Source organism: Dromiciops gliroides, chromosome 3, assembly GCF_019393635.1.
Source record: "Dromiciops gliroides isolate mDroGli1 chromosome 3, mDroGli1.pri, whole genome shotgun sequence".
NCBI classification, from domain to species: Eukaryota; Metazoa; Chordata; class Mammalia; order Microbiotheria; family Microbiotheriidae; genus Dromiciops; species Dromiciops gliroides.
In genome coordinates this window covers 481,440,903-481,512,991 of record NC_057863.1, presented here as the reverse complement: position 1 = coordinate 481,512,991, position 72,089 = coordinate 481,440,903, and the positions used below count along the sequence as shown (strand labels likewise).

Here is a 72,089-nt window from a genome sequence, read left to right as displayed (position 1 = left end):
AACCTGACCTCAACCTTCCTTTCTAGCCCCATCATCCATTATTCTCCTTTACATATTCTCCATTCAGCTAAAGTGGCTTTGTTATAGTTCTTTAGAGATGGCACTCTGTCTCACCTTTGTCCCTTTTCCCTCTGTCTCCCATGTCTGGAGTGCATCCTCTCAGAATTTCTAATTACTTTCAAGATGTAGCTCAAGTACTCCCTTCAGCATTAAGCTTCTCCTGATCCCTTCCCCAGCTCCAAAGTTATTCTGGATCCATTTTGTACATATCTGGCATATATTTGTAAATATAAATCAGAAGAGGCACTGACTGGATTTAAGAAGCACTCTGGATTTAGAGACCCTTGGTTCGAATTCTGTCATTGACACTTAACTACCTGTGTGACCTTAGATAATTCACTTAAGTTCCCTGGGCTTCTTTCCTCAATTGTAAATTAAGCAGATTATATTAGATAGCCTCTGAGGTTCCTCATAGCTCAATATCTATGATCTTATGAAACGAAAAATAAGGTAACCTTTGCTCTTGAGTTTGCATACTATTAGGGAGAAGTGTATCATGTAAAACAAGAGCATAGGATTACTGCCAAGATCCCTGGCTCCTTCCACTGTAGATTTCTTTCCAAATGGACATCCAACAGATGTTATGAATGGCTCTCCTCTCAAAAAGATGTCTCATTTTCTTTATCTCTTTCTCATGGTCAAACTTTTAAAATTAGAACAATGCCTTCTAAGTAAAAATAATATCAGTATTAATAATCCATAAACTTCAAAATATGTCAATAAAATCAATATTATATAAGAATTGGCTCAAGTCAGTTTGATGGGAAGTGCAGAACAATGCCCTGAATTTCCTATAGATTTGCACATTATTTTATTGCATTTATTATTAATACCATTTTGTATTAATAGATGTACATATATTTGTTGTTCAGATGGTGTCTGACTTTGTGACCCCATTTTGGGGGTTTTCTTGGCAACATTAGATAGTTCACTATGATCAGGATAAACAGTGTCCCCACATCTGACAATGCAAGCAAAAAGCAGATTGCTTTCCTACAAGCTGATAATTATAAACATCTCGTTCCATTTGTCACTGTGAGCATTTCTCAACAAGTGTGGAAGTTAATCTGTGCTGCTGGTCTCCTAATGAGAAGTCATATTCTGGTGCTTTGCTAGAGAGATACAGTAAGTCACTGGGTTCCTCCTTGCCTCTGGGTGAAAAACCTGTACCTGAAACAATCACAATTTCCAAGGTTTGAAATGGTTACGACTAAGAAAAACCAAATTAGCAGCCATTCACCTCCAGCTTTCCCAGTTTCATTGAGTCATGTGCTGTCTAATTTAAACATCTTTTTTTTTTTCAGCTGAACCACTGAAGAACCAATCAACTACACATAATGATGGTTCCCAAGCATGACCAGGGAAACGCTTATAGTGCTCAGGTAATTTCTCCTTTCCACACTTTACCAGCAAAATGGCAAGATGCAGTAGGTCACTTTCACCTAACACAATTCCATGGGAGACATTGATAAGCCGCAGAAAGAAGCAAGTAGACAAGCTGGAAAAATAGACTCAACATTATATCCAGAAAAGATACTAGGGATCAACAAGTTCATCACCCCCATTTTGCAGAAGAGGCAATTGAGGCCCAGAGAAATGAAATTACTGATCCTAAGAGTGCTCAGCTGGTGAGTGACAGAGATGAAATTAAATGCTGCACTCTCACAGAGGTGAGGCCCTGCATACCATCAGCAGCAATAATCTGAAGAAGAGCACGGTATTTGCTTTCTTTATATTTCTTTTCCTTTATCATTTTCTCTCCCCTCCTCCACTTTTTTCCCCCTACAGAGAAGAGTCAGGCAGGTCAGGTAGAAATGATATTGAACAACTGCTCAAGCATCTGTCAAAATTCCTATTTTTAGTGAATGAACATTTTAGGCAAATTATTTTCTCCTCTCCAAAGGAACGTGAATCCCATTAGAGGATTATGTTGAAGTCTTTTCTATAGCCTAGATTTGGTGTACGCCATCAAAAAAATTAGAACAGAGGTCACCCAGTATGGACTCCACTCTACCTTCTTTAATAGCCATCCTAGGAATAGCTATTTCTGAGGAAATGAGAGTAGAGAAAGAGGCAACATGGGGTTCACATCTCTGATGTCTAGTGCCAAGGCTAACTTCAGAGACAAACACTCAAGGACAAAGGAATAGGTGAGAAGGATCAAATTTTTTATCACCTCATGGTTTTTTTGTTTTTGTTTTTGTTTTTTGCGGGGCCATGGGGGTTAAGTGACTTGCCCAGGGTCACACAGCTAGTAAGTGTCAAGTGTCTGAGGCCGGATTTGAACCCAGGTACTCCTGAATCCAGGGCCGGTGCTTTATGCACTGCGCCACCTAGCTGCCCCCTATCACCTCATGTTTATAATTAATTAATTAATTGATAGAGGCAAAGCACCAGGCTGGGACCTTGGGCTCCATGTCTTAGATCATCCTAACCATATACTCAGTGGTACTATTTCCCATATGCCAGACAAGAAGCAGCAAATGGGCACAATCAGGAACTGATTGACAGGGATGATAGAATCTCTCTCTCATTCTAGCATCCTTTTGTCCTCAGTTCTCCCTAGAAGAGAAATGCAGAAGAAGGGTTTGGTTTCTGGCCCTTCATGACAGACCAAAGCATTTGCAATAAACAACGTCATCCTTAAATCTATGGACAGAGCCAGATTTTTTGTCTATAACTGTCTCAGATGGAAGGTTCTTACTTTCCTGGTTGGTTGAAATGCCTTTTACATAATAAATGCTCAATAAATATTTGTTAAATTGGTATCACTGACTCACAGACTGAAGGCCAGTCTGAAGAGTATTCTTTCTCTCATGCCAGTGGTAGGACTATCTGTGGAAAATTATACCCTTTGCTCATGGCATTTTCCATTGTGTAATGGATTTTCCTTTGTTATTTCATTGTTATTCTGTCTCAGTTAAAAGCTTTGCTATTTTATCTATGGTTCCTTGTCTGTTGAGGGAGAGTGAACTAGAGGGGCATCCGAACCATAAATACTTAACTATGATTAGCCCAGACACACCACACTGAACCTAGAGATAGGAAAGTATCTTAGAGCCATATAGGATCCTATGGTACATCATAAATAATTCAATGAAAAAATTAAATGTGGTTCATGTGAAATGTTATCTGGAGCAATGAACACTGGACTGATAAAATATAATGGGTAATGATGTATCTTTGTAATTTCTGCTGGTTAATGGTGGCATATGTAATTAAAATATTTTTTGAGGGGGGAGTAGGAAATTCATAATTTAAGGTGATTCAAGACACTATTTAGAAAGTAAGCAAGACTCTAAAAAGCTGCCACAAACCTCTCCAATGACTCCATGAAGAGAGTTTTTATCAAAAGAAATTATCAGGCACATAAAACTTTCCAGTAATGTAGACAGAAATGCTGTGCACATTCAAATCTCTGACCCTCTAGGTAATCAGGCAGCAATTAGCACAAATCAGACTCTGCTCACTAGATGGATTCTGGCTCTTCAAGACTAAAATGGACTTAAAGTGGATACGAGGTGATTAAACACAGTCCTGCAGCTTTACCCCGGGGGAGGGATGTAACAACAGTAGGTAAAAATGTGATGATTCAATGAAGTGAGGAGGGCTAATTAGAGAAATGAAGTATAAACTGCTTGATGAGCTGACAACCAAGTGGGAAATGTACTATTTTAAAACAGTGCAGGTCCTTTGTCCTGAGGGAGAGAGTGGACCATACAGGTCAAATTCTGAATCTAAGGACATAGCAAAGAGAGAGAAGGTGTAGTATAAATATTATTGAACAAGGAATTTTAATTTTCAAAGATTTATTGATTACAAAGCTTCATCTACCCTGGGTCATAGGTATATGTATGTATAAATGCATACAAATATGCATATATGTACATATACATATACACATGTTAATATATTCATGCACAGTCACTATTAATAACTGTCAGTGGAGACCAACCCTTGAGAAAGATAATCAGAAGGTAATCAGAAGACATCTGTGGCTTCATCAATTGTTTTGATGCAAAGTTCCTCAAAGGATGGTCAAGTATATGCCCCTGGAATCAGTAGACAGATCAAAAAGTCAGTCCATTGGTAAATAAACATTCATTAAGAACCTACTATGAGGGGCAGCTAGGTGGTGCAGTGGATAAAGCACCAGCCTTGAATTCAGGAGGACCTGAGTTCAAATCCAACCTCAGACACTTGACACTTACTAGCTGTGTGACCCTGGGCAAGCCACTTAACTCCCATTGCCCTGAAAAAAAAAAGAACCTACTATGATCCAGGCACTGTGCTAAGCATAAGAGATACAAAGAAAGGCAAAAGACAGACCCTGCTCTCAAGGAGCTCACATTCTAATTAGGGAAGTAACAACTATGTACAAACAGGTGACATACAGGAGAAACTGGAATCCACAGAGCGAAGGCACTAGAACCAAGGAGAACTGGGAAAGGCTTCGTGTAGAAGATAGAACTTAAAGGAAGTCAGGGAAGCCAGTAAGCAGAGATCAGGAATGGGGGACAGTCAGTGAAAATGACTCCCATGGAGTCTGGGAGACAGACTTGAAGGTCAGTATCATTGGATGGAAGGGTAGAGGAGGTGGGTGATATAAGTTGTGAGAGAACTAAAAAGGTAGGAGTGGGGTGGGGAGAAGGTTATAGAGGGCTTTGAATGATAGAGGATTTTTTAAAATTTTATTTTATTTTTAATTTGTGGAATAAAACAAACATTTCCATAATAGTAGAATTTTTTAAAAGATGATTGCACGTGAAACTTCAAATCTATTATGTTTAATATTTAATATTATATAAGGATTTTACATCTAATCTGGAAGGTGATGGGGAGCAACTGGAGTTTATTGAGTGGAGGATAAGGTGTTTACATGGTCAGAAGTTGCTCGGGTGCATTTTTGTTTTTGTTTTTGTTTTTGTTTTTGTGCAGGCAATTGGAGTTAAGTGACTTGCCCAGGGTCTCACAGCTAGTAAGTGTCAAGTGTCTGAAGCCACATTTGAACTCAGGTCCTCTTGAATCCAGGGCTGGTGCTTTATCCACTACGCCACCTAGCTGCCTCCCTACTCGGGTGCATTATTAACCAGTGCTAGATTGAAAGCTGAGGTAGGCAAGTGACCAGATCTCTCTTGCTCTCAGTTTCCTCATTGGTAAAAACAAAGAAGTTGTAGTAGCTCAGGGGTTCTTAACCTTCTGTGTATGTGTCACAGACTCCTTTATTAGTCTGATGGAGCCTACAGATCTCTTCTAAGATAATATTTTAAATACATAAATACATCAAATTCCAAAGGATGCCAAATATATTGAGATATAATTATAAAAAAATTTTATTTTTAAAGTTCAGAGATCCTAGGTTTAAGAAACCCTGGATTGTATAATCTTTGTTAGTTAGATGGTTCAAACTAAAACCCATGAATTAATACATAAGCAAAGCCCATGAATTTTGTGATATGCTCACTAAGTGCTATTCCCTTCACTTGTTCGAAAACAAATTTTTTAATCAGTATCCTATTTGCTGAATCACAGAATTTTAGCGGTGGAGGGGACCTACTTGAAATCATAGCCCAAAAGAAAGCCCCACTATACACACTTGGTGAGTGGTCATACAGAGTTTGGTTGAAAACCTTTAGTTACAGGTAACTCATTTTTACCTTCAAGGTAGCCCATTCCACTTTTGGGCATCTTTCATTGTTAAGAAGTTTTTCCTGACATTGAGCCTAAATCTTTGCAACTTCCAATAATTCCTAATAGTACTGCCTTCTGGGGTCAAACAAAACAAGTCTAATCTTTCTTCCATATATATGGCAGCCTTTTAAATACTTGAAGACCCTAATCATGTCTCCTCTGAGTCTTCTCTTCTCATGTTGAAACAACCTCAATTCCTTTCAACTATCCTCATGTGACAGGGACTCATGACTCTTCACCATCCTGGTTGCCTTCCTCTGTCCATCCTCTAGCTTGTCAATGTCCTTCCTGAACTGTATTGTCTAATTGCTCAACCAACTTTCATTTAGTGATTTCTATGGCCAGGCACTGTGCTAAGAGCTGCACATACAAAAAAAGACAATCCTTGCTTGCAAAGAATTTACAGTCTAAAAACTAAGACAATACTCCAGATAAAGTGACCTATGAAGAAACATGACCTCCTTATTTCCAACCTTCAATACAGTCTAAGATAACATATTTTTTATTTCTATATCACACTACAGATTCATATTGTGCTTTCAATCCACTAAAACCCTACTGTGTAACTATGCCTCCCCCATCTTATGTTTGTGAAATTTATTTTCTCAACCCAAGTGTAAGATTTCATATTAATCACCCCTGAGTTTCATCTCATTAGATTCATAGCAATGCTCTAGCCTTTTGAGGTCCATTTGGATCCTGACTTTATTATTCAGTATGTTAGCTCTCCCTCCCAGCTTGGTTTCATCCTTGAATTTGATGAGCATGCCATCAATACCTTTGTTGGTGTCATTGATAAAAACATTCACTAGCACAGATCTCTGAAGTATCCTGTCAGAGATATTGTGCCCAGTTAACATTGAATTACTAAGAGCTACTTTTTCAGCAATATTCTAATTTTTTTTTTTTGGTGAGGCAATTGGGTTAAGTGACTTGCCCAGGGTCACACAGCTAGTAAGTGTTAAGTGTCTGAGGCCGGATTTGAACTCAGGTACTCCTGAATCCAGGGCCAGTGTTTTATCCACTGTGCCATCTAGCTGCCCCTCTTCAGCAATATTCTAATCTCTCATTGTGGCATGGAAGTGACCCTGAGTTCTTCAAAGCTATACTAATGAAGAGTAAACTCTGTCAGGTTCCATGCATCATGCTGGAAAGACTTTGGAAAGTTGTAGCAGACTGTCTGCTTAGCCAACCTGGATAATCCTCAGAACACAAAGATAAGAATGTAAAGCAAAATGGCAAAAGAAATCCTTGTCTCTCCTGACTCCAACTCTGAATTCTTTCAGCTGGGCCATGCTGCCTTTCAGGTGAAACACAACAGATGCTTTTAAACTATGACTATCTGTTAATTATAATGTAATATTATTATTAGGCAGGGTGATTAAAATGGTCACAGGATAGTATTATTTAAATTAGTGAATGATACAGTTAGGCTTAAAAAAGAGGAACAGAAGGCCATAATAAGTCGCATAATAAATGTGTACATAATTAAATGAACAGTTAGGTGGTGCAGTGGATAGAGTACCAGGCATGGAGTCAGGAAGATCTGAGTTCAAATTTGCCCTCAGACACTCACTAGCTATGTGACCCTGGGTAAGTCACTTAACCCTGCTTGCTTCAACTTCCCCATCTGTCGAATGAGCTGAAGAAGAAAATGGCAAACCATCCCAGTATCTTTGCCAAGAAATCCCCAAATGGGGCCATGAAGAATCATACATGACTGAAATGACTGAACAACAGTAACAATACATAATTAAAAGGTAGATGAATGTTGTTAATAATTCTGGGTATAATCATATAATTTGTTGCTGGATATATACATGAAGCCTTTCCAAGTTGGTAGGACCTTTTAGAATTTACACAATAGCAGCGTAGAATGTTGAAAAAAAAAGTACTGGATTTGGATTTAGGAAAGACTTAGGTATGAATCCCACCTCAGACTTTATCTGTGATCTTGGACAAGTCACTGAGCCTCAGTTTATTTATCTATAAAATAAGGATAGTAGTACCTTCTTTCCAATAAGGATGATTAAATTAGATAATGTATGTAAAGTGCTTTGGAAAACATAAAGCACTAAATGTCAACTATTATTATTGTGCATAGCTAGCACTGATTTGAGAGTCCATGGTCACTTCAGTGCCACAACAAAAAGTAAGACTTTGGTAGAGGTCAGTACTTTTTGTTTAATCATAATCAACAAGAAAGGTTCTTTTATATTTTATCCTAAAAGCTATAGGAGTTTTCAAAGAATTATAAATGGGAGGACAGATCTGGTTCTTGAAACTTTAAATTTGGCAGTTGGGTAGAGAAAACAAAAAAGAAACAATTCTGATTAGGGGAAATGGAATTTGCCTGAAGAAACCAATGTTGATGCACAGGGAACTCACCAACCAACTTAGACTCTTTTAAAAGTTCTAAGTTTAAAAGTTGTATGCATGGACAGATTACAGAGGATGAGTACAAAGAGGCAGCAAGGTACCATAAGAATAATATTCAGCATAAGCTGAGGCTGGTGAAGAAAGCTAAAGACCAAAAAAAAAAAAAAAAAAAGGAGGGGTGAAAGGGAATGAGTTTGTTTAAATTAAAATTGAAAAAAGAGGAGGACCAAAGAAGGGGACAGTTCAATTGCTCAGAGTGGATGGGACAGAGAGAAGGAATTGCCATGCATTTTTTACCTTGTTTCTGTGTCTCTGTAAAGGACACAAGGAAGGACAGAACAAAAGTGATTCCCAAGATAAATAAGGAAATAGTGAGAGAACACTTAGCTGTCCTAGATGCATTCAAGTCACTTGTCCCAGATAAACTACATCCTTGGGTAGTTAAAAGAATGGTTGATGTAATTGCTGAATCATTGTCAGTAATATTAGAAAGATCATACAGAATGGAAGAGGAATTGTAAGACAGACGGGAAAATATCCTGATTTTCAAAAAAAGGAAGAGAATAAGTTCTGCAACTTGTAGGCCAATGAACTTGACTTTGATTTATGGTGAAATTTTGAAACATATTATTTTTTTTAACAGAAAACAAAATTTTTTTACTAGGACAGGTAATTAGATCTTGTGTAAGGAATGTGGTTCAGATAACAAGAACATAGAGTACCTTAGTTGCAATCTTAAGAGATCTTAAACTAATGTACTCTGCAACAGTCATACATGGTCTTCTCTAAGCCTCCTTCCATATACAGAAAGTCATCTTCATTCACAGAACTCATTTTCTCATCCACAGAAACATAGTTCAGATATACAAAAATTCCATGTAAATTCAACTGAATATAGAACATTGTATTATTCTATGTGCAAAATAATATTTTGTTTTCTGAAATGATTCCCAACCAATATTTAATAACCCAGACAAAATAACAGATTCAAATTCCTCCAACTTCCACCCCTCAAAAAGATTGGTTTTTTTAATTAAAAATAATTTTTACTTTTTTTTTTTCCCTTGGTGAGCCAATTGGGGTTAAGTGACTTGCCCAGGGTCACATAGCTAATGTCAAGCGTCTGAGGTCAGATTTGAACTCAGGTCCTCCTGACTCCAGGGCCGGTGTTCTATCCACTGCGCCACCTAGCTGCCCCATATTAAAAATAATTTTAAATGGAAAACCATATCTGAAACAAAAGTCTTGAGAGGTCAAGACAGGAGGAACAAGATAGTTAAATGACATCAAGTTTGACTTTAATGTTCATAGATGCCAATTCAGCTACAAAATAGCAGAAAACATAAGGAATGGAAACTGTGGCAATGGTGACACTACAGTTACACACAGTGCAGTTGTACTTCCTGTTGCGCATGGCCGACCAGGAAAGTGGTGGCTTCCCTAGCAGCAGTGACAGCAAGCTCCCACACTTCATACCCACGTGGGCAACTGAGTGGTCAGAATAGTTGAAGAGGAGGTTGTGAAGCAGAAAGGAGGTGTCATGTGCTAAAACGGCATCTCGTTTCTGGAGCATATTATTAAAGACATTATTAGGAAACAACTTTGGCTCATGATTAAATTGTTTTTGGAAAATTGCAAAACTCTTTCACTGACCCCAAATTTCCCAAGAAAGCAAGGACCTACGTCTGCAATACTAACATTTGAGCAGAATTGTTATAAAAATGAGCAGTACAGAGAATGCAATAGAGAGGCACATGGTGGGTGTAAGTAGGCTGCAATAGATAACCAGCAAGGAACTCTGAAAGACAAAAGGAATTATATGCTAGGAAGAGAAGATGGATGGGTCAATTGATAAGAGAAAGGGAAGAAGAGAAAGCATTAATGCTACACTGTTAACTTCATAATGACACAAAAAAAGTAAAGAAGAACTGTGTGTGTTAGATAGACTCTCCTGTGAGAAATTTTGGAAGGAAATGAAAAAATGTTTAACAAGATTGACAGGCATGGATTGATTTCAATCTATATCATTGAGGGGAACTCCTAAATTAATGAAATCACAGATTCCTTTGAATATTTAAGCAGTAAAATTTCAGAAAAATATTATGGGGACAGCTAGGTGGTGCAGTGGACAAAACATTGGGCTGTGGAGGCCTCAGGAGGACCTGAGTTCAAATTTTGCCTCAGACCCTTACTAGCTATGTGACCTTGGGCAAGTCACTTAACCTTGATTGTCTCCAAAAAGGGGAGGGAATCATACAGAACCAGCCTTAGCCTTAACAATAACATGTCATATCAGACTAAATATATTTCATAGTCTGATAGGCAGACTAAACTGGTGGATTGGAGGGATGCTATGGATTTAATTAACCTACATGTTAACAAAGCTTATTTTGATAAAAGGTATCACGTTCTTGCTGTAGAAAAGATGAAGAGATATAGGTTAAATGATCCTATAATTGGGAGCAGCTAGGTGGCACAGTGGATAAAGCACTGGTCCTGGATTCAAGGAGGAACTGAGTTCAAATCTGGCCTCTTGACATTTGACACTTACTAGCTGTGTGACCCCGAGCAAGTCACTTAAACCTCATTGCCCTGCAAAAAAAAAAAGACCCTATAATTTAGAACAAGGGAAGGAAACAAACAGTTTTTAGTCACCTATTACATGCTAGGCACTGTGGTAAGTGCTTTAGTTATCTCCTCAATATTAGAAGATACTTCCATATTGAAGGGCATATTCCTTTAGGCCTGTAGAGTTTCTGTTCCTCTGCCAGTTGTCTCCATGCCAATGCAAACAGCAGTATCCACATGAGGTTTGAAAAACAAATATTCAGCAGCAATGCAATTTGCACATGGATTTCCCTTGCCCATGTAGAAAACAGCCTCCATTTCTGACATCAGTCCTTAAGCAGTAAGACCTCCTATTTTTCAGATATTCTTGAAGATTTATGAACACTAATTACCCAGACAGCAAAAGCTGACCACATGGACCATCTCTTTCCACATTGATGATTAGCTTTTCCGGCAATGTGACCCTGACCCACATTCAAGACCTTTGCAGTGTGTGTGTGTGTGTGTGTGTGTGTGTGTGTGTGTGTGTGTGTGTACACATGTGTGCACGTGTGTATTGGGGGGGAAGCAAGTGGGTACGTCAGAGGGGAAACTGGGGATGAGTTAGCTCTCTTAACTTAAAGATGATGCATAGTTGGTGACATTGGAAGGCTCTCTCAGGATGAACAGTCTTCTCAGCTTGGCTAATAATTAAATAAATATCCTTTACAAAATGACGTTTATTGAAACTATTATCTTGGGGAACAAAACCTTTTGCAGAAATTATAAGAAAAAACAACTGCTGTACTTTTAAGAAATTTATGAGGTCACAAGTGGATATACTTCAAAGAAAACTCAAAAGCAAAACAGGTTATAATTAGCCTTATTTAATGCCAAAGTTTCTTCTACTTAGGAAAGGGGTCTCTCAAAATGAAAGTTGCATTTGCAGTTTCTGTATACAATATAAAGCAATAATAATGATAAAAACAAACCAATAATACGAATAGCTTGACCTATCTCACTACCACAGGTAGTGCCCTATCTCTGTCCCAAGTTTTAGGGAATTTACCTGGGGTTTCTAATATATTGTTACTTAGAAATTAGAGTCTATATATAGCACTAGTTTGGGGCATTAAACATTTATTAAAGCATATTAAATATTAGTAAAGAAAAAGCTGCGACCCCAAAGTTCAGTGGGGAAAGAGAGGAAAAGCACATCTGCTTCTTCCATCGTTCCCAGGTGTGGTAAAAAGTTTTAACAGTCGGTTAGATAATGGAGAGACGCCAGTTTTTTTTAGGACCACCCTTTTGGGGAGGAGACCAACAGCATGAGCTACGCACACCAGTCTGCCTGTAAAGCATGCCAGATTGCCTGCTGAGCACTCGACTTCCGGGGTGCGAGCTTAAAAGGCAAGGAGAGAACGGAAGTGGGGCCTTTTTTCCTGTTCTGCTGGTCTCCTGGCTGTGCTGCACAGACAGACGCGGACTGGAGTTTGACTAGGCCCGGCTCTCGGTTAACAGCCCGCGCTTGACTCGGTCTCTCTCCCCAAAGGTGGCCTTGGGTTTTGGTGAGTTTTATACGGAACATAGACTAAGCCTAGACTTAAGACGATTTGTATTGTATTTCTACTTTCCTATCCTTCTAATCAACATCACCTTGTGACTACCATACAATAAAAGCTCTAACTAGAAAACCAGAAGCTTCTTCCATTTACTAGTCTGGAGATAAATTAAGGGAAAGGTTAAGTAGGGGAGATTTATGATCTAATATCCAATTTTAATCTCACACAGGCCAAGAGAGGGAGCAAGAGCGTAAGCCTCCTGGGGGTCCGGAGGAGAGGCCGCCCTTCCACACTGCTCAAAGCTAATTGGCTAGCATCATTAAAATCTATTGGTTTAGGGGCGGCTAGGTAGCACAGTGGATAAAGCACTGATCCTGGATTCAGGAGGACTTAAGTTCAAATCTGGCCTCAGACACTTGACACTTACTAGCTGTGTGACCCTGGGCAAGTCACTTAACCCTCATTGCCCCACCAAAACAAACAAACAAAAAACAGGACTTGAGGGTGGTCCATGAGCAGTATGTGCTGAGGTCAGAGTACAGAGGACAGACCCTCTGAGGGGAAGGCTTTCAGGTAGGTGTGGTTTTCATCTCTAATTGTCTCTATTCATAGTCCAAGGTCCAATTACATTTCCTTTGAAATTCTCCTGATTTTGGTCTGACCTTAAGAAAGGTCAGGCAAGGCTCTCTGGGTCTCTAGAACCCCATCATTTTCTCGCAGAACTAGAGAATCATGATAATTTGGTCTTTGAGTTTTTGAAGGGCTATCACAAGGAAGAGGAATTATATTTGTCCTGCTTGGTCCCAGAAGGCAGAACCAGGAGTAATAGTGAAAAGGGGTAAAGAAGCAGATTTAGGCTAGATGTCAGCAAAAACCTCTAAACAATCAGAGCTATTCTAAAAAGAAATAGGCTGTCTGAGGAGGTAGTGGGTTTGCCCTTATTAGAGGTCTTTAAGGAAAAGCTGGGTGGACACTTGTTGGGCAAAGAGACATAACCAGGGCTAGGATAACAGGGCTTTGCCAGGGGATGGCATTTCTGCCTCCTCAAATCAGAGACCTTGTCTTTTCCCCATATTTTTGCCCTCTGACTTTACCAAAGCTTGGAGACCCAGGACAATTGCCCCTTAAGGGCAACACTTTACTGCTTATGAGAGAAGGGAAGGCTGCTCTGAAAAACACCCTAGAGGGGGTCAGCCTTCAACAACCTGGCTTCAAGAGCCAGGACTTGGGAGACAACTTTGTTTGAGTCACACTGCTGTATCACTAACTCTGGGATTCTGTTTCCACCTTTAAAATGGGGGGGTTGGACAAGGTGGTTTCTAATGTCTTCTCTAGCTGTGACAATTTGAGTTTATGAGATTCAGGGTTCATTGACTCCATCTCAGTTCAGCCTAAATTACATTAAGAGCTGAATGAGCCTTTCTTTGTGACCTTAGACAAGTCACTTCTTCAGATTAATTTTAAATAAACAATTTATCCTTGTGTGGAGAAAACATAATCAATGTTCAGGACTCAAGAAACCTTTAGTCTATCACACTGGTGTTTGTTTATTTGTTTGTTTTTCAGATTTTTTCCCCCTTTTTCCTTCCTTGAGAGACTGAGTCTCCCTATCTTGACCAGGCAGTGCAGAACTCACAGACTGAAACCAATGCTAATTGGTATGGAAGCTTTCATTTGCTCTGGTTTTCCAACCTGGGCTGGTTATACCCTCCTTGGGCAGCCAGGTGGCCTTCCATTCCTGGGGGCTCACCATATTAGTGCCACACTTAGCCCTACCATAGATCAGATTCCTGAACTCAGATGATCCAACTGCCACCCTCAATAATGAGGATTTCAGGTGTGCACAACTATTCCTGGCCACATTTAAATAATATTTTTGCACAGTGACATCAATCAGTACAATTAATGAAGCTATGTTTATATCCCTAGCATGATCTATGGCAAACAGGGGAAATAAAGGAGCTTCTGGGGAATGCTTTTGTTTGATTGTTAGTTGACAACTTTGAGTGAGATTTTCCCCACCCCTTAGATACAAATGATTTAACAGTAGTACTAAGTAGTTTATAGACTACAAACTGTGGTATTCTTTACTAGCTTAATAGTAAGTAAGATAGATATTGAAAGGAGCTAAGGCAAATGCCAACTTGTATACTCTACAAGCTTCACCAAAGATTCAACTATCTGACTTCCAATTGTGGTTAGGTATAGCCACCAATCAGCTAAAAGGTCAGATACCTAAAATAATAACTTCTGAGCTATGAGGGACCAATCAGAGGAGGAGAGAAGTTGGAAAAGCCAAGCTTAACCAATATGGTAGAAAGTCTTGATAGCTGAGAAACAACTCAGAGGAATAGAGATAAGAGAGGCTTCATATAGGATGGAAAAGATGCAATCCAGTAGATGGCTTCCTATGTTATGAGCCTGTTACTTAGTAAAAGGGCTATTTTAAGTATGATATATAGAATGGCAAGTGACTATACTAGTTTTTGACTAATGGTTTCTTTTTTTCTATTCCATATTTATTGTATTTGTACCCCCCTTGGATTATGTTAATTTGTGGGAGGAGCCATGGTGTATAAATATCCATGGATCCTGAGGCTCAGGGCCTTTGGGTGCTAGACCTAAGACCGGATTTATTATGAGACAGGATCCCTCTCTTAATAAACCTATTTCCTTTGGCTTAGAGACTGGTTTTTTCTTCATCTAACACTGTGACTTAGAAATTTTTGCAACACAACACTGCAGAGACTGAATAAGATGGTCTTTTTCCTCATAGCTTTTAATGCCCCTCACCTTATCGGCTTAAAACTCAATATTTATTTTAATTTTGAGAAAGATACCTAATTGTTCCTATGGCTTTATATATCTTTAAATCTTATTCTAAATTGTGTACCTGCTTTTAAAATAGGGCTGTACTCCTGCTCTCCAGAGCTTTCTGTACAATGTTCCATAATCCCTTTTACCCTGGAAGCTCACTCCATCCCTGGACTTCATACAGTGGAAAAGCCCTCCACCTCCTATCCTCCAACTGGCTGGTTCTTCCCAGAACCTTCTTTTTTTTTTTTTCTAGGACACTCAGGCCAGCCAAGTCTAAAGTCCTCTCCAGGTTGCACTCCTGAATCTCCTGTATTTCTTGACAATGATCCCGTCCCAGGTATGTTCCTCTCTTCCCTGTGTTGTCTTCTCCCATTAGAATACAAGTTCCATGGGGGCAGCTAGGTGGTTCAGTGGATAGAGTACTGGCCCTGAATTCAGGAGGACTCAAGTTCAAATCTGGCCTCAGACACTTGACACTTACTAGCTGTGTGACCCTGGGAAAGTCACTTAACCCTCATTGCCCCACAAAAATAAATAAATAAATAAAACAAATAAGTAAATAAATAAATGAAAAAAATTAATACACACTCCTTGAGGGCAGGGACTGTCTTTCTTTTTACTTGTATTTGTTTCATTTGTCTCCAGCACTTAGCTTGGTGCCTAGCACATAATAAGGCTTAATAAATATTGTACTTAACTTGCTTATTTACTTAGATTGTAATAAGGGTAAAGGAAAGAGCCTAAAGAAGCAATAGTAAAATTTGAGGGAGAGAGAACACTCTCAGCTGGGAAGGGGAAGAAATATTTCCCACAAGAGCTGGCACCTATGCTGAGCTTTGGAGGAGGATTCTGAAAGAGATGAGGAGGAAGTTCATTCTGCTCTGTGCCAATATACTGAGAGGTGGGAGGCAGCATGTTGATTTCAAGAAATAGCCAGTAATTCAAGTTGGCTAGAATGTAGGTGCATGAAGGGCAATAATGTGAAACAAGGCTGGAGCCAAATTGTAGAAACCTTTAAATGGTAAGCTAATGAATTTGTAGTCTATCCTAATGGGGAAAAGAACCCACTGACAGTGTTTAGTGAAGGAAAGCAACAAGGTCAGACCTATACATTAGGGAGATGATTTTGGCAGCCGTGTGAAGGATTAATTGGAAATGAACTGCAGGCAGAATGCCCAGAAGGAAATAAACAACCCCTACATATCAGCCTTGGGAGCTCACATTAAATGGAGATTGAAAACAGCACAGGTGTTTTAAGATTAATATGGCACTATATTGCAAGATCTGTGGCTTTGGGTGGGGAAGGGAGACAAATAATGAGACTAGTTGAGAGTTACTGTGGTAATGGCATGAAGGGATCCTGGAGTAGGGTGCTAGCCAGGTAAGGTTAGAAAGAACATTGATAAAAGCCATTAAAATCAACAGAACTTCAGTGACTGAAAGTTGTAAGGGGTGAGGGATGGGAGGAAGGTGGGGAAGGAGGAGGCAAAAAAATGATCATGAGGTTTTAAGGCTGGAGAACTGGAAGACAGATGACATCTATGGCAGAAAAGGGAACATCAGAAGGTATACTTAGTTTGGAGAAGATAAGATGATTCTGTTTTGTGCCATGGTGGCAACACACCCAAATGGAAATGTTGATTAGTCAGCTGCATGCTTATACAAAACTGGCCTTCACCAACAAATGGAGATAATGTCATTAGTCACCTCCACAGGTATGGCTGGAGCAAGAGGCTGGTTGAGCAGCCAACTGGAGATACAAAATTGGACCTCACCAACAGGAACAGGTGGAGCTAATAGATTGTTAGTCATCTGCACAGGGATGGCTGAAGCAAGGAGGATGGGAAGAGTTCACTAAAGGAGAAAGGACACTGACAGGGGAATAGAAAGCTGAGAACTGAAAGTTAGGGACTACAGGTTAAGGGGACTGATTGGCAGCAGTCTGAGAAAGGAGAAAAACTAGGATAAAGTTCCATAGAAACCAAGGGAGTTTATTAGAGGCATTTGGTTTGCCAAGAAACAATACTTAACATTTATACACCACCAGCGCTGTGCTTTACAATGATTTCATTTGTTCCTCACAACAACCCTGGGAGATAGGTGTTATTATTATCCATATTTTACAAATGAGGAAACTGAGGCAAGCAGAGGTTAAGTGACTTGCCCAGGGTGACACAGATAATAGATGTCTGAGGCTTGACTTGAACTCCGGTCTCCCTAACTCCCGTCCCGGAGCTACCTAATTGCCTCTTCATTCATGTTTCCTTTCACTCTGGCAAGGAAATGCAGACATATGCCTTTCTCACTGTAACCAAAGGCATCATAAGGAGGCCTGTTTTTTGCCTCCAGAGAATTGCTTCCTCCACCAGTGCTGCGTCACGGACCCTTTCCAAATCTAATGAAATCTTAGGATCATTCCTCAGAATCATGTTTGTAAATGCATAAAGTAAAATTCATAGGATTACAAAGGAAACCAAACGTTAGTGGAAATAAGGATGCAATTTATTTTCCATCCAAGTTCACGGATCCTCTGAAATCTATTCACAGACTCCTTGGGGTTTCCAGGTCTGGAGACTAGAGAAAGACAGGAGGAAGTGGAAGCAATGAGCAGCCTGATTGATCCTTCTCGCGCCTGAGCATTTGAAAGGCGCACCACGATAGAATGAAAAACTCGCTTTCCCAGCATGCTCGGGCCACCTAACGTCGCTTACGTCAGGTTACAAATCTAGCGGCTGTACCGGAACTTTCTTGGGCTTGCTTTGCAAGTCCGGACTTGTTGTTGGGAGTGAAACGCTTAAATTCCGCTGAGAAGTATGGTAGGGGGAGAGGAGGCCGGCGGGACCCCGGCTGCCCCAGCCTCAGCCTCCTCATCCTCTCCGACCATCGTCCGTAAGAAGTACTTCTGCTCCTTCCCTGATTGCAGTGCCACCTACAACAAGGCCTGGAAGCTGGATGCGCACCTGTGCAAGCACACAGGGGAGGTAAAGGCACCGTGGGACGGCTAACGGGGGGAGTCCCACCGGATTTGTCCCACCCCACCCCTCCTGCGGGAGGCGGGCCGAGCGAAGTGGGCGTGGCGAACCTCGCGGGCTGCGCGGGGATTGGAGCCTTCGGGCCAGCCTCGTTACTACCGCGCCGTGGCCCGCCGCCTAGGAGTAGAGCAGGGTGGCCCCACCTTAGGGACTTGGACCATCTTGTGGTCTTGTTGCTTTGCGGAAAGAGCTTTCCAGTGTCAGTGGAGGCGGTTGCTTTTCAGGGGGGAAGGGAAGGAGCGAGAATGGGAAGAGGAACGGTTTTAGTATTGTTTCTACGCGGAGCGTTGTATCTTTCATTTAGCACAGACCCTAGAGTCAGCTTTCTAACCTAGCAAGACCGTTAGTCCTCCCCACCCCCAGGAAGAGCAAAAGATAGCCCCCACCTTCACAGGCAAACAACTATGTACAAACGAGTAATATGCAGAATAAATAGGAAAGAATCGACAGAGGGATGGCACTAGAATTAAGGGGGATTGGGAAAGGCTTCCCGGGATTTTAGCCAGGAGGCAGAGATGAAGGGAAGCTTTCCGGGCGTGGGGGACGGACAGCCAGTGAAAATTCATGGAGTCAAGACCTGGGGTTGCCTTGTTCAAGGGCAGGTAACACTTCAATAAGAGTAATAGCTGGCGTTTGTGTAGCACAGATTTGCTTTTCACCAGCTAGGTGGCGCCTTAATGCAGAGTGCTGGGCATGGAGTCTGGAAGACTCCTCTTCATGAGTTCAAATCCTGCCTCAGATACTTACTAGCTGTGTGATATCGAGCAAGTCATTCCACTCTGTTTGCCTCAGTTTCCTCATGTGTAAAATGAGCTGGAGTAGGAAATGGCAAATCACTCCAGTATTTTTTCCAAGAAAACCTCAAATGGGGTCACAGAGAGTTGAACACAACTGAACAACAAAATTTAGCTTTACTTACATTGCATCATTTAAATCTTATAACCATCCCATTTTACAAATGAGAAATCTGAGACTGAGAGTAGATGCATGATATGCCATGGTCACACAAACATTTTACATCTTCCTGAGGCCAAGTCCAGGGTGCTTATCTCTTATGTTAAGTTACCTGCTCTAGTCATGATCTCCAATTCTATGCCTGACTATTCACTGAAGATTCACTTAATCTGTAACATTAAATCCTGCCTGGGGGAGTTGCCCATCTCTTCTGTCATAAGATTTAGAGCTGGAAGGGGTGTTAGGGATAACTGGTTCAACCCCCTTATTTAAGTGGGTAGGTAACTTAAACTTAGAGAAATTGTGTAACCTGTCCACTGGAATAGACTTGAAGTTCTGCATTCCCTGGAGATGCTCTAAGCTCATTTGTTGCTCAGCTTAATTAAACCTACACTTCACTACTGAACACTCTTGGTACTTTCTATGTGTAGTAGGTGGGTGCTTGGTCCTGGAGTCAGGACCCCAGGTTTTAGCTCCCACCCCTTTCACATACTAGGTGATAATCAATTAACTTTGCCTAGCCATAGTTTCCTCTGTGGGGATAATTATAATAGTAACAGCTGACATTTCTGTAATAGATTATGGTTTGCAAAATATTTTTATACACATTTATCTCATTTAAACATGCAGCACTCATTTCTCAGGGTTATTGGAGAGATAAGGCTTTGCAAGACTTAAAGTATTAGATAAATAGGTGTTTTTAGTAGAAATAATAGAAGGAAATTATGTTCCTCAACAGGGAATAGTAATATTAAAATGCTCAGTGGGCAAATGGTGTACAACAGTATTGGTACTTATTAACTTAAGAAAGGGTTGTGTTCCCAAAGTTCATTTATAAAAAGATGCCTTGTATGCTAAGAATCTATTCTATGATACCAAGTAGTGTGCCACGGTAGATAGAGCAGTGGAATAAAGTCAGGAAACCCCATGTTCAGATCATATCTCAGACCTTTAACTAGCCTTGTGCTTTTGGTCAATTTATTTAACCTTTTGGACCCTCGGTTTTCTCATCTGTATAATGGGAATTACAGTATCTGCCTCACAGAGTTGTTTTCAAGAACAAATGAGATAATATATGTAAAATATTTTGCCCATATATAGCTTTAAGGTATGCAATTTTCAAAACCATGTTAGATCCAAGATTAGCCCACAAAAGCCTTATATTTTAGCCATGATGTTATTTAATCATAGTATTATAGGGTCTGCTGCATTTTCTTTCACTTAATGGGTGTTTGACAAATGTTTGATGAATGAGTAATGGAACCAGTCTTAGTAGTTACTATTGGGAGTAAGAAGCCTTGCAATGTCAGAGAAAGGAGCAAGAAGAACTACTTTTCCCTCATCATTTGGGTGCAGAAATGCCCTAGGCAAAATTTTGAAATAAGGGAAGTTTATTTTTTTGGCACATCTTTACTTTCTGCATCAGATGATTTGGATCCCATTTGGGAACTTTCAAAAGACCCTTCTCCCTAGGTCCTTAGCACCCTCTCATGCAGGTGATAGAGCTATGAGTCATCACTGTGGGCTCCGTTCTACAAATCAGCATGGGCAATACCCACACTTACACAGATCACTACCTCTCCATTTCTTTTCTGTCTTTCCATTAATCCTCCACCTGGGGACTTTAGAGGCCTTGCTCTCATTTCTTTTCACATCTAGGAAGTTTCAGTATGCCACTTTCTCATTATTTTTTTAATTATTATTATTTTTTTTTTTTGGTGAGGCATTTGGGGTTAAGTGACTTGCCTGGGGTCACACAGATAGTAAGTATCAAATGTCTGAGGCTGAATTTGAACTCAGGTACTCCTGATTCCAGGGCCAATCCACTGCACCACCTAGCTGCCCCCACTTTCTCATCTTTGATAGAGCACATGCTCTATTCCATTCACATACATTCTTCTTTATACCTTCTGGGCCACTTCCCTGATGCAAGACATCGCTGGTAATGTGCTTATGAATCCACCATGAGTCTTTCCATTGACCTTGGAATTATTTATAATTTTGGTTCTCAGCTCACGGTATTCTGATTCACAGGCATATGGCAACCTTTGTAAGAAATTGGCATTGATAAAACAGGCAGCAAAATGTGAGTTGATGGTTTCTTGATTGCTTTTTTTTCCTCAATGAAAGAACTATCTGTTATCTTCTTGAATTCTTCTGGAATTTCCCCCTCCTTGAAATCATATAACTTCCAACTTGCAAGGACCTTGGAAATCATGTAGTTCTTTCTGTGAACAGGGATTCTCTCAATACCATAATCAAAAACTTCCCACAGTGGCTAATCCACACTTTTCCTCTCTCTTTTCATTCTCACAACTATTGAAAAGCCTGTGCTCTGCTACTAGAGAGAAACAGTGTGGGAGAGGGGAAAGAATTCTCAATTTTGATTTGGGAGAGATGCAGATGCTTAATTCATCTGTGTAACAGAAAACTCATTTAAGAGCTGAGCTTTGGTTTTCTCAGCACCAAAATGGGGATAGTGATCGCTAGCATGTCTGTCTTACAAAGTTCTTCTAAGTTCATAGAATTTAGGGCTAGGAGATAGCTTCGAGCTTACCTGCTTATCCCCTCCTTTATAGATGAAGGCAGAATGACCAAATGACTTAGGAAGTCATGTTTTCTTTTTGCTGGCAGGTAAATGATAACCCAGCTCTGCCCCTCCAAGGAAAACCTGTGAGCTGTCCTTCCATCTAGCTGTAATTTATTCATGTTTCTTGGTTTCATTGATCATGAAAGTGTCAGTGGGGAGATGGTCCATTGCCTCTAATAGTATCCTCATTTCCATTGCTCTTTGAACAGAGATGAAAAGTTAAAGCTATCTCCAAACATCATTTTAGCTGTCTACTCATCCCATGGTTTTTAGCACCATCTGCTTTCTCTGCCCCCATTTTCCCATTGTCACTGGAAGGACTGCTTCATAGGACCGAGGACCATTTTAAATAGTTTGGGTATTTGTCCATTTCATAGGTTGCCTTGGCCAAAACACATGGTTACTTTATGGTCAACTGTCTGGCGATAAACTTTTCAAAATGAATTTAAGCTAGGCTTCAGATAGCATACACACATCATCCAGTGCCCTCAGATTTTTCTAAATCTGTCACTACTGTATTCTGTCCATGCCTACCCAATCCATCAATGTTCCAAGCCTCCAAATTTATCTTTCTGTCCTCTTCTTTCCAATACAAGCTCCTATTTCCTTTCTGCAAATGATCCCAGTGGAAGTCTTAAATGGTCAAGCAAAAGCTGTCTGATAAAAACAATATGATTCTAGAGTTCCACAGTAACATGCAAATGCCATTAACTTCTTAACCCTCCCTCCTGTGGACATTTAATTTTTTTTTAAGTTGTTTGTTAACCCAAGCGAACTTCCACATGGTGAACTTTCACAGGAGTTATATGATCTTAATCCCCTTCCAATTATAGATCTAAAATGTAAGATCCTATCATCCAGTCTAACTCTCATTTTACAGATAAGAAAACTGACTCGCAGAAAAGTAAATTTATCTGTTCAAGGTCACACAGATCTGTGTAAGAAAGCCTAGCCAAGATTTGAATCCAGGTCTTCTAAGTCTAGTGCTTTCAGCAAAATAAAGTAAAAATTCAGGTAGTATTAGAAAATATTTTTGAATATAAGGATAATAATTAGCAGGCAAAGCTCTACCTGGACATTGGCCTCAAGATTATTTTCCAAGCAAATGGCTACTTGGGTAATGGAGAAGGAGAATAGCTTGTTAGGGGCAAGATTGGCAGTTTCTGTATATGTAGGTTGTAGATTGGATCAGTTGTTATATTGGTGATAGTGTAAAGGGCATTCCTGTCCAGATATGGAAAAAACTAGATGATGTCAAAGACCCTTCTAGCTTGAAAATTCTATGATCTCGATGAAGGGTAAATAAAAGAATGGAAGAAGATAATGGAAGGTTCTTTACAGTAAGAGAAAAAAAAGGCAGCCAACAAAACATCAATCCATATTCCTGTTGCTTGTTTTATTAACACCAATATTCTCCAGGTGTTGCTGTATGACTATGAATCATGGAACAACATGAATTCAGAAGAACCAAAATTATAAGTAATTTCTAAGGGCACTAGAAAGAAATGTGGTAGATTTATAGATATGTTACCAGAAGTGGCCCAGAAGGAATTAACAATAACATGTGTGGATAGAATAGGAAGCACTCCTAAGTAGTCATGTATTAAAATGAGAAACAACTTGGTGAACCCTAGAACCCCCTAGATATGAAAAAAAATTAAGATGTTTGTCAATTAGGGACTGACTTTATAAGAGAAGTAGCAGAAGTGTTCATTCAACACATGGTGGGAGGAATTGAAAAGGGTTGTTTTTAGGCCGGTAAATTACATTTTGGCACCTGAAACTACTTGTTTATATTTATGTTGTTTGTACATGGCCAATAGTTGATAGCAAGTATATTTTTAAAATATGCCTTGATAGAACCAACAATCAAGAATCAATTCATATTGTGATGATGGTTGATTTGGACTTTTATACATCATTACCTATATGTGCATCTAAAGAACATCACTAACCATTGTTGACCTCCTAATAGCTGGATTGTCAGATTTTCCACTGGGCAATAACTGATTTTATCTTGATCTGATGCTATGGCCTAATGAGGGTCTTTAGGGGCCTAGTTGTAAATTTTCATCCATACTGTGTTGCCATTTTCCAAATAGAGTTTTCCACAATTTAATTGTACTTCTGTGTGCATTCTCAGCTGTGGTGTGTGTGAGGTTTCATCTTCGTGTAGTCATTGGGCTTGTCTGGGATGAAGTTGGACTTGCATGTTTACCGCAGGTTTTGTCATTACAGATTAAATCACACAGTAGGGTGGAGATTTGGCACGCCAAGAGCAGACAGGGAGACTCTTAATCTAGGGGGTTGCTATATTTGGTTGCAGTCTAATCCTATGTTGAAAAAAATTTCAGCATTTAATGTAATTTAACTCTGCATTATTAATGTGTCCTCATTTTTTGAATGTGAAGGACTGTTTTTACAAGTCAGCTTTCCTATAGATTAGTACCACCCCCCTGAAAATCTCTGGTTAAAAGATGGCCTACTTCCCACTAATAGTCCATTTATTTCAAGCAATATTTCATAGGACCACATTTCTATTCAGTAGGAGGATTTGAATAGTGTCTTGGAGTTCCTGTTAAGATTTGAGTAGCATACTTTTGAATGAAGAGAGCCAAGGCATTTATGTGATCAATTATGGCTAATAATTAAGAATTGCAGGGCAGCTAGGTGGCTCAGTGGATAAAGCACCAACCCTGGAGTCAGGAGTACCTGAGTTCAAATCCGGCCTCAGACACTGGACACTTACTAGCTGTGTGACCCTGGGCAAGTCACTTAACCCCAATTGCCTCACCACCACCACCACCACCCCCCAAAAAAAAAGAATTGCACAGAAAATACCATTCTAGGCTTGCACATAGTAGGTGTTCAATAAATGTTTGTTGATTGAATAAGAACTTTACAGATATAAGGATATAAGGAAGAATTTACTAGCTTCCTTTCCTTATCTTGCGTTAAGGCTTTTAAACAATGCCAAAGTTTACTGCATTAGTATCTTGATTACAACAGCCAACTAGGGAAGGATTAAAATAATGATTTTTTTTTCTCTTTGTTAGAGACCTTTTGTTTGTCATTATGAAGGCTGTGGCAAAGCATTTATCAGAGACTACCATCTCAGTCGCCATGTGCTGACACATACCGGAGAGAAGCCATTTGTGTAAGTCTAAGACTGTTATATTTCAGAGCTTTTAGAGGGAGGTTGGTGACTTATGAGTGGCCAGGTAGAAGAAAATCTTACCATGACTTCACATGCCCAAGAAAAGACAGTTTCCCAGTATTTTCATCTTCTGATATGAATTAACAGTGTGTGTGTGTGTCTGTGTCAGTGTGTGTTGGGGGAGGGGGATTTGTAGATCAGTATTTTTTTTTTGTAGATTAATATGCCCCCAGGCCTGCACCTAAAACCTTTCATGCTTAATGGGACCTGCTAGAGCTTGTGTTTCTTTGGTGCAATCTTCAAGGATGTGGGGTTACCTTCATGCCATAATGAGGCGTATCAGGATCTCTTGACAGCCAAGAAATGGTATAGGCTAAAAATGCTTAAATGGATTTGTCTTCTCATCAGTTGAGATCTTTCCTCCAAAGATGCAAATCTCAACTAGTCCATGCCTGCACATCCTGTGTGATTCTTGTTCTTGTCCTTCCATGTATGTACTCCAGGGAGCCCACCTGCTGTGCGAGAAGCCTTCACTTTCTTTTGATGCCACATGAATACCTCTGTAGTACTCAACATCCTTCACTATCTGACCAGCCCATCTTCTCTTCCTATCACACATTGCCTAAGTGCAATCTTTTACTTCTACTCTTCAAAGTTCCCCACTGCTTATATATTAGGGCCTGCTCACAACTCTAGTACCCTCTGCACTTCTCTACTGTCTACTGGGTGATACTCATTTTTATTTCTCTGGAGTCACTTGTGTTCTGTGTCTCACAGCCGTACAATACCAATAGAATTTTGATATTAAAAAGATTAGCCTTTATTTCTGCAAGAATCTTGGCATCACTAAAGGAGCTTTGCAGTTTCTCAAAGGTGTTGTAGCCCCTATCCTTGTTTTTAATTCTGGGTACATTGTGCTGTGCATATGTACACCTTGTCTCATATGCCTATTCTGATAGACAAAGTCTATAACCTGTCCATTCTGCATGTCACAATCTAGGTAATGGGCATTCTTTATCCACTTAGTCTTTCCTGTGTGAATGGTCAGACCAAACCCTTTTGAGTGGTTTGGCTTTCTTGTAGAGGATTCTGCAGTGGTGAGAAGCGCAGTGTCATCTACAAACAGGAGCATCTGATGTTGCTAACCGTCTACAAGGAATCCCTCTTCAGTTTCACTTCTGACATGGAAATCTTATATCACAGTGGCAAAAACTTTTGAGTATCTGATGTTTACAACAAGAAGGTCATTGAACAGGTTTTTTTCTAATCTGTTACCTCAAGGTGTATAGAATGATTTTGATATATGAGTAGGAAACACCTTTCAGGTAGTATTTTGCTCCACTGAGTAAAATGCTTTGCCACAATCAGCAGATAAAAAGCACAGTATTTTCTCATGTTCTCTACATTTTTCAATTAACTGTGAGATGGTAAAGATGACGTCTGCTGATTGAATAAATGAATGGATAAAAAAGCATTTACCAAGCTGCAGAGCATCGCAGAATATCACTTACCTGCTCCTTCCTAATGCAATCTGAGGATATCCTCAATTTCTGCATAGCCTTATGTCAAAGACTTTATATAGCTGAGAAAGTAGGTTTATAAGTTAATAGTTACTGGTTTTTCTCTCATAATCTTTTTTTAAATATATATTAAGGTCTGAGATATTTTTCTACATGTTTGGTATCTTCACCTACTTAGATACTTAGCAAAACCTTCTGCTAATTCACCATTATGTTGCTTCCAGCGTAGATCTCCTTTACACTTGGTTGAATCTAGCTGCTTTTTCCTGTTTTTGTTCTACTCCCTTTGTAAGCACATTCATAATGTAAGATTTGATGGTAGAGTCCAAGTCTTAGTCCTTGATGATGAAAATAGTTATACAAATTTTGGCATGTTTTTTCCTATTTTTCTTATGTTTCTTGTCCTTTCATTTTTATCCTTAAATGCCCTTGGACTTTCTTGCCAAATTCTCTTGAAACTCAAAATATGGCTTTTGAAAAAAGTTTAGATGAGGTCATGGGTGACATTCATAATTTCTAGTGGAAATGAGAGTCACAGGGGCAATTAGGTTGCTCAATGGATAGAGCACTGGGCCTGGAAGCAGGAGGACCTGAATTTAAATCTAGCCTCAGACACTTACTAGCTATGGGACCCTGGGCAAGTCACTTTACTCTGATTGCCCTGTCCTGTTCCTCCCCCCCCCCCAAGAGACTTATTAAGTGGCTATATCATCTCCAATAAGCCCCAACACCTCTCATTTCCATGGATTAATGTCTCTTCCTCTGTCCTTTATGGAAATTTTGTCTGGGTAAACCATGGTTCTGACCCAGGATTGCGGTTCTTCCCTTCTTGTAAATCTAATTTAAGGCAGATTTTGTGTTGGTCTTGTTGGAAATGCCATTCAGAGGGTTGGAGCCAGGACAATCAAGTCCTTAATCTCTTGATTTACTTTTGGTTCAAAGGTGGGGAGGATTTGTTTTTAGGACAGGCAGTACTTGAGAGCTACTCCTATACCTGATATGAGCTGAGACTTTAAAAAATGAGATTCTGTACACCGAACATCTTTTATTCATCTGGTTACTTTGTATTGATCCATATTTCTTTATATGACTAAAAGCTATGTTACAAGAAACCTGCTTTGATGGACTTAATTTAGTCCTTAAGTTGGCAGCTTCTTAGTTTCAAGGATTATTTAGTTGTTATGTTTGTATCTCTGGCACCTATTATAGTACTTGGCATATAATAATTGCATATTGATAGAGTAAGTAATTTCTTAAGGAAAATATGAGGGTCAACAGACATAAAGTAAAACTGCTTTTTTTTTTCCTTTTTGACTTTCTTTAATGATTTCTTATAGTTGTACAGCTACTGGCTGTGGTCAGAAATTCAACACAAAATCTAACTTGAAGAAACACATTGATCGAAAACATGAAAATCAACAAAAACAATATGTAGTAAGTATTATGTATGATTGGTTTTGCAGAAATTTTAAAAATTCTTTAAAAGTTTCTGACCTTGGGGCAGCTAGGTGACCCTGGGTTCAAGAGGACCTGAGTTCAAATCCAGCCTCAGATACTTGACACTTACTAGCTGTGTGACCCTGGGCAAGTCATTTAACCCTTATTGTCGTCCCCCCCAAATAAAAAGTTTCTGACCTCTTTAAAACTCAGAAACAAAAGAATTTAATACTGACTAAATGGAGAAAGCAAACATTGCCTAAGTTATATATTAATCTCTAGAGGAAATTATGTTGTAAGCTATCATTTTTTTGGTAATAGATTTTCCCTCTAAAATTTTAATAAATCTCTCTTGACAGTGTGACTTTGAAGGTTGTAGCAAGTCTTTTAAGAAACATCAACAGCTGAAAGTCCACCAGTGCCAACATACTAACGAACCCCTATTCAAGTAGGTATTTAAAGGTACTTATAATCCATTAAAGATTGATTTATTCTCTCTCATCAATTATATTTCGAAGCATTTTGAATTAGCTAAGCTTGTCCAAATGAAAAATGAATTAAGGGATTAAATAGCTTATTGGAACATTAGTGGAACTGTGGTTTAACCTGAAGAAGAAAAGAAGGCTTGACTGCTCAGATTGGACTTTAAGTATATGAAGGGAAATGTGAGGAAGATGCTGATGAATTGTCCTCTCTCTACAGAACAAAAGGAAATGACTCGAAGGTGTCATCCAAGTGGAATTGGTAGGCCTGTAGAATGATGGTTTCACATTGGAATAGGTTTCCAAGGAAAGTTCCATTAGTGGAGATGATGACACATAGCATACTTTAAGACTTTATTGATGGTGATTCCTATCCATGGGCAGGTGTGGCTGGAAAGACTGACACTCAGCCAGCCTTCCTTGGCACACTGCAGATGCAGAGAGGGTCCTTTGGCTTGTGGCTGCAGCTGTTGTTGCATCTTGTCCCTGCATGCTATGCTGCCTCTTTGACTCATGTTTTTCTTGATGCCTTTGCTTAAGCAGCTCCACCCTAGGGTTTTTTTTTTCCTTTTTTCATGGTTGCACCTCAGTATCTACTGCCCTTGTTTTCCAGAGAGATTCACAACTCTGTGGCATCATTTAGAAGTAGACTAGGGCTGTCCTAAGTGACCTATACACCTCCACATCTGGGAGAAAGAATAACGTCTGGAGGTCCTTGCCAGGTCCCATGATTCCATGAATATACTTAGCAGCATATCTCCCTTTTAGCCTTGTATGTTTTTCACTTATGTACAGGAAGCAGAAATACAATAACATTTTAGTGTCATATGTAATCAGAAAGCCTGCCAAGAAAAGAACCTAAGGTAAACTATTCCCACCCCCTCCCCATAATAGTCTTGCATTAACCTTTGTCCTAAGTCTGTCCAGCTCAGTAATTGGAATTTACCTGTGATTTGGACTTCACAAAGTTTTACAAATTCAGTTTTTCAAGTTCAGTATGTGTAGGGGTTAGAGGGAATGTAGGAAAGAGGGATGTATTGATGGGGACTCAAGTACAAGCATTTATTAAGCACTTTCTACGTTCCAGGTACTGTGATAAGTGCTGGGGATATAAGGAAAGTCAAAGACAGCCCAAAGAGACAGCATATACATAGACCAGCATATAAAAGACAAATACGTAGTAGACTGAAGATCATTTCAGAAGAACTAGGCAAAGCCTCCTGCAGAAGTTGAGATTTGAGCTGGGTCTTGAAGAAAGTCAAAGAAACTAAAGAGGGAGAGAGGAAGATAGCATTTCAAGCACTGGAAAAATCAGTGCTAAGGAATGAAGAGAGGAGATGGAGTACCATGTAAGGAACAGTAAGCGGGCCAGTGTCTAGATGATAGAGTGTGTCAGGGGGAAGTAAAATGTAGAAGATTGAGAAAGTAGGAAGGGGCGGTGGTGTGAGGAGCCAAATGAAGGCCTAGGCATCTAGAAGGTATAGTGGATGGAGTACTGGACTTGAAGTCCTAAAAACTGCCCCATACACTTACTAGCTGTGTGACCCCAGGCAACCCAACCTCTCTCCTCTTTGGTTTCCTCATCTGTATAATAGGGAAATAATAGTGTCTACCTCACAGGGTTATTGTGAGGAACAAATGAGATTACCCATAAAGCACTTTGCAGACCTTCACGTGTTATATCAATTTGCTGGTTATTACTATTATAATTGATCCTGAAGGTAATGAGCCTCTGGAGCTCTTGGAGGCAGTGGGAATATGGGCAGATCTATGTTTCAGGAAAATTACTTTAGTAGCTGAGCGGAAGATAGATTGGAGTGAGGAGAGAGTTGAGGCAGGGTGAGCATTGAGAAGGCTGTTAGGAGCAGACAAAGAAGAGAGATGTGAAGGTAGAAGTGACAAGATTTCACAACAATCTGGATACATGGAGTCAGGAAAAAACGAGGAGTTGAGGATGACACAAGGTTTCAAGTTTGGGTAAGATGGTCACACCTGTGACAGTAACAAGCAAGTTCAGAAGAGGGTAAGGTTTAGGAGGAAGGCCGCTGAATTCTGATGTTGCATTTGAGAAGAACCAAGGCAAACTGATTTGTTTGTCATCTTTAAATTTTGAGCTGTGTACTAAATGTGGCTGTAGATTTGGACTGGCTAATACCCAATATGTTGATTATTAGGTGTAACAATGAAGGCTGTGGAAAACACTTTTCTTCCCCTGGCCATCTAAAACGACATGAGAAGATACATGAAGGTAATTTTAGTTTTTCCCTTGCAGCAGTCGCATTATACTGCACAACAAATACTATAGAGAATGGGCATTTGTTTTCTAGAATGTTGTTCAGTGTTTTTCCTTATTGTTTTGTATCTTCATTCTGGAAGACTATAAGATATATAGGTTAAAAAAAGATTGGATACTTAATTCTGATATTAAATAATTGGCAGCATCTTCAGGTTTCATACATATTATCAAATGGGCCTTGTGTATGAAATACATCAAGTATCAAATCCTCCTGAACTGTTTTCTGAGTGTGGTTATTCTAAATTATAAGTGTCTTTTTTCCCAAATTTGTCTATCAACACAATAATATCGTATAATGTTTTCCAATGTCTATGGAATTTTGTATTCATAAAAAACAGGTCTTTGAAGGGAATACCATCTATCTTTTTATGCAAATTTACCATGTAAACTTTTCACAATCTCTTTTGTTTTTAAGCTTTTAAAATTTTTTTGTACTATTTGTTCTTTGAAATATGGAATATCAAATTTATATTAATATAATTTGAGTTTTAGGAAGAAAAAATACTATATACATTTCAAAAATATCTTAATATTGTTATGGGTTTATTTTTCAATATATTAAGTGACTTTAAAGGAGACAGCATGGAGTGGTGGATAGCAGAGTAAGCCTTGGAATCAGGAAAAGCTGGGTTCAGATATTGGTTCTGACATATTCTGGTACTGTGAACCTGAACAATTCACTTAAACCTCATCGGAATTATCTAAAACTAGGTTGCAAAGTAATTGCTAATCTGCATTGAAAGAGAAAATTTACTCACTACAAGCTCTGTATACCAGTGATATCACAGGTCATAGGTCTGGACTTCCTGCTTACCCCTTTTCCCCCTAACTCCCCAGAATAAGTTTAAAGTGTTCATGCAAATCTTCACAGGTTTCTCTGTAACCATCCCTCTCCTTAGTTCTTATGAAACAATAATATTCTATTACATTAATATACCATAATTTGTTCAGCCAGCCCCCAGATATTGGACATACCCTCTTTGTTTTCAGTTCTTTGCTAAAGCAAAAAGAGCTGCTACAAATTTTTTTTTTTTAATTATGGGCATTTTTCTTCTTTCTTTGCTATCTTTGGTGAATAAGCCCTAGACTTTTTAGGGGGTATTTTAAATAAGGTTCTGAGAAGCTGAGAGTATAATCCTTTCTATTCATTTTGTTACTTGCTATTATTTATTATTTCTATTTGTATTATTATTTTTCTATTTGTTTCTAAATAACAACAGTGTGTCTTCAGAATAATCCAGTCTTGGTGCTTTATGAATTTCTAAGTCCATATGTTGGAATTGGGTGCCATTGAGAAATTCACTATTCTCCTTTTGCCTCATGCTAATGCATAGAATTGGAAGCTTATGAGAGGGAGAAAACCCAGCTGGGTAGGTCAGCAATTCTAAGCCTAAGGGCTTTTGTTTATGTAGGGTCAATGCAAGGACTACTGGATGGGGGTAAGAATGTAGGTAGACAGTCCATGAAAACAAACCTGACATATACATCCACTAACACCATACTCTTATAAGAAATAATGACCTCAATAATGGAAAAGAAATTCATGGTTTGTGTTTTTTTCATAACAGTATAATCGTGGTTTTAGAGCTAAATAAAGATCTTAAAGATCACTGAGTCCAACCTCTTCATTTTATAGGTAAGGAAACTGAGGCAATAGAGGTTAGAAAGACCAAGGGTCTTTCTAACATAGCTATTTGGTGTCTGAGGCAGGATCTGAACTTGGGTCTTGTTCCTGGTTCCAAGCCCATTAGTACGATACTAGTCAAACTAATGAGGAAATACTTTATAGAGCTAGGCAAAATAACAACAGTGTATTTGGAGGGAACTAATGGGGGAATGAAGGGGGGAATAGCACTTGCAGACTTCCAATTCTAGTAAGCAATAATCAAACTTATTTGGTTAAAAATAGAAAAGTGCATCATTGAAACAGACTAATTTCATTGGGAGCTTAACTGTTTTACAAGAACTTCTGAGAAACTATAGAAAAGTAGTCTGGGAGAAAAAAGGTTTGGACATGATCTTATGCCAGTTATGGCTCAAATAGAAACTAATCCCTGTGGGCAAGAATTGGCTTAGAAAACCACAAATTAACATTATGTTGTATTCTATTTGTATTTTTTTTTGTTAAACATTTCCCAGTTACATTTAATCTTAAACCATATAAGTTCTAAATGAACTCAACTTGAAAGGTCACATCATTAAATAAGATTAATTTTAAATTTTATTTAAAAATAAAACTAAAGCAGTGGAGGAATCTGTACAGTTATAACCAAGGGGAGAACTGTTAACCCAGTAGGGTAGTTTCCTTTCTTAAACTAGCTGCATTGATTTTGTTTATGCAAAAGTCTTCAATTTCATATAATCAAAATTAACTATCTTAACTTTTGTGGTCTCCTTAACCCTAACTTGCTTCTTCCCTGCCCTTCCATTTTTTGGTTTAGATCTATAATTCCCCATTGAGGAGACTCATCTTCCAATGAAGATTGGTCATTTCTTTGCAGTTTAAAGTCTTAGAGCATTTCCTGGAGGACTGAGAAGTTAGGTGACTTATTGTATGTGTCAAAGATGTGACTCCAAAGCTGCCCTCTATCCTCTAAGCCATGCTATCTCTCTCCAATTCTCAGAGAGAGGATGTGTGTGTGTGTGTGTGTGTGCGCGCGCGCATGTGTACATGTATGTATGAGATATGTATACATATATATGTATGTAGTTTAAGAATATATTGTTATATATTCAAATGAATCTGTGATTTTACTTATTTGAACGTCTTCCAATGATACAAGATCAGATCTCATCCTATCCATACCTGCCATTCTTTTCAACTCTTGGCAGGTTCTTCATAAGTTTACTTCCATAAGTTCGCCCAAGATGCTAGGAGCACCTTCTTTTTTATAAAATTGGTATCACATAATCTCTGCATTTATCTAATAATTTAGTAAATCTGTTGATGGAAATGATCTATACTAAACTGACAGTGTACCACTTTTAAAAATAGGATATATGTGCCAAAAGAGTTGTTCCTTTGTGGCAAAAACGTGGACAGAGCTATTGAAACACATGAAGGAAACTCATCAAGGTAATAATAAATTACATATATTACATAATGTTAATTGTCATATTATAACAAGATGGTGAACTAGATTTTTTTCTCCAGGCCCCACTAAATGCCTCCCCCACAAAAAAAGTCCATCCAAAAGAGTAATTATGTACCATAGGTAGAATACAGGTAGGACGGAAAGCAAGAACCCTAACAAAATAACAGCATAATACCTTAACAGGGGAGATTGATAATACTTAAATGCTCATTCAGCACTCCTCCATCAGCTTCCATCTTCCAATAGAGTGTACAAACTGACCCAAAGGCTTGTACCTAAGACGCACAAAGGAATTTCCATCCTGTTGAAGAGCTTGTCGGAACCCCCACCCACCCACTGCCCATCCCCGACACTACTGCACCAACCAGAAGACTGCCTATCTGGTGGGGATGGGCAAATTAGAGGGGATGGGGAGATTGGGTTTTCTTCTATCTGGGATGGCTTCTGTGTTAGGGAATTTGCATGCAGAGTCTGCCAATATCTACCCTCAGGTAAGGGGCCAGTTTGAGTGGCTGCACTAAACCCTGAAGGAAAGAAAACTTAAATCTGATTGGGGCCAGGCCTGTCCTCCCAGAAGCTACTATGCTACTTACAGCAGAGACTGAGCAAATTACCTAATATTGGAGGAGGCTGAGGCAGTTCTACATGGTTATATAGTTATATGTACCATTAAAGAGGGAAGGAGTCAGAAAGTGATTGATGGGAATATTATGAGAAAAGACTAAAACCAATAAAAGTTTCAAAGGAAAGAAAATTCTGTAAGATCATAAAACAAAAGAAATTGAGTCAGTACCTGATAAACACAGAATCTTGTGGAATCCTAAGAGAATATAGGTAAACAATAAGCTATTCCAGAATGGTTCATGAAAAATTAAAATTACATTAAAAGGATAACAAAAAAGAACAAATGTTATACCTTACAACCTGCACAGCAGAAATAATTAGCAATATAGAAAAACTTGAATCCATGATATCAAGTCTCTTCAAAGAAAGATCAATGAATTGGGCACGCAACTGAAAAAAGCTAGAAAACAAATTTTAATAATCCAATTAAAGATCAAAATTAAAATTCTGAAAATCAGTGGAACACATAAAGAACTTATGGAATCTGAATGCAGATGAAAGCATACTGCTTTCTTATTTTTCTTGGGGTTTTGGGGTCTGTTTTCTATTATAACATGACTATCATGGAAATATATTTTGCATGACTGTACATGTATAACCCTTTATCAAACTGCTTGCCTTCTCAATGAAGGAGAAGGGGTTAGAGGGCAGGAGAGAATTTGGCACTCAAGATTGTAGAAAACAAAGGTTAAAAATTGGTTTTACTTGAAGTGGAAAAAAATATAATAATAAAAAAAAGATGCCATGTTTCCAGTCACCACATTGGGGTCTTTATTTCAAGGGAATGGGATAAACAAACTCTCTGGATTATATAGTGTGGAAATCTTGACAAGATTTAGAAAAAAAGTCATTGATTGATAGATATGGAAAACTGGATTAGGGTTCCCTCAAATGAGGTAATATTTGTAAAAGCATATAGTCAGCGCTAATATAAATGTTCATTCCCTTCTCCCCTCTGTATTGCCTTAATTAAAAATTATATTGATCTTAATTAACACTTCACAGTTCAGGATCTGAGTCACATAACTTAGGACTGCTTTATTCCTTATGATCCAGAAAAATTTGTAACTTAGCCTAGTTTTACACTTGTGTTCTCTTCCTTCCCTGTCCTAAACAGAGGCGATAACATGTGATCTATGTGGAAAAACCTTTAAACGCAAAGACCACCTTAAGCAGCATAAGAAAATACATGCTCCAGAACGGGAGGTGTACCGATGTCTAAGAGAAGGCTGTGGCAGATCATACACGACTGTGTTCAATCTTCAAAGCCATATTCTTTCCTTTCATGAGGAACAGCGCCCATTTATTTGTGAGCATGCTGGCTGTGGAAAATCATTCGCCATGAAAGTAAGTTGTCATTTTTCCTTATGGCCAGCTACTAAACATTCAGTGAATCTGGCTAAGCAGTCTTATCATTAATGGGAAAACCTGTATGAACTGATGCAAAGTGAAGTGAGTAGAACCAGAATAACAACTTAAATAATGACCATATGATGAAATTACTGCTATTATTATATGTTCACTTAGACTTTGGGTTACTTTTTCTGGACATTTATTGATACATAGGGATAAAAAAAACCCAAACCCTGGCATTATGGAGCACGTGTAATAAGGTCAAGTTTATTAGCTGGAATACACAGATGTAGTCATTCATTCCTTGCTTGAGACTGGCCTTCCTAGACTGTTGGCTTATTAGCTTTTGAGTTCTATTTTTCTGGAACTCTCCCTTTTAATGTTTTTATGGAAGCAATTAATATTGGGAGAGGCTGAGATTTTTTGAGGTTTTTAACTCAACGTTTTTATTAGGTTCAGAATTTGAATATAAAGAATACCTGGTTTTAACTTTTCTCCCTCCCATCCCCTTCATTGCAGCAGAGTCTTACAAGACATGCCGTTATGCATGATCCTGACAAGAGAAAATTAAAAGTAAGTTGGAACTTATGAAAAGTGTGATTTCATGTTAACATATAACTTAAGACAGGTTTATTTCTCTGTTCCTTGCTTTTAATTTGATGCTGACTTTAGCTCTTAAGAGGAGACAATGTTGGGAGACAGGAATATGGTTAAGTGCTGTGGTATCAGGAAGATTTGGGTTCAAGTTCTTTTTCTGACACATACTGGCTGTGTGACCAGGGGCACATGACTTGACTTCTCAGACCCCTGGGCAGCTTTCTAAGTAAGTTATCCATGGATAAGTTGCCCACCTAGCTGTACTGGTAGGAAATCTTTACAACATTCAACAAAAAGAAACACTTATGACATATTTAAATTTCAAGAAGTCACTTAAATGTATAAAAATTACCCAAAGAAATGTCTGTATGGATGTGTGATTGACTTTATTTTAAATTCCCAAAGGTGAAACGACCCTCTGGAAAACGGAGCCTGGCCTCTCGCCTCAGTGGATACATTCCTCCCAAAATTAAAGAAACATTGCCTAAAAATGACAAGTCATCAGACTGTTTTGAAGAAAACATGCTCTCAACTGTTGCAACGCTGACTCTTGGCTAAATATCACATATGTAGATTTATGTAAATAGCTTTTTTATTAAAAAAATATGTTCCTTCTCGTCCTTAAAATTTTATATTAAAATACATCATTGCTGCAGAATATTTGATTCTGTATTATCACGATTTTCTTTATTCAGAGTGTCTCTATTTGTTTGAGTCTCTTTACTTCTTCTATATTCATTCATCTCTTTATTACTCAAGTGGCGAAAAACACAGGTTGCAGCTCTTCCACTTTTTGTGGTCTTGGGCTTGGATGCAAAAGTAGCTAGTTCAGGCATAGTCTTGAGAATTTTATTAAAGAACTCTTCCTAAAAAATAAGCAAAATCAAGTTTACATGTAGTTCCTTGTCTTATGTACTTTTTCATGTCAAAACATAAATATCTGTAAAAATTAGGATTGTCAAGTATTTCCTGATCCTATATCAGATGTGACCCAAACTAAATACTATGGAGTTTGGATTGTGATGTGATTCTTTTCCTCACAGAGCTTAGGTATTATAGGAAAGCTGAGGTTGAAAAATCTAGATGTGATTTTGATCAGCTAAAGCACCAGGTATCCTGACCAACACTGGCAAATAATGTGCCCTGACTTTAAACACTGCTGCCAATCACAAAATAATTGCTACAAATTAGGAGCAGAAAATCATAAGTGAACATCACCTGATAGAGAAATATTCCTTTTAAGAAGTTTCTAACCTGTTTGGTAGGGGCCACTGGTACCCAAAGATAGCAAGAGGCTAAAGGGTTAAGTGCTATGAATGATTTCCTTATGGTGGCTGTGAGTGAAAGTAACAGTGGTGTATGGTGGTGCATGTGTATGGCAGAGATTTGGGAGGGTATGACAAGGTTTCAGAAAACCTGCTATATTGCCAAATGTTCTATTTCTCCCCCACCTTTATGCTTCAAAAGATAGGGAGGGGCAGCAAGATGGCGCAGTGAATAAAGCACCGGCCCTGGATTCAGGAAGACCTGAGTTCAAATCCAGCCTCAGACACTTGACACTAGCTGTGTGACTCTGGGCAAGTCACTTAACCCTCATTGCCCTGCAAAAAAACCCCCAAAAAACCAAAAAAGACCCCCCCCCCAAAATAGGGAGACACTTGTGGGGCATGGCTCCCTCTTCCTCCATCCACTAGGAAGGTGCTCCTGTCAATGAGGAAGGTATGGGAAGATTTGACAAAAAAGAAAGGTGGTATTACAAATTACAAAATCACATAATATCAAGACTACAAATATTTTATTTTAAGCTTTTATAAGATGAATTCAGACCTCCCATGGAAATACCTCCTGAGGAAACTTTGTATGGAATATGTTTTGCCTAATGTACTTTTAAACAGCATTTAAAAACATGAAGCAAGGTAAACCATTGTATGAATAATATGCATTGACACAGAAGCGAAGATTAATTATTGATACATGTAGCATGGTTAATTGAAAAGAGGCTCCCAGAGGAAATTTACCTACATAGATCTAATTTAGTTCAGTAAGTGGTTACTATGGGCAAGGAGCTGCCTGACTTGCATTAACTTTTGACTGGAAAAATAAATTCATTTTAAAAAATCCTAAGTTATGAACCTTTTTTATATAACCATGTGTTGATAATGTCAGAGAACCTTGAGCAAAGTCCAATGGCCAAACCAAAAACATCATGAGACAATAATGCTTACATGACCTAGCAATATCCAGTATTGTGGAATTGATTCTAGCTGTCTTCATTATATCTAAGTTAATTTAAGGAAAGCTTAATCATCAACCTAATAATAATAACCTAATAATAGAATTAATTAGCTCTTAGATTTTTTTATCTGAACATCCTTTCTATAATATCAAATTTAAGCTTTGCACAACCAAGCTCCTTTACTTTTGCACAAATTATTTCTATTCCATAGTCCTCTATTTCTCTTAATGGTACCAACAATCATCCTAACATACCTAGTCTTGTAACCATGGAGGCATCTTTAACTTTTGTCCTTCTCTACACCCCGCCCCCCCTCCACCTCCCCAATTCAATCACTCTTTATATTGGGTCTTTATCCTTTTGTTCCTATTCCCACTGTGATTTAGATCCTTGTTCCCTCACATGGATTACTGAAATTGCCTTTTAGTTGGTCTCAATATCCTCAATTTTTCAGGAACTCAAAACATGATTATACTTTAAGACCTCAATTCTTTGCATTTGACCCTCTTCTTTCAATAGTCTCCCTTAGGAATCTTATCCATTCCTATAGCACCTCTATACCAATGATCTGTACATAATCTTCCATCCTTAATCTTCCATCCTTCACCCCACCCCAAACACCCCAAATTGAAAGAAAGAACCATGTATGGTTTTATCTTTGTTTCCTGTGCACTGATTGGGGGGGGGGGGGGCAGGGCGCAGCTCCAAGTATAGAAAGTCCCTTCACTGATAGAGATTGGCAACACCTGTGTAGTTTATAGTTTCAGTTACCTGAAGCACTCAGGGCAGGACTTGACAAAGACCTTCCTCATTCTGTAACAGGCCCCTTATGCGTCTCTAACTCACACAGCTTGCACACAATAAGTGCTTAATTGACAGATTTTTTTCCCCCATTGAATCAATTTTGTCTGATGTCTGACCTCCTCTTCTAGAATATAAGCTTCTGGAAAGCAGTTAATATATCTTCAGAGACCATATTTCTGAACTAAAAAAATTAGAATACATAGCCTCACAAAGCTTAGCACTTTTGTAAAGCCTTCTTAAAAGTAGACTTATTTTCTCAAAAGTAGGACTGTCATGAAAATCCTGGACTAGCCTGACTTAAGTCTATCTGACAGATCAGATTCAGATTCCTTTCCTTCCTCTTTAACACCTAGCAATAGCTTGCACATAGTAGCTATGTATTAGATATCTCTTGAATATATGAATGGTCTTTTGTACATTCTGACACTTTATCTTCACAAATTTTCTGTCAGATGAGGCAGTTTTTCTATTTCTAATTATATGTGGAGAAACTAAAGGACCAAGAGGTTAAGTGACCCATTTACTATTAACCCATTTACTTTTCTTAAGACCAGGGATCTCAAAGCCAGAATGCTGGCTGTTGCCCCCAAATCCTTTTGTTCAGATAAATATGTAGTTGAGATTAACAAGACTTTGTGAAAAGTATTAGCTAGTAGAAGTAATACAACTGTAATGTGCAATTCAGATATATAATTTTAATTTGAGAACACTATCACACCATGCTTCCTCCTACCTTAATTAATTATACACTAGTCTGTTACTGTCCTCTTTTAGGTGTTTAATTATTTAAGCCTTTTTGGAAATGAGCTCGGTGTAAATCTTGAGTAAATCCAATTAATCAGTTGTGCACTTCCAATTTAATATAACAATCTACACCAACTTATAATTAATGAAAACCTATAGAATAAGCAAAGTTATTAAAAAGTGAAGGCCAAGTAACCAAAAGATAAAATGCACTGAGCTTGAAATGACAAAGAGTGGCAACCTCTAACTATCTCTAAGGACAACACTGTATCTGTACTCAGCAAGACCAAATTCTGGAACGGCAGATTGGTCTTAAGCCTCCTTTCAAAGGGGGGGGGAGGGGGGAGAAGGGCTGCAGGTAATGAGGAGGTAACTGCCAGGAATTGGAAGCAGCTATTCTTGACAGGTGGCATGCTTTATCTCCTACCTCCAAACCTGCTTAGTTACCATTGCGCCAGGTGGTGCCTACAGCACAGGACTTGGAATGAGGAACTGCATTCAAATTCTGACCAATATGCCCAATCCCCATTCTCCACTGCCTCTCTATCACCTCCAGCATCAAATATAAAATCCTGTTAGGCATTCACAGCCCTTCACAATGGGCTCCCCCCGACTTTTCTTTTTCTTTCTTTTTTTTTTTTTTTAGTGAGGCAATTGGGGTTAAGTGACTTGCCCAGGGTCACACAGCTAGTAAGTGTTAAGTGTCTGAGGCCGGATTTGAACTCAGGTACTCCTGACTCCAGGGCCGGTGCTCTATCCACTTCGACACCTAGCTGCCCCCCCCCCCCCACTTTTCTTACCTTTTTGTACTTTACTCTGCTCCAATTCTGCAGTATGGTGACAACTCCACCTCCTGATTCTAGGCACTGTCTCCATCCCAAAGGCCTAGGATTCTCTCCCTCATCTCCACCTCCTTGCTTCCAAGGCCCACTGCCCCCCCCTTCCCCCAATCCCCCCAAGCTTCAGCTAAATCCAATTTTAGCTAACTTTAGCTAATTCTACAGGAAGCCTTTCCTGATCTCTAATGCTTGTGCCCTCCTTCTATTTATTATCCCCAATTTATCCTATCTCTATCTTGTTTGTACATGGTTGCTGCCATGTTTTCTGCCCCATTAGACTGTGAGTTCCTTGATAGCAGGCACTGGGTTTTGTCTTTGTATTGATTAGTGCCTGGCACATAGTACAAATACTGACTAGCCCTGGGCAGGTCATTTAACCTTTTGGTGTCCCAGTTCCCTCATTAGCTTTAAATATGTGATCCTGATACTATTTAAATAATGACCCAGCAGCTAACATTTACAATTAAATGTTTGGACACTTTCAGTTGCATGTAATTTTATCTTAGTCTTAAAAGTGTTTATACCTGATACTACTTACCATGTTATCTTCTGGGTCTGCAGTTTTCCCTTTCTTTATTGTAATTTGGACTTGATATTTTTTCTCAATCCATTGATGAATCTGTTTCATTTTGGTGTCCAAATCGTGTTGTGCAATATTTGAAGAAAAGGTCAATTCCTTTAACTGAGGAGGTCCTAATTAAAGACAATGATATTTGCAAGCTTACTATTAATGAGATAGGGCTGAATCTCTCTCTAGTTATCACCATCATACTTTAAAAGATATGCAAGTGCAGCATTGTTAATATTTCTTCCAGTGATGCAGACCGCAACTTTTCCCATGCTTCCACAGTTTTGAGTTGCTGCACTAAAGAAAAAAAAAAGTTAACTTTGTGATGAACCCTCTACTGACACAACTTTCAAAACTTACCTTGGCTAGTCTTGCAACCACAGTTGGAGGCCAGAACTGTACTCCAAAGCTCACACTCTGTCGGCATACTCTTTGAGAATTGCATCACTGCTACAATTTTTGCCTGTTAATCCACTTCCTTTTTTTTTAGACCAAGGATCCAAATTGCTAGTTGCTATCCCATACAAGATAATACCTTTTGTTCCATGCTGATGTAACTGGATAAACAAAAAAGGAATCTGAATACTACTTTGGTGGAAGAAAATAATGATGTTTTGTTTTTACTGTGATTTCTAGTTTTCAAACTACTTTTGCAGAATTTCACCATATTGCAAAAGATAACCAAGACAAATTATTATTTTACAAATGGGGATACTGGCTCAGAAAGATTAAACAGTTTATTCCAAATTCACTGTCTAGTGTGATAAAATAATGGAATTTGGCAGACACCCAGGGGTCTTACCTGATTGATTTAGTCTTGTTTGAATTGGGTGAGAATGAGAAACTAAGTACCTACTTAAGGATGATTGGATGGGGACCACATCTGGCTGGCCCTGAGTGACATGTTGGTGTATTATTGAGGTCAGCAAGAGACCACTCTCAATCAATCATCTTGAAGGACCTCCCCTTTGGGGGAAGGAGAGAGAAACTAGGAAGGGGACACTAGCTCATAGAGGAAGTCTTTTTTTGGTGAGGAGGAGGTGGCATATGGCGGCAGAGGGAGAATAGGAGTCCCCTGGTTTGGTGGTGAGAGATTTCACGTGGGCTCCTAGGAAAGGAAATTGATTTCTTTCTCTCTAGCTATACCAAATTAGATCTAAGTTAGGACTTCCATGCTATAAGGAATCTGTTCTCAATCTCTCTCTCTCTCTTCATTAACTTATATATTTTAATAAATCTTTAAAAGCCTAAACTCTTGCTGAATTTATCAGTGATTTTAGTCAGCTTCCTCACCCCACCCCCAAGACTGGGGGTGGGGGTGGGGCAGATTAGGACCCACAATTTAGATTTTAAACAATACACTAGGAAGAGGCAGAGTAAAAAATAAAGCTCATATCTCCTAACTGTAAGGGGCTAAAATTCTAGCTATACTGTCTAAAATATCTAATGAGTGGTTGCCAATAAATTATAAGCTTTAGCAAGAGTTAGACTTTTAAGCATTTATTAAGGAGAATAAGAATTTGGTAAAGAGAGAGAGAAAGGCCTAGATTCTTCTATCTATTAAAGGGAGAACATATTTCCAGCTCCCTTCTCCACCAGAGTCCTCAGGAAAAAGAGCGAGTCAGAGCACCAGCCTCCCCCTTCTTAACCTCCCACAAGCAAACATCACTTCCTGACGCCAAAGAAAAGACGCATGGTCTTGCCCTCAGTGACCTTCATCTCATGGCAGAGCTTTTCTACAGTAATTCTCCAGCAGGTGGTGTCATTCCAATCGTTACATAACTCTAGGTTCAGTGTACTTTGCTCTCTAAAAGGCTTTACTGTTATAAGCATTTAATAAATTAGTAAATATTTTAATGTTAACAACACAAATAATACTGAGTACCTATCTGATTGTGCACAATAGTAAACTGAGAGGATGTCCTGGGGGCAGCTAGGTGGTGTAGTGGATAAAGCACCAACCCTGGTTTCAGGAGGACCTGAGTTCAAAGTTCAGGAGGACCTGGCCTCAAACACTTGACATTTACTAGCTGTGTGACCCTGGGCAAGTCACTTAACCATCATTGCCCCACCAAAACCAAAACAAAACAAAACAAAACAAAAAAAGAATGTCTTTAACCCCTAGGAATTTATGAGAAAAGAAAAATACCTAATAAGGACCTTCTTCCTTCCCTTAATGGCAAGAAAGTACTTGTGTGGATACTTTTGCTTAATCTTTTTTTTTTTAAACAGAGATGTTATGAGATGGTAAGGAAGAAATGGAGACCAAAAAAAAAAAAAAGTCTGATTGAAATGAGAAAAACAGTAAAGTGAGAAATGGAAAAGGAAGTAAGACTTCCCAGACAGATGACTTGAGACATACTTATAATCGTTACAATTTCCAAGAGCAGTTTGACATGATTAGTAAAATACCCACCAGTTTTTGATTGAACTTTTTTTTTCTCTCTAAGTTGAAGCTGTTCTTCATGAATCTGGCTGCCTGTCATTAGCTGGTACACTGGAGGATCTGCATCAGCTTTCCGTAAAACAAGTCTCAGGTTTTGTTCCTCCATTAGACGAATCACTTCAGCTCGGTGCATCGTTCCTAAATTGTTCCCATTGCCATCAAATAGCTGAAGAATTCGGTGATGAATTTTTCTCCCAACATTGCCAAAAGTTGGTTTTGACATTTTTTTTTTCATGTCCATTTTATCTTCTGTGTTTCCAGCAGTACAAAATGCCTTAGCATATTCTGGCAGAGGTAGTCTTTTGACAACAGTGATATCCCCAAACTGTACTAGTGCTGCCTTTTGCACAATCTGTGTACCAAAATATCTAACATTGCAGTTAATTCCAGTTTTCACAGTCTGATGGACGAACTTCCTCATAAGGGCTGTCATTCTAAGAAATCAGGGAGACAAAGTTATTAAAATTCAACAATTTTTTTCCCCTTTAAGCCAGCACTGTGGCATCAGACTGTACTAGTGTACTATAAACTCCCCTAGGGTTAGGAATTTTTTTGTCAATATCTCCAATGCCTGGCATAGTGCTGTAAGCATTATAGGCCTTTAATGTTTGTTGAATTGAAATGATCAATAACCAATTGTTTACTTAAACACCACCTAGTCAGATGAGTTATTTTGGTGTTGCAGCACCTAGGCCAGTGTCTTAAAAGTAGAAGCTCAGGGGCAGCTTGGTGGTGCAGTGGATAGAGCACCATCCGGCCTCACACTTGACACTTACTAGCTGTGTGACCCTGGGCAAGTCACTTAACCCCAACTGCCTCACCAAAAAAAAAAAAAAGTAGAAGCTCAACAGATAGTTTTTGAATAAAACAATCAACTGAATATTTTGGGTCTATCAAAGCCTTCCCCCGCCCCCCCCCCCCAGAACAGTAGTTCAATGTTTATTTCACTGTCATGAAAGTACTTAAGATAGTAGCAATAAATAGAAAAATGTTTTTAATTTATTTGGGGACAAATATTCCTGAATTTAAAATAAAGCATATTACTAAATGTCATTGGAAACCTGTTTTAATCCCCAAAGAATAAGTTTGCGCCTATAAGGAAAAACTACAGGTATTTACATTTTTTTTAATAGCACAGATTTTTCTGGGATAAAATTATGCTTATGGATTTTAAATACTGTATGTAAACCACCAAATAACTATCATGTGAAGGGGGTGGGAAGAGTCATAGGAAATGTTATTGGTTTGTATTGTCATAATGCAAAATGAATTAGCTACTTACAAGCAGATAGTAATAGATAACACACATAATTTAAAGAAAGATCTAGAGAGAAAAATGTTTTGTCATAACCTTTTCACTGTTTATGCAATGCTTTTTATTTGGCTAACATTCATAGTTAAGGTATTTCTTATCTTAACATGTTACCCATAGAAGTTCTAGTGGACTCAATATTATATAAGTCCAATATAGCCAATAAATATTGACCAGCTAAGTTGATACACTATTACAAAATGCCTCACTTGCTCAGCACCAACAGAGCTTTGGAAGGAGATCCTGATATAAGCAGTCTTGGCTACACTGTTACTGAGCTATTGAATCCTGCTTTCATTTGCATGTTTCTGGTTTTGCCCACACACAGAGAAAGGAAAGCACTCCTACTTAAATAATAAATGCTCACTAAGAGCTAAGCAGAGAAACTAAGTGAAAGGAAAACCCAGGTTTTCTTTTCTTTCCACACAATGATCTAGTGTTTATAATTCGAGTCAAGTTGCCTAACCTCTTTCACTTCTTTACCTGCAAAAGAGATAATTCACATTTCCATAGTGCTTAAAGGTTTATCAAGTGTTTTCCTCAGAACTAGATGATACTATAAATATTAATCTCCTCATTTGACATGTGAGGAGACTGAGGTATCAGGGAGATAAATTGAGTTATTCAATCTTACAAAACCAGTGTGTTACAGGATCTGAACATAGGTCTCCTGACTCCAAGCACTCAGATAAAATGTAAAAAGACCTTTCAGAATTTTGGATAAAGCCCTAACATAAAGATGCTACAGGAAGCACTTTCTAGTTCCAAACTTAGCGAGACTACCCTTTTGCATTCTCTGTAGCTTTGTTTCTTAGCCTAGATGGCAAAGCCAAAACACTTAAGAGCATATAAATTGAAAGGTAGCTCTGCATTCTATTTCCTTCGGAAACTTGATGTCATGAGGGTATCCAAGAAAAATAGAACTTCATTTATTTCTCTTCTGGAAGGCTTTCCTTCCAGGATATATAGGATAAAGCAAAAGGGCAATATTAGGGGAAATGTGCCTGTTTCATTTTAATTTTTTTAACCCTAAGTTTACCATCGCCTCGCCTCCACTCAGATATGATGTCCAATTCACCGTCAGAACTTTCAAGATCGCCCATCCTCAAAGCCCTTCTACCCCTTCTCTCCTATCTGGTCCGATGAAGCCAAAGGCTTCCCTTTCCACACCTACTATCATCGCCATGTGTCACCTACTCTTTTCACCTGCTGTTACCTGCCTAACGGGTCTTCCTGCCTTCAGACCTTCTCTGCACATCACCTTCCCTGCATTCACCTCAAAAACCTACAGTGGGTCCCCATTGCCTAGCAGTGCAGTTGTATGTGCTCGGGAGATGCTTGTGGATTGGCGCAGGAACGTCCCTCCAGCAGCCGGCAAGGTCAGGCCTGCCGGGGAAGTATCCGGGCGCAGGGTCCGAGGGTCCGCGGCTTTGCCTGAAGCACGAAGGGAGGGAGGCGGGCTACCCCCCACTTCCGGACGCCGGCCCGTGGGCCCTCGCAGCCTGCTTGCGCCCCGGTGGGGCGGGTCTTCCCCACACTCGCCCACCCGGGGCTGCGACCTCGGGTTCGGGTTACCTGATGAGGGACTGAAGGTACGGGCTGAATTAGCCGCCGCAGCGCCGGAAGCGGAGGAGCCCGGTGGCTTCCCGTAGTGGGGCTTCCTCTCGCAGAGCTTAAAGGGAAGGCGGCGCGGCGAATGGGGGATGGGCTGTGTCGGAGGAATTAAAGCCCTCCGACCTAGCATGCTGGAGTTAAAGTCCTCTAACTGAGAATGCGCGCAACATCGCTCGATGTCTGAGAAAAGAGGAGCGAGACTGGTCCGGCCAGGGACCTAGTTGCTGCCCATCCTGCCCTGTCCCTCACCCACTACGCGCCCCATCCCCCTAAGCGCGCGCGCGCACACACACACACACACACACACACACACACACACACACACACACACACACACACACACACACACACACACACTGCCTTTGAAGCGGGCCTGAGGCCGCAGGCTGGCGACCTTGTAGGGAGGGACCCAATGTCTGGAGTCTGGAGACCTGGGTTCGAATTTGCCCTCGGTCACTATATAACCTTTGTCAAGGACCTCAACTTCTCTGGGCTTGGTTTCCAAATCTTTGAAAAATAAAATCATATTCGGCGTTTGGACGAGACCCACAGCAGCCAGTCCAGCCCAGCGGCCCAACGGCTATCACAAGCCCTGCACGGCTGGTGGAGCCCGCCTGTCCCCGGACTTAGGGAGGGCGAAGCAGTGACTGAGATCGGGGCAATCCATCGCCGTGCCCCTCAATTCTGACCTAACCACACAGGCTTCCTGTGGTCCAAGGGCGGCCTACCTTCTGCTGATGAGCCCGCCCCTTTGCCTTACCTTACCTAGCAGGTCTTCCCGTACTGGAGGCCTTTCCAACATGATGGAGGCCAGCTGCTCAGCGCCACTCTTCTGGGGTGGGACATCATAGGATCCAAGATGAAGAACTGGAAGGAGCCTTAGAGGCAAGTGAAGCCCAAAGAGATTAAAGTCCCACAATAAGAAGCTGTCAGGATTTGAACCTAGCTCTATCCAGTCCTCCTTAGTGGAGTCTTTAAAAAACAGTATTGATAAGGACAGCTAGGTGGTGCAGTGGATAAAGCACCAGCCCTGGATTCAGGAGGACCTGAGTTCAAATATGACCTCAGACACTTGACACTAACTGTGTGACCCTGGGCAAGTCACTTAACCCTCATTGCCCCATAAAAAAAATTTTTTTTAATTTTAAAAAACAGTATTGATAAGTGGAAGGAAGGAAGGAAGGAAGGAAGAAAAAAGGTAGGAAGAATGGAAAAAAGGAAGGGATACCTGTATGCAAAGTCTTTACCTATGTGAAATAGATAACTATATCACATAAAGACTTTGAAACTTGGAGGTATTATGGGCCTAGCACCCCAGAAGTTTTCTGGGGTACATCAAAGAATCTTCTCCTTGAGAAACTAAACCAAAGGACAGAAAGACCTAAAGAGGTAAGTGGCACCAGATCAGGACTGATGAGCTAGTTCCAGGACCACCACCCTTCATTCCAGTCTCCCCCAACACTTGGGGAGATAAGATTAGGTGTGGCTGCTGCCTTTGTGGCCTGAGGAGCAGAGAGATGGCTTGAGAGATGCACAGCCACCCCTCATCCAACTCCCCTAGCCACCATCAGTGGAGGATGGTCCTCTCTCAATAAGGGAACTTTCCACAGTCAGATGATCATCCCCATCAATCCTCTATAAAAGTATCTGCCTGTCTCCTGATGGAGGAGATTGGTATCTCAGAGCCTTGCCTCTGTTCTATGCCTTCTCCCCATGAGAAGAAGTCCAAGGATTTCTCTCTTGGTTTCCTTCCCCCAGCCCCTAAATAAACTATTATCTTATTCTATTGGATTTGTGTGCAAGAGGGTGTAATTCTTTAAAGAGGAATTCCTAAGGACCCCTGTCCCAAACCCCACCCCTATTTCCCCATAACATAAGTGGTGCCAGGGTAGTTGTTAGGATTAAATGATATAAAATTTATAAAGTCATCAGCACAGTGCTTGGTATTTATGCTTATTTCCTTCCCTTGGGGAAGAGGGAAGGATCACCAGTGCTTAAAACAGTGTCACACAAAAGGCATTTGATAAATGTTTGTTGACTTGACAAAACAAATATTGATTAATGGCACCGGTATCTACATGTACACAAATTCATAGTTGAATATGGAAACTAATTTTGGATTACTGAAACCATGGCCCAGAAAGGTAAAAGATTTGCAAAAGGTCACATAGTGAGTGAGTGACAAATTCAAGATTCAAACTGAGGTCCTCAGACTCCATATTTTTATACTCCAGTTTCCTAGAACCACAGTTTAAAAAGAACCTTTGAAATCATCTAGTCCAGAAAACCCCCACCTTTTTTTTTTAACAGATGAGAAAACTGTGGTACACAGTGAAGTGAGCCAAGATTCAAACTCATGTTATCTGACTCCTAACCTGGCATTCTTTCTACCACACCAGGCTGTCTCCCCCATTGCCATACATTTTGAAAATATTATTTAAATTAAAAAGTACTACTTGTGATGTAAAAGGAGGCAAAATGTACAAAAACAGAGGGTCTGTGAAATAGTTTTAATGCCTTAAGTGGGTCCTGGAAATTTAGACACATCATAGATGGAATCCTTGAAAACAAATAATTCCTTGTCATTATGACCTATCAATAGCCTTTTCTTGTTCCCTAGAATGTGCAAATCTCCAGGGAAGGGTTTTTTTTGTTTGGTTGGTTTTTTGGTGGGGGGGGGCCCTCCAAACTGTCATTGTTCAGAGATTTTAATTCTAAGGTGGTATGTAAAATGAAGATGAACAGACTTGGTGAAAGGTAGTGATGATAAACATGAAAACAAGAACAGCCATATTTTCTCTACTTTTTTCCCCAGACATCGTTATAGCCCCCTGCTGAAACGGTTCATGACATTTAGGAAGAGCTAGTGTAGACAACTCAGTATCACCTCAGTGGTGACAGACCTGAGGACTGTTAAAAATAGACCATCCCGCTCTCTCAAATAGCTTATTTCACCTGATTAATTGCTCGCTACTTGCCAAAGCTTACTTTATAGGTGTCCCAAGGAATATTGTACAGTAAAAATAATTAGTATGTTAGACGTGCTTTAGAAATAAAGCCTTTTTGAATTAAGTAATTTCCATGTGGATGTCCAAGAGATTTTCCACTAAAGCAAGCTCAGTCAAATAAAGCACAGGTTAAGGTTTTACCCTGTCTAAAAGCTGATGGAAGCTGACCCTTTCCTCTTCTGACCTAGTAACAGCTTTCAGTTATTTTCTTCTGACAGAACCTTGCAGCCTGCAAAAACATGTTAGGGTTTTTTTGCTGGTTTGAAAGTTAATGGAGATTAATTCTGTCCTCTTCTAATCTCTGTTAACTGAGCTTTCAGCTCTCACCCAATTTCAGGTTCAACCATGACATCCTTCCCCTTTGTTCCCAATCCCCCTGCAAATTCGAATTCCCTTTTCTCTTCCACCTGTTTCTTCAATTTCTGATTATTCCTGGAGTCCGTCATAAATTCCATGACTAGTTGAAATGTTAATGCCCACCATTGCTCACTAATATTCCAATCCATTTCTGCAGCTCCCAGACATCCAAGATTGCCACATACAAAGTGTAAGTCATCTTTTTCCCCTCACCTCCCACCCCAGGATCTGTAAAAGGAATCTTTTACCCCCTTCTTTGTGGGATTTCTTTCTAGGAACATAGACAACTAGTACCCTAAGATTCTTCCACCTAGATCCTTGGGTCCTTATGGGCCTTCCCTAAGTGTCAGAATGCTTTGAAATGAAACTTTGTTTAATCATATGGTGCCTGACACATAGTAAGCACTAAATAATTTTTGGTTGGTTGATTGCTTGATTGATCAACACGTACCAACCTAAACAATTCTTGTAGAATCATAAAGTCATAAGGCTAGAAAGTGTATGTGAGATGTCATTTAATCCATTCATTTCAGCACCACTTCCTCCCAGCCCCAAAGAGCTCTCAGTTAATGAAAAACATATAGATGTTCTCAAAGATCACCCTCTCTTTCCTTTTAAACTCTTCTGTATGATCCCCACTTTGAGCTTAGAGGGTTTTGTGTGTGTGTGTGTGTGTATGTGTGTGTGTGTGTATGTGTGTGTGTGTGTGTGTGTGTGTGTATGACTAAATCTTTCTTGGATCTATCATCCCTCTGATTCTCCCTTCTCCTTTCCCTACTCTTTTCCTGTTGAACTGGATATTTTTACACCAAACTCTTTGTGTGTACACTTGCTCATGAGAGAATTCTACCCCCTTTTGATTAGTTAGACAAAAGTGAGGTTCAAGTGATGCCTGCCACCTCCCCAGCCCTTTCTCATTTGAATCAGTTTCTACTGTCACAACCTGATTATGTGAGATAAATTCCCCCATCCATCCTTCCCCTTCCCTCTCTACTGTGTCTCTTCCCCCTCACTGTTTTTTTTCCTTTAAAATCACCAAAATATAACAAAATCATAAGCCTCTGTTTTACTTAATTGCTTCTATGACCCCTGATGGCATTCGAGTTCTGAAGGGATACTTCATTAGAATGTAACTTCTTCATCTTTGTATAGGCCCTTTTTATTGACTACTTATATTTATCTTTTTATGTTTCTGTTAGTTTCTGTGGTTTCATTTCACAGTTTCTTCTCAACATCAGGAATACTTAGAAGGCTTCTATTTCATTACAGGTTATTTTTCCTCCTGTAGGATTATATTCAGGTTAGCTGGGTAAGTTATTCTTGGTAGTAAGTCTCTATCTTTTATAATATTGTATTCCATTCTCCCTGCTTCTTTAAGGTGGTAGCTATTAAATCTTGTGCAATTCTGACTAGGATTCCTTTGTTTTTGAATTCTTCTTTCTTGTCTGTTAGCAGGTATTTTTTTTTCTTTAATGTAGAAGCTCTGGATTTGGGCTATGATGTTCCTGGAAATTTTCATTCTGGAGTTTATTTCTGGAGGTAATTAGTGGATGCTTTCTATTTTTACTTTGTCCTCTTTTTCTAATAGTGTAGCGAGTAAAACTATATGTGGTGGCCCTATTACTGTCCCAAGTTTGGGGAAAATTAGCTGAGTTTTCTAATATATTTGTTACTTATAAATTAGAAGCTTTAGCACCAGTTTTGGGGCATTAAGCATTTATTACAGTATATTAGATATTAGTAAGGAGAGAACACGTGGAGTTCAGAAAGTTCAGAAGCCCTGCATACCTAAGACAGAAGAGTCAGAACAAAGTGCCCTCACCACCTCAGAGTCTCAGTCTAAAAAGAGGAAGTTTCTGTGCCTGTGAGAGTGGAAGCTACCTCTGGGTCCAGATGAGAGGTCGCCCCTACACACCGCTTCAAGCTATTTGGCTAGCATCACCCAAATCCATTGGTTCACTTGATTTGAGGGTGGCCCATGAGCAGAACATGCTGAGGGGGCGTCTGGGAGTTCCAAAACCCACTATTTTTTGTCACAACAGAACTGGGCAGTTTTGTTTAATGATTTCTTAAAATATAATATCCAGGCTCTTTTTTAGGTCTTAGTTTTTAGCTTGTCCACTAATTCTTAAATGATTTCCCCTTGATCTATTTTCAAGGTCATTTGTTTCTGATGAGAGATAGCTTACATTTTCTTCTTCATTTTTTCAATCTTTTGACTTTGGTTTACTATTTCTTCTTGTTGCATAACTTTTATTTAGTCTATTCTAATTCTCAGGGAGTCTGTTGCCTGGGTAAGGTTTTGTACCTCTTGCAATAAGCTATAATTCTTTTAAGTCCTTCCTCTGTATCTCTCACTTCTTTTCCATTTCTTTCCTCTAGTGTTCTTATTTCATTTAAATAATTTTACAATCTTTTTTAAACCTCTTGCTTCATTTTTACAAGGAATTCTAATTGATCTTGTGGATGCCGTACTTTTCTTTGCGACTTCATGTGTATGTGTTTTGGAGAAATTCTTTTAGTTTTGAGTTTGTATCTTGGAAGTTCCTGGCATCATAATTACTCTTTAGTATGGGGGGAAATTGTTGTTGTTGTTGTTTACCTATCCTTCCAGTTTTAATTCCTGGATTGAGACTTTGTGTTGGGACCATGTTCTGATTTGTATTTTCTAGGGTCCTACTGCTTCTTTCTCCAGGTATTGAGTGTTGTATTCTTCAAGGGTATTTGAGGTGGCTTGGACCAGGGAATTGCCAACTTCCAATAGGCCCAAATAGTCTGATCTAGTATACAGTCTACTACACTATCCTGATTCCATCCCGTTTGGGTCCAGTCAACACAATTACAGATTTACTACTAAGTGGACATCCAGTAGATAGCTGCTAGACCTAGCCCCTGTCAGCTAGCTAAAAATCCTTATAGGTTCAGAGTTACAGAGCTGTATAAGTCTAGGCCTGGTCTGAGCCAGGGTCTGAGTCCACAATCCCCATCTGAGATCTGAGGAAAAGCACTGAAGGCCTGCCTTTTTTCCATAAATTCTGCCTTGGTCACTTGCATGTGGAACAAATTAGCAATTTTTGTCTGGAAAAAATGATCCAGTGAGGTTTCTCCTTAGATTTCCTGATTCCTCACTACTCAGTCTGGCAGTCTTCTTTGATCTTTTTTGGAGTAGTTTTGGATGGGAGCTGGACTGTACTGCTTCCTCTTTCTCCTCTATCTTTGCTGATTCTCCAAAGACAATTCTCCTTGTTAAAGTTCCATGTGTCTTACTTTTAGCAGAAGAATTTTAAAACTTCCAGAAATCCTGCTTTAAATTGCTAATATTTTCATGGGAGAGTACTGCAATCCACACTTAAAGGAACTATCTAATCCAGGGCACTTTTGCCTGCTTCCTCCCCCCAGTAAAGTCTACTCTTGCTTTGTGTTTTAAGAGGTCCATGGTTGGGTCTTTTTTTTTTCCTTTTTAAAATAAATTTTTTTGATATATTTTATTTTTACATCACCTATATTTCTCAGGTTTTTTGTACATGTGGGTCCTTACTCTTTTTATTTTCTCTCTGTTTCTCTCTGCCTGCCTCTCTTTATGTATATATATGTATGTGTTTTTACATACATATATACACGCATAAATACAAGCATACATACATACACATAAATATGTATCGCTCTTAAGAATGGCTGGACCTTACAAAAACAAAAACAAAACAAAACAAAAAAGAATGGCTGGACCAATTCACATACTAATGTACAATAATAGTACATTATTATGCTTGTCCACATCCTTTCTCATAATTGTCATTTCCCGTTTTTGCCCATCTTTCCATAACACATACAACTGTTACTATTCCTAATTTTTGTCAACTTTGCCAGTTTGCTGGGTGTAAGGTCAAATCTCAGAGTTGTTTTGATTTGCATTTCTCTTATGAACAGTGATTTGAAGCATACTTTCAATAGCTTGCAATTCTTCTTTTGAGAACTGTTTTTTGTTGTTGTTGTTGTTGTTGTTGTTTTTTTTAGTGAGGCAATTGGGGTTAAGTGACTTGGCCAGGGTCACACAGCTAGTAAGTGTTAAGTGTCTGAGGCTGGATTTGAACTCAAGTCCTCCTGACTCCAGGGCAGGTGCTCTATCCACTGCGCCACCTAGCTGCCCCCGAGAACTGTTTTTTAAAAAAAATCTCTTTTGACCACTTATTATTATGGGAAATGACTTTTGGACTTATACATTTCTATTATCTGTTAATGATTGTTTATCTTTTATACCCTTATCAGAGATATTTTATACATAGTATTTTTCCCAGTCACTACTTCCCTTTTGTCTTAGTTACAATAATTTTGTTTGTACAAAAGCTTTTCAAATAAATCTCATCAAAATTGTCTATTTTATACTTGCCTCTATCCAGCAGCATACTGAAGCCAGCTCATACCTACTCTCCAGAACCTATTGTAAAGTTTATTTTTTTAATTGTGAACATTCATACCTCACAAATCAGCAAATGCTACAAATCGGGCTTGATTTATGGTTTTGTTGATTATCTAAACTTAAGAAAGTAATGGAGAAAATGTTAATATTGCACATTAAATTTAAAAGTATGTAGTTGTGCACTTTGTGGGGGAGGGGAAGCACCTTCCTGTCTTTATTCCTTGTTTGCTTAATAATTCACCTTCCTAGCCATAGCTGTAAAAGGTACCTAATCTGGTTGTCTTCTAATTGTTTTTTTTAAATAATTTAACAGCTATCATACCAGGTAATGTATCCATTTTAAATATATTGTGGTATATGGTTACCACAATTTCTTACTGCTTTCCAGTTACTAAGTAATTCTTATCAAGTAATAACTAGAATTTAATGTTTGTGAAAGTACTTCACAAATATCTCATTTTATCTTCACAACAACTCTAGAAATAGAAGGCTATTATTATCCTCTTTTTACATATGAGTAAACTAAGGCAAACTGGGTTTGCACAAGGTCACATAGCCAGTAAGTATCTGAGGCAGGATTTGAACTCAGTTCTTCCTGACTGCAAGTCCAGTCCTCTATCTATTGCACCACCTAGCTACATCTGTCAAAAATAGAGAGCTCTTTCCTAGCTAATTTATGTTTGGGGATTCACTCGTCACCAATTGGGTGAACTCAGTTATTTCTGATTCTTCTTTCTTGAGCCTCTTCTATTGATTTACTTTTCTACTTATTAACTAGTACTATTTAGCACAGTGCTTGGTAGGTAATGCTTAATAAATGCTTGTTGTCTCGACTTGATCTAGGTTCAAATCCCATTTTTGACATTTATTAGCTTGTAACCCTGGGCTAGTCACTTAACCTCTCTCCAATCTCTGCTTCCCCATCTGTAAAATGGGGATGAAAATCACACCTGTCTTACGGGGGTGTGGTGAGACTCAAATAAGAACACATGTAACATACCACCATACAAAGCTCAAAGTTTTACATATACAGGTCAGCTATTATTAGTTGTGAGACTGTGAATGTTTCACTCAAGCTCCTTAGGCTTTCATTTTCTCAGCTATAAAATGAGGAAATTGGATTCCTTAGGTCCCTTCCCATTCTCAATCAAATGATCGTAAGGAAAGGTGACCTATAGTCTATTCTTGATGTGGGTCTGAAGCTCACGTGAAATTGGGGCTAGTGATAAAAATGTTGTTAATAATAATAATAGCTTACATTTATATTGTGCTTTGAGATTTGATAATCATTGTCAAGAGGTGAAAATTGAAGATATGAGAATGTGTGAGATTTCCATGTGAGAAAGTATATATAAAGAAGAGAGGCTTGGGAAACATCCACCTTATGAGTTTTTAAAAGAGGATGAATAACCAGCCCAATAAAGAAAGGAATAGTCAGGAAGATATAGGCAGAGGATCAGGAGTGTGACCTGAAGTATCCAGAAGGAGGGAGAGGTCAGAAGTGTTAACAACTCAGAATGATCAAAGAAGATAGAGACTGGAAAAAAAGCCATTGGATTTGAAGTTGAAAACATTGAGACCTGTGAGTGAAGAGTATCAGTAGAGTGTTGGGGACTGAAACTAGCCTGCAAAATTCTGAGAATAAATGGTAAGGAATTGGAAGTGTCACATATAAACAACTTTTTCAAAGAAGATGTTGGCAAAAACCAAGGCCAAACTAACCAGGCTGGGTAACAATTGATTCAGTTAAGACTACTTCCCAAAGTAGTCTTTTTCAATATTTTAAAACAATTAGAAAACAATTTTTTAAACTAGCCTAAGTCCATTTCCTTGGCAGAATTGAGGAACATTTTGTGACTACATCTGTGATAGAACTCTTCAGTCTTCAAAAGTATTAGACTTAGAGCAAATTTCTGTATCATGTTTAAGCAAGACTTTAGGTCCCAAATTCATCATTTCTAATGTCAGAAAATGACAGCAATAATTGTTAAAACATGCTGAGCCTGGGAGTAAGCAAACTGAATTTGTCTAAAATGAGAGACATATATTATAATGAATGAGAGAGACTTTCAAGTCTGCTAAATAAAAGAGCATTTACAAATGGACATCCCATTTATCTTCTTTGAAAAGTCTCCTGTGAAGAAGAGTAAAAGCAGAATATGGTTCAGAAGTCTATGTACTCTGTAAAGACACAGAACATATTTAAATCTTTTTAACATACAACAAATGGATTCTAAGAATAATTCATTTATTTGTAAGTAATTTTGAAATAGCATTTTAAGATAAAAAATTTCCTTCACACATGAGACAAAAAAACAAAACAAAACAGACCTGGTACATTAAACCTACAAAATATTCACTTACATAAAATCAACATAAAAACTCAAAGCATAACAGAGACAAATTTGCTATTGTTCTTAAATATATGATATTAAAGGCAAATATAAAAATACAATACTTACTATCTTATTAAATTTTGAATAATTTAAAAAATTATTTTAAATAATAAAAAGCACCTATTTAAAGTAATCAAAACATTTCCGTTACAACATTCTGATTGATGAAACTAAACTAACCCAGGGCTATTTTCCTTGGTGAAAAGTAAGACTGACTGGACATATTAAAATGTTAATGATAAATGAAGTTTGTGCCCCACCCCTTTCTCCCTCCTCTACTGTTATGTGAAATACAATTAAAGACAAACATCCCAGTGGAGGAAGCTTCTCAAAGTTGGACTTTTACATGTTAACTGTACAGCAAAGACTTTACACTGTACATTTGAGACATTGTTTTTCAGTCTTTTTTTTTTTTTTTTGCAAGTTGCTGGTTTCAGCTGCAAGGATTTTAAAGGCTGCTTTGTTGGCAGCCTAGGACACATCCGTGACCTTATTAAAGTGGAAGTGAAAGCCCCCCCCTTTTTTTGCAACAGTAAATCTACTAATTTTACAGTCAGTTGAACAGCAATAGATTAATTTGTTTAAAGTCTGCATTCACAAAGAAAACCTGAACTTCACTGGCTTGAATGCCTAAAACTGCATTACGATATTTGAAGGGTAGAAACTATTACAACTTGCCCTAGAATGATCCAGCCAGTTCACTGTCACCTGCTCTCAGCACAGGTGCTGACCCCTCAGTCTATTCTGTGCCTCCTGACAGAGTAGCAGTGAGGCTGGGCCTTTGTGTGTGACAGAGAACGCTTTCCCAATGACTGGGCCAGGCTTCTCCAGCAACCACAGGAAGCAGAATAAAGAAAAGGTTAAGGGGCATCCCAAGGGTCAGAATGGGTTAAATTTAGTTAACATCAGAGGTTATAGCTTTTAACAAGAGCTTGAAGAAAACTTATTCGAAGATGCAATTTGTTTCTTCTTTGTCAACCATTATTTTTTTTGTACTCTATTGATAGTGACAGCTTAACAAAGTTTTTATATGCTGGGGGTTTTCATCCTTTGGAGAATAAAGAACTGTGCTCCTAAAAAGAAATGCAGGTGGAGGACTTTATAAAGCTTCCATGATTTTTAGATCGAGAGTTTAGAATAGGCTCCCTGCCTGGCCAAGTCAAAAATAATCTGTAAGGGATGTTAAAAAAAATACACATTGAAGATGTGTAGAAGCTCTTTATAAATAAGTTACTAGTGGCCCAGACTTTTAGAAATAGTATAACAACAGAAGGTTCTTTGTGTGTTTTATTTCATATTGCCATACTCCAGTTTTCCTAGTCACTATTAAAAATTGCCAGAGGGAATCCTCTTGAGTTTTTAAAGGTATGTACCCTTTAAATGTAAAGGGTAATAATACCCAAAGCTAGTTTTCCATCTCATCCCCCTGTAAACAAAAGATGTTCACAAATGATTGACTATCACTATTGAATGCCCACATTGTTTTACTAGTCTATATTTGATGTTCAAGGATTGAACTGTTTAGAAAATAGACCCTTCAACAGAGAAGCAGGTAAAGTCCCAAAATCTGAAAGTGGGCATTTAATACACATATCTAGTATGAGCGAAGCAATTAGTTTTGTGGTATCTTGTTCTTATTTCGAGTGAATATCCCATGAGAGTTATGTGATATTTTAGATACTTGATGGATCTATTATCTCATCTATCCCCTTCAGTGATGCCTCTTCTTCAATAATGGTGATTACTTTCTATCCTATACATAGTTTATATAGAGTTATTTGAATTTTGACTCCTTCATTAGATTGTGAGGTCTCTGAAGGCTGGGAAAACTTTTGCCTTTCTTTGTATCTCCAGAACTTAGCACAATGCCTGGCACACTTAATAAATGCTTATCGACTGACCTAATTAACTGATGCAGATTGCAAACCATTTTAGCTACATGAGACTTGAATTATTCTGGCTTTCGTTGTTGTTTTAGAATGCAAAACTACAGTTCCTGAAGGTAAATTTTCTAACTAGTTTTTTCTAGTTAGTTGTAGTTTACACATCACAGTTGTTTAGTCATTTTGGTAATGCCCAACTTTCATTGACCCCATTTGGGATTTTCTTGGCAAAGAAGTGGTTTGCCATTTCCTTCTCCAGCTCATTTTGCAGATGAGAAACTGAAGCAAATAGGGTTCAGTGACTTGCCCAAGGTCATACAGATACTAGAAAGTATCTGAGGCTGGATTTGAACATAAGAATATGAGTCTTTCTGACTCCAGGACCAGCACTCTCTCAATTTCACCACCTAGCTGCCATTATACATCACAGTACAGGATGGTAAATGAGCTTCAACAATGGGTTCATTCAGGAATAATGCAATGGGAATGATAGTTTTCAGAGTAAATTTCCAGACAATTAAAACTAACCTCCTTTACATGCTGAATCCATTTATAAAATGTTTTGTTCCAGTGAATTATCAAGTTCTTTGTCTCCTTAATGGAGTCATGGCCATCATTAGGAGGAAGTACTTATCCTATGGACAACCGGGTGGTGGAAAGGTAACACATAGGATAGAGTGCCAGGCATAGAGTCAGGAAGACTCATCTTCCTGAGTTCAAATGTGGCCTCAGATACTTGCTAGCCATATGACCTTGAACAAGTCACTTAACCCTGTTTACCTCAGTTCCCTCCTCTGTAAAATGAGATGGAGAAAGAAATGGTAAACCACTCCAGTATCTTTGCCAAGAAAACCCCAAATGGGGTCACAAAAAGCAGCTACAACTCAACAACAACAACCACAACCACAACTTACCCTATGCTGTAGAACAGTGATGCTTTCCTGGGTACTCTTTTTTGGGGGGTGTGGGGCAACGAGGGTTAAGTGACTTGCCCAAGGTCACACAGCTAGTAAGTGTCAGGTGTCTGAGGCCGAATCTAAACTCAGGTCCTCTTGAATTCAGGGCCAGCGCTTTATCCACTGCGCCACCTAGCTGCCCCCTGGGTACTCTTAAGGTAGAGGGTACTATATGAGTAGACACCGAATGAGCTTAGTTAAGCTTTTTAAGCTTGTATGTCTACTTTTTAGTTTTTCTTTTCCCTTAGCTTATCATCTTATCTTCTCACAACTCCCCTTTAATGTTTGTGTTTTCTGGGTTGAGGAGAGATCCAGACCTGTGATTTCACTCATGTAGGGAGCACCTGTAACTTTTATTCTGAGAGAGCAGCTTGAGTGATAAAGAAATGATTTGCTCAGGGACATACAGCTAGTATGTGTCAGATGTGGGACTTGAGACAAGGTCTTAATTCCAAGTTCTTAATTTGTCCTACCATGCCATGCTGCCTCAGCCCTCTGAAACACAGCTCCTGATTTTCTATATCTGAGAAATCAGATAACAAAACTTATTTTAGTGGCATCTAATATGAATAAACAAGCTACAGTGCTTTAGAGGACTTTTTTATAAGTCAGATGGTGACTTTGTGACATAATTTGGGGCTCAAAAGCCTTTCTCTTTCCTTCTTCATACTTCTTAGATATCAATAACTCAGATCTCTGATTTTGGAACCAGTCACATTCAACTATACCACATTGGCATCATCATTAATTCCATTAATGAACATCTATTAAATTGTAGTAATAATAATAGTAATGAGACAATGCTACATAATACATAGTCAGCTGAGAGCCAGAAATATCTGGGTTCAAGTCCCATCTCTGACATATGTTGTTTGTGTGACCATAGACAAGTCAATTAACTCTCGTGCCCCAGGAAATTTTCTGAGACTATGGAGTCTCAAAATAAGTACAGATCTGTATAGGTACAGGAAGTTTCTTCACCAGGAGTTTCCTAAACCAGGAAATCACAGGTATAGGTAACAACAACAACAACTTACATTTATATACTGCTTTAAAATTTACAAAGCACTTCCTTAACACAGTTCTTCAAGGGAGAAAATAAAAGTATTATTCTTTCTGATTTATAAATTCAGAAATTGGAACTTAGTGAAGTTAAAGGGCCTTATCCAAGGTCATGCAGGTAGTAAATGTTGAGGTTGGTACTTGGACTCGGGCCCTCTGATTCTTTTTTTTTTTTTTTTTTTAGTGAGGCAATTGGGGTTAAGTGACTTGCCCAGGGTCACACAGCTAGTGTTAAGTGTCTGAGGCTGGATTTGAACCCAGGTACTCCTGACTCCAGGGCCGGTGCTTTATCCACTGCACCACCTAGCTGCCCCCCCTCTGATTCTAAGTCCTGACCTTTCCTTACTATGCCATGCTTTCTTCCTGGGAAAATGTAAATGAGGATTATGAAAGAAATGCATAGATATACTTTCAATTAAAGCTTCACCAAATATTCTAGGCACCACAATGAATTATTAGACACCATGGTGACCTGGTACTTAAGATTTGCCATACCTTGGTGTATTTTAGATTCAATTATGGTTCAGACAAAACTGTATATAATACCAAATAATTTTATTTAATGCAGGACAAAATCCAATTAACCAATTATTTGGTACTTTGTGAATGATCAATTTTATGGCTGACTTGGTCAGATATTTTGTCAAAGAGTGATAATAATCCAAGAAATACAACACAAAGAAATAATATAGACAAAAAGGGAAGATGTATCAATAAAAAGAACTTTACAAACATTGTAAAATGGATAATAGAAACAGCCAGGCCCATTAAAAATATTTTTATTATATAATTATATCATAACATTACATATTTATATATAAACATTATAAATAAATGTAGTTATATATTTTGTATTCAGATTATACGGAGGATGCAGTGTTTATGGTTCTATGCAGTTCTAGCAGAGACTTATAGTATTCTCAATAATTATTCATGGACTTGATTTGATTGTGTTTTGGGTGGGAGGGAAAAATCACCTCCTTTCTTCCATTGATTCATAGAATCTTTTTTTTGTTTTTTTTGGTTTTTTTGCGGGGCAATGGGGGTTAAGTGACTTGCCCAGGGTCACACAGCTAGTAAGTGTCAAGTGTCTGAGGCCAGATTTGAACTCAGGTACTCCTGACTCCAGGGCCAGTGCTCTATCCACTGCGCTACCTAGCCCCCCCCTCCTCCTCCATAGAATCTTTTTTTTTTTTTTTTTTAGTGAGGCAATTGGGGTTAAGCGACTTGCCCAGGGTCACACAGCTAGTAAGTGTTAAGTGTCTGAGGCCCATAGAATCTTTTTTAAAGCCCAAAGTTGGTTGTATTTTAAGAGGGTCTCCAAGGAGGAAGTGTTTTAAGCAAAGGAAACAGAATATATGAAACAACTAATAAGTATCTGTTAAATTCTTACTATGTATCAGACTCTGTAATAAACCCTGAAGTTACAAAGACACATGTAATGGTCCATGCACAGGTCCCACCAGCTTGCTCAGCTGATGCAGTCATGTAGATGTATAAGAGAAATGCCTTGTAGAGACTGCAGAGCATGTGTAGACATTCTGTAACTGTTTCCAGTCAGCTAACTAAGTGGTAGAGACAAGCACTTTGACTGACCGTGGAGACATTTAAAAAGGCTTGTCAGCTAGTCAGTTCTCTCTCTTTTTTTTTTTTTTGGCCTCATTTGCTCTCAGGGGATCTTGGAGGCTCTTTCACTCCTCAGACTGTGCCATAACTAAGAGGCCTTTTTAAATGCTCCTGCAACCAATCAAACAGCCTGTTCTCCACCATATCATTAGCCAACTATAAGTGGTTACAAAATGTCTACACATGTTCCAGTTTTTCCAAGGCAGATCATCACAGTTCTCCAGGAAGCAAACTATAGTGGTTGTCCCAGCTGAGCAAACTGATGGGATCCATGTATGGACCTGGCCTTCATTACACAAGAATGAAGCAGTTAATGCCCTCAAGAAGCTTAAACTCTGTAGGAAGGATACAATATGTCTGCCAAGAATTAAAACAAGACATATATGAAGTAGATACAAATTAATTTCTGCGGGGAGGAGCAGGGCAGGGTCAGGACAGGTTCCTGTAGGAGATAGCACTTCAGAAGAGGGAGTACATTTCAGACATGGGCACAGACTATTAAAAAGCAAAAAGGCCTTTGTAATCTGCCTTAACTCATAATGTTTCACTTCATTCATTCTGTGTGCCAGCCAAACTAAACTACTCTTCATCCCACATTTTTTAACCTGCATCTCTGCAACACTGGCTCCATGCCTAGGAATGGAGGGGAAGGGAAAGGAATAAGCATTTATTAAACACGTATTATATGCTGGGCACCAGCTTTAGCATTTTAGAAATAGTTTTACATCTGCTCCTCACAACAACCCTACAAAATAGGTGCTATTATTATCCCACTTTTTTACAGTTGAGGAAACTGAGGCAGACAGAGGTTAAAGGACTTAACCAGTATGACATGACTCATAAGTGTCTGAGATTGGCTTTGAACTCAGGTCTCCATGATTCCAGGTCTTCCTTTCCCCTCATCTTTTCTCCACAATTGATTCTAGGGTCTATTCTAGCTTGCTTGGTCTATCCCATTATGTGAAATGCTGAACAAAAAATCCCTTTTCCCTCCTTTACTACCTCCAGCATAATATGCTCAAAAATCCCAGAGCATGAATCTTGGAGCAGAGGTAGCTGATAATTCCTTATTTCCCCAGAAATTTACCACCCAGAAATCCCTATGATGAGAAGAAACCTTACTAATAAATATAAGGAGACGTTTTTTCTGTATAAAGGGAAATGTTTGAAGCTGTGCTCCCACAAGCTGATCTGACACCATAAGTGGCTTCCGGGTCAGCTAATGGAGACCCATCTTGAGACACAGACTCAACAACCAATGAATAGTATCACCTGTCTCTAGGTCTCCTGAGGCCTCAATTGTCGATAAAGAATATCCTTTAACATATTTTACTAGGATTCATAAGTGTCCTAACAGCTTGACTTGTTTCTTTCTTTTCCCAGTGTGGCTACTTATTTACAATAAAAATTGCTTTTAGATAAGCTTTTGGTGGTAAATGTAGGAAATGATAAGGATAAGAGATAATTGATCACCTACCTTTTCTAATTATCTCTACAGGCCCAGAAAAAGACCAATTCATCAATTCCATTTTTTTGAAGCTCATTCCTTCTTTCTTAAGTCAGGCTCTACCTTTTTCATGAAGCTCTTCCTTGGTTCCCTCTACCATGCAGGTAAAAATCATCTTTTCCTTAAATTTCTCATGGCACTTTGTTTAGACCTTTCCTTTTCATTCATTTCACTGTCACTTATATCATGGTTGTTTGTGGACTTTTCTTCTTTCTTTCCTCTCATATTTAAAACATTAGTGTATTTGTTGTATCTTTATATTTTATCTACATTACTGGGCATAGTGCCCAACACATTCAAATGCACTTGACAAAGCTTGTTAAAGTTGAAAGAAACTGTAGTCTGAGAACAGAAGATGATTCTTTTAAAAGTATGAAAAAATTGGGGCAGCTAGATGGCACAGTGGATAGAGTACCGGCCCTGGAGTCAGGAGTACCTGAGTTCAAATCTGGCCTCAGACACTTAACACTTACTAGCTGTGTGACCCTAGGCAAGTCACTTAACCCCAATTGCCTCACTAAAAAAAAAAAAGTATGAAAAAATAGACTAGATAGGGTGATAGCCATTTACAGGAAAGGACTAACAAATTTACAGTTCTGAAGCAAAAGGAAAATTTTAGCAGTAATGGGTAGAGAAGGTCATGCCACCTCAAGTACCCCCAGCACAAACCAATCCCTTCTTCCATCACCCCATTCCTTAGTTGTTAAAATCCTCTATGTTCTGCTCTCCTAATTCCTTTAATTATATTCAGCATAGTTCAACATTCCACAGGCTTCTTCAATGGATTAAAATTCTTAGCTATAAGTATTTAATAAAAGTTGTATTGTATACAGAACATATTTGTTATTTCTTCAAGTATACATTTTAATCCTAAATGAGAGCCTTCACAACAGATGTAAAATGAAAACTTTATTAAAAGCATTAAGAACTTTAAAGTGAGACTTAAATGTTGTCCAGGGATGAATATATAATTTTAAATATCACTAGAATAATGATATTTTTTAAATGAAAGAAGAAAAGTCTCCTAGGAAAATTTGTCAGGAATCTTCATTATGTGAATTGTTTCCTCATTATGCATTCCAGGCATTGAATATATTTTATTACCAAACCTGTTGTAAGCTTACTGGGATTTTACTTTGAATAAATAGGAACAACACTTGTTTTCCAGGAGAATTGTGTTTGCTGTAACAAACAAACAAAAAAAGCCCAGCAATTTGTGTTCATCTAATCTTGTATGGCCTAAGAAAGGGACAGGTTTTCCCCTATTTTCCCAGTTGGAAGGATACTATGGAATCAAATGTTTTCAGGCCTAATATTATTTTATGATAAATAGATGGGGGAGAAAATATAAGGGAAAATGTTTAACGAGATTTTTTTCACAGAATCTGAAAAAGGCTGTATAACTTTGAAGTGTCAATCTTGATTACTGTTAATGAAAGTATTTTGAATAAAATAAAAATTCATATTCTGCTGAATTCTGTAGTGGATAGATAGTGTATTACTCCAGCAGAAGTGAAAAGGTCTGCCTAGATGGAAAATAAAGACTACTATTTAATAAGAGTACAGACAGAATTATTGTGGCTTAAATAATAGTTATGTTAAGTGTCTCAAGTGTCAGAGAGGCATTGCTAATTTCCTAGGTTGTTTTTTTTTTCAATTCAGTGAGCAAGATCTTTGCTTGTATTCCTATCCTAAATACACATTTTCTTTCTATAATAAGAATAGTTATGAACATCTGGAGAAGAATAAACCACAATGTGTGGGTGGGGAACCAGAGAATGTATTGGCTGACCTAGGCCAAGTAGATACGCTACCCTTTTGCAACTCTCCCCTCACACACAGAGTAGGGACAAAACCACATGAATCTGTGGGGCTTACTTTGTCCTAACTACACATGAGACACTGTGCTAAATTCTGGCAATACAAAGAAAACCAGAATGTATATGGACTATTGATGTTGGCACCTGCCCAGTCTAGGTCAGTAATGGCTCCCAACACTACAATTTGGTAGGTCTCAGCCTTTTGTCATCCTATACTTGAGTAATACTTAGTCTCACTCAGCTTTAGTGCAAAGAGAAGAGATGGGTACTTTGGCTCACACCTATGTGAATATGAAGGGATTAGGGATAAATAGAGGCTTTAAAAAAAGCTTCTATGAATCAATGGAAAAAAGGAGGTGACCTTGAGAACATCAGCCTTCTCCAATCTCTTGTTCCTGCTTCTTTTAAGAGCACATATTCAGGCCACTTTGTTTGGTGCCATGGTTCTCATTTTTCACCATTATGGTACTGTAAGCTTTGCAGTGAGGGTTCTGAACATTTAAGTTAGCAATGTTCCAGGAGACTCAAGCATGTTCCATTTCCCTTCAATAAGAGCAGCCATTTTGTTGAATTCTTAGCAAATCTGAGGTCTGACATGTTTTGAGGTTGGTGTTTATGTGTAAAAGTCAAGTTTTATTTACTTTACAGATACTATACTTAGTATACTAGAATGATGGGAACGAAAATGTTGTCAAATAAATGTTGTCAAATATTATTTATTCATGTTCTTTTATGTGAAGTAATATAACATCCAGAATTCCATGGCACACCCTTTGAGTACCACTGGTTTAGTTTAATAACTGCTTTCCTAAGGCAGTGAGGCAATACAGATGGGCAGAGTAAATAGAATCTCACTTTAATGATGGTTCTTTAATGCTTTCTTCACTCAGTCTGAATGAATTTCTCAACTCCCTCACCTTAAGCCCAGGATTCTTTCACCTAGCTCCTCCTAGAATGTCTTTAATCACCATCCCCCATGCTAAATTTAAGGCTGGGCTGCCTAAGAAACCTACCTCTTGCTAGTACTAAATCTGCTTCAATTCAACTCATTTTTTGCCTTCTTTTAAACACTGTTCTTGTTTTTCAATCCTAGAGAAGCTCTGGATACAAAGATGAAATGCCATATCCTTCTTTGTCTTTATCATTCTCAGTTCTCAACTTTATTAATTCTGTCTTGGTGGAAAGAGAGAGAGATACCATCTTTATCACTAGGTGGTGCAGGGGTTGGAGTGCTGGGCTTGGAGTCAGAAAGGCTCCAAATTCAAATGCAGTTCAAATCCAGCCTCAGACTTCCTAGATGTGTGACCCTGGGTAAATTACTTAACCTCTGTTTGCCTGTGGATCTCTGCTTTGTGGAGATGGGGCTTGTGTAACTCAATCAGTTACATCATGCTGGGTTACCCAAGATGGACAGGTCATATTGGAAAGTTCTGACAAAAATGGTGATCCACTGGAGAAGGAAATGACAAACCACTCCAGTATCTTGGTCAAGAAAACCCTATGGCCAGTATGGTCCACAGGATCATGAAGAGTCAGATACAACTGAACAACAGCAATAACAATTTCTATTCCAGGTATGTTTGTATCTGTTTCAAGTCAATAACATATCAGAACCAGGGCATAAAGAGAATTAGATGCAAGATATCATACAATGGGGGAGATTCTTGTCCAAAATTCATTTTTACTTACTAGGGCCGAGTAGAAGCAGGAACAGATTGTATGGCAAAGAACATCAGAATCAACTATGGAATAATAGTCAGGGTTTTAATTTTTAGATATCTTAACTGATAAATCTAAATGGCAGAAACATAACATTTTTAAAGCTTTATGGTATCTAGAGGGACTGAGTTAAGATGAATTAGCAAAATTAAGCAAAATGCTTATGTTCCTTGTTTAAGGTACAATACTGTTGGTGTTTCCTCATCTACAAATTGGGAATGATTATGGTAATTATAGTTATTATGTGAGGCTATTATAGAGATCAGTTTAACTGATTAAAGGCAAATCCTATCAAAATCACTTCTCTCAGGCATATATTTTTCATGCTCTGTCACTTAGTGTTATGAAATACTCTTTATCCACCTCACAGAAGTTTAACTTGCTGAATTTCTTCAAGGTCATTTTTTTTTTCAATTCTTTCCATGGTACATTGTGAATGAGGTTAACTTTCTGGAGAAAGTCCTTCTATCAAGAGTATGGCAGGGTCCATACAGGAGTGAATTTGACCTGGGAAAGCACCTGAAAAAACTACTGTGGCTTCCCTCTCCTTTTCTTGAAGAAGAGGGGGACTTTGTGTGCAAAACAATGCATACCCTATTCAATGTGATCATTAAGTCAGTTGATTTTGCTTATCTATTTTTCTTTGGTAGAAGCCTCACTGGGTGGGTAGTAGTATATTACTAAGTGACTGTGATAGAAAAAACAAAAGGTATGACTATCCAAATATAAATGAGCAATGTAGTTAATTCAAAAATGAGGAGGTTGTGTAAGTTTAAATATATATATACATACACATATATACACATATACATATTGTTTGAATGTATTATTAATATATTAAAATATTTACTCAGAAAAAGAAACACAAAAGATATAAAATTATCACTGAAAGATAAAGAAAAAAAATTTTAAAACAACTGGCCTTGGTAAAAATCATCACAGTGATTTTTTACCTTAGTTTTTACTCTCTGAAGTCTGCTAACAATGACATAAAATTTGGGAGTCTTGGGGCAACCAGATGGTGCAGTGGATAGAGCACCAGCCCTGGAGTCAGGAGTACCTGAGTTCAAATCCGGCCTCAGACACTTGACACTTACTAGCTGTGTGACCCTGGGCAAGTCACTTAACCCCAATTGCCTCACTTAAAAGAAATTGGGGAGTCTTCCCATCATAACCAACTTTAGTAACATTTGTTCTTGGATCAGGCGTATGCTCCTGTCATTCCTGAGAACAGGAGCATAGGTAAAGGAAAAGCTACACTAAGGATAGTCAGAAGAGATCTGCCAACCATAGAAATAGGAGTATCAGGAATTTGTCAACTAGGAAACCACTGAAAGGAAAAGAAATGGCATTGTCAGGGTCTCATGAGCAAACTGAAAATGAAAGAAGAAGATGTTAAATAAAAACCATCTGGAAAAAATAACTAAAATAAAAACGACCCTAGAAGAATAGCTTGTAAATTAGTGAGACATCTTAACTCAGGCCAGTTGGATCTAATATACTCTAGGTGGTAGCATTGGATTCTCTGTCCTGCATTTGCAGGGTATTTATAATTTTCTGCTCCAGTGCATCTGTGGAAATAATGCTCTAAGACTGCCACAAATCTCTCATGACATAGCAGGGTATACAAATCAGTGAGTGAAATAAGTGGCAGTAAATTTTGGTATTCAATCAATAAGAACTACCCTCCATTTCCATGTCCTTAAGCATCCTACATGCTCTATTCTATCTTAGTTACCTTCCAAAAACTAGAAAAAACTAAACTTGATCTTCTGATACTTCCACATAAGAAGTTAGATCATAGATTCTGTAAATGCTCCTTCTTTCCTTTCCTTTCCAGGATAAGATAGGTTCTCAGACATCTCAGCTTTTAGAAAAGAGCATTTTTTTCCCATTGTTAAGTTTCAAGTATGTATGGGAAAATACATATGGTATTAGCAAAATTTTACCAATGGGTTTTGTACTCTACTCTTAAGATATATTTGCCTACAATATTACATTAATTAAAAAGCAAGAATACTTTGTTATTTTTAAAAAACCCATTCAGGGATCAAATCTCAAGATAACTCAGAGAGGGAAAAATTCCCTCAAAGGGAAAAGATCACAGTATATGCTTTCATTAAAAACAAGGTAATAACAATGTGAAATAGGAAGATAACAGAAAGAATCCATATGCCTATTTTACTATCTCTCATATTTTTAATGATGACCTAAGCATCAAGAGAAAAACATGGGAGGAGAACAAGCAAGTTTTCATGTGTGATTTTCTACAGAAAACCATACCTTTATAGTCCTGTAATTAACAGATATGTAGATAATAAAAAACCCTACAAGGCCTATAGTTTATTGGTTTTAAACCAACTTTTGCTTTAAAGAAACATTTAATTTAATAGAGCAAGTTGAAAGTTTGGAGGTTCTTCTTAGAGAAGATACATAAAAATCAGAAATTGAAGAAGTTATTACAGAGATAACTGACTGAATGAGGATACATGTTTCTCAAGTGTTTCTCTGTATCCCAGTAAACTTCTATAAAAGGTTCAAACAAAAGAAGTCTTCCTTACAAATGTTGAGGTTACTCAAACAATCTATTTGCAGATCACATTATTACTGCAAAAGGTATTGGTCTAACCATCTCCAGTAGAAAAACAAAGTGGATGAAAAAAATATATTGCTCAAATTATGAATCTAGAGTCAAAAGACTTGGGTGAGCATCTGGGTTCTGTTCACTTTTAACCTGTTTTACCTTGGACAAGTCACTAAACCTCTCTGAGTCTCCATTTCCTCATCTATAAAATGAAGGGACTTTGATCTACATGACCTCTAGAGTACTTACCAGCTCTAAATCTAGGACCCCATAATCTTGTAACATATAGATGAATAGTCAGCCTATCACATTAATCCATTGATATGTGAATCTTGGACCAAAGCTGAAGACAGAGGATGAGTTGAGTCCAAAATTAAGTAGGAAGAAGAAATCAGGTGAGATTATGGCATGGTTCAATATTAGGCAAACTATAAATGTAATAGATCACACTAATAATAGAAATAATAAAAACCTTATGATTATACGAATAGATGCAGAAAAAATTGTGCAATGCTTTCAAGGATTCTAAACAGTTTACTGATGGAAAAATCCATATCTTACATCAATAATATCCTGGTGTTGCTACATGGCTACAAGCCATGGAACATCATGCTTCTAGGAAAGTTAACATTATAGATGACTCAAATGGCAATAGAAAGACCCATTTGGATATAAAAAGCTTTAGTATGTTACAATTACTTGTGTGTGAAAAGCAGTATAAAATATATTATTGAAGATGTATGATTAGTAAAGGAGGTGAGCTGTTAATTTATCAAGAATGAGAAATAATAGGTAGATATCTTTAATCCTGCACAACAAAACCATCAAGGCACTGAAAAAACAAGAGGGATGTCAAAGTGCTTTGGATAGATCCTTTATTGAAGATTTATGGGAAACATGGACAACATTTATATACTATGAGAAGACATGTGGAACAGTTGTAATCTGTATTGGTAGAGGTGATAGCCATGCCAATGAAATTACTGATAATTAATAATTACTTGAATCATATTTGAAGATCATATTTATACTATTTCAAAAATCCACAGTATAACTTGAACAACTCATTTTAGAAGAAGAAATTGGAACATCATAAAGGAATCCTCAATGAAAAAAACAAACCTAAGACCAGAAGAAATTTTAGGTGGATTCTATCAAAAATTCAAAGAGAAATTAATTCTAATATTATATAAAATGTTATAAAAATAAAGAAATTAGGTACCCTACCAATTGTTTTAATGAGGTAAATGAGAAAGAAAACAGGGGGTTCCTACCATAGCATCATATATGCACACATATACACATATTATATACACAGAGACACACTCTTACACATACACATAGATTATATATTATATCATAAGAAGGTGGCCAGAGGCTTCACAAGACTGCCAAAAGGGTCCATGACACTAAAAAGGTTAAGAATTTTGTTATAAACCGACATTTCTACTAAGTTTTGATGTAAAAATATAGAATAAACTATTAACAGCTATATCAACAGGTTAAAAAGGTTTGTTTTTTTTTAGCGAGGCAATGAGGGTTAAAGTGAATTGTCCAGAATCATATAGCTAATAAGTATCAACTGTTTGAGTCCAGATTTGAACTCAGGTCTTCCTGAATCCAGGAGTGCCACTTTATCCACTGTGCCACCTAGCTTCCCCTAAAAAAATTATTAATTATGATCAAGTTGGATTTATGCCAGGAATGCAGGCATGGTTCAATATTAGGCAAACTATAAATGTAACAGATCACACTAATAATAGAAATAATAAAAACCTTATGATTATACGAATAAATGCAGAAAAAACTTTTGACAAAATACAATGCTCATTTTTATTAGGACACAGAAATAAATGGACCTTTTCTCAAAATGAACAATAGTTTCTAAGAAAAAACAAGGTCTAACATTTTCTTCAATGGAAAAATACCAGAGGTTTTTCCAGTGAACTCAAGGATCAGTAATGATATCCATTGTTACCACTATTATTTAATATCTTA

At 38.5% G+C, this 72,089-nt stretch overlaps 2 protein-coding genes across 3 annotated transcripts; one reads left to right on the top strand and one right to left on the bottom strand.

The window, feature by feature from the left end:
- The first annotated feature begins 17,782 nt into the window (after positions 1-17,782).
- Positions 17,783-36,851, top strand: GTF3A (general transcription factor IIIA). Of its 2 annotated transcripts, none has more exons than XM_043990660.1 (9): positions 17,783-18,037; positions 24,689-24,789; positions 27,647-27,743; positions 28,106-28,194; positions 30,403-30,476; positions 33,520-33,600; positions 35,361-35,590; positions 36,119-36,169; positions 36,599-36,851. In XM_043990660.1, the coding sequence occupies exons 1-9, from the start codon at positions 17,870-17,872 to the stop codon at positions 36,749-36,751; spliced, it is 1,044 nt and encodes a 347-aa protein (XP_043846595.1). In that variant the 5' UTR covers positions 17,783-17,869; the 3' UTR covers positions 36,752-36,851. The 2 variants fall into 2 exon arrangements, with proteins under 2 accessions (XP_043846595.1, XP_043846594.1); XM_043990659.1 differs by having other exon boundaries at positions 36,116-36,169.
- MTIF3 (mitochondrial translational initiation factor 3) lies at positions 36,820-46,821 on the bottom strand. Its single transcript, XM_043990661.1, has 4 exons — positions 46,718-46,821; positions 43,801-44,264; positions 41,355-41,509; positions 36,820-37,059 (listed from the first exon to the last, which is right to left on the bottom strand). Exons 2-4 carry the CDS (start codon positions 44,261-44,263, stop codon positions 36,838-36,840), a joined length of 840 nt encoding a protein of 279 aa, XP_043846596.1. The 5' UTR covers position 44,264; positions 46,718-46,821; the 3' UTR covers positions 36,820-36,837.
- Between the last annotated feature and the right edge of the window lie 25,268 nt (positions 46,822-72,089).

Bases quoted from the DNA above. Each gene is read 5' to 3' on its own strand.
- GTF3A (XM_043990659.1), top strand. From the start codon at position 17,870: ATGGTAGGGGGAGAGGAGGCCGGCGGGACCCCGGCTGCCCCAGCCTCA. The intron at 30,477-33,519 runs GTAATTTTAGTT...TTTTAAAAATAG, and splicing joins ACATGAGAAGATACATGAAG to GATATATGTGCCAAAAGAGT. The intron at 33,601-35,360 runs GTAATAATAAAT...TGTCCTAAACAG, and splicing joins CATGAAGGAAACTCATCAAG to AGGCGATAACATGTGATCTA.
- MTIF3 (XM_043990661.1), bottom strand. From the start codon at position 44,263: ATGACAGCCCTTATGAGGAAGTTCGTCCATCAGACTGTGAAAACTGGA. The intron at 41,510-43,800 runs GTGGGTATTTTA...GTCTTTAATTAG, and splicing joins AAAAGTTCAATCAAAAACTG to GACCTCCTCAGTTAAAGGAA. The intron at 37,060-41,354 runs GTAAGTAGTATC...CTTATTTTTTAG, and splicing joins CAGACCCAGAAGATAACATG to GAAGAGTTCTTTAATAAAAT.